Genomic DNA, 72,089 nt, shown 5'->3' with positions numbered 1-72,089 from the left:
TTTAAATCTCTCCACATTTGTTTAGCACCATGCTGCACGCAAGCTCAAAGCCTTTAACATAGTTTCTTAATTTAATTTATGCTTATAACTAACAAGCTGATATAGTAAGTTGGTTAGTTTAGTTTTAACATATACGACATCATTGTCAGATTTTCCAAATTACTAAGTTCTTATTTAGTAATTCCTCGGTTGGACATGCTGACCAAATACCATGACAGCCTCACAACCGCCTAATTTTTCTCACTACCACCCCACGCTCGTTCAAGTTTGAAAGATTACTAAGACCACTATAGTTTTCTCAGCTTAGACCGCCATCGATAATCTCTTATACTTATTTATCTTTTGTCAATTTTATTTGTTCTACTTACGTATTAATAAAATCAGCACCAAACATTTTTTAAGTTTTTCTATATTTAGCGCTTTTGTTGAGAAACACGACCAATATATCACCGCTATAAGAAAATTTTATTGTTTTCAAGGCAAAAGAAATCCATTCGAAGGATTGACCCCCCATTTTATAGATCATCCAATCACCTTATTAATCATTGGCTGAATAGATGATTGATCTTCGTAGATTCGGTCTTGATCGATCCATCTCAACACTTAAGGCCATGACATGTTCGGTTTGATTCGAATCAAATAAGACTTTGGCATGCCCAATACTTAACATACTTACACATGTTCAATCGAAATTATGCTACTCACTGCACACGTGGCTGCGTGTTCGAATTGAATAACAATAAGTAACGTGTACTTAGGTTCAAGTGATTTAGTGATCTTGGGTTGGATCAAGCATAGAGAAATTTTGGTCGAACCGAGTGATAAGTTGGTCTGCCTGAGTTTGAGCTGACCAGGTTGAACATGAACCCAACCCACTTAAGTTATACACCTTTAATGATTGACTGGAATTGAACTTAAATATGATGTGCCAGATTTATTCTTAAAATAATGTCTGATTGTGAAATGAACTGATTTTATCCCATACGCAACTTACACGAGCCCCTTGATTAGTGTTGGAGAAAATCGACTATATATCATACAACAACAATGTAAACTCGAGTCACGACAAACCCGAATCAAACCCCATGTATTAGAAAACTGGATCTAACACCATTGTTAATCTGTGCACTTTTCAAAAGTACGAAAATGAATATATAACAATATAATAAAGCGGGTGACTAAACCAAAAGCAATCAACTACAATACACGAGATATTTTAACGTGGAAAACCCCTACCGAAAGAAACCATGGCACGAAGGGACATAAATATATACTATAATCAAAACCTTATAGTACACCACTTACCCTATTCAATTATAGCTTCACCTTGCAATGTACACTTGTAGGAAACTCTATATCCCTTAAGAAAATCTATTATCAAGCCCTTACAGGTGTATAAAACCTTTCCCTTAGCAGAACCCTTACCCATTTAAAGAAAATACTTGTATTCTTAGAGCGTTAAATCTAATTCAGAGTTAAATACCCTTATTTGTGCAAATATGTGCAAAACCGACAGTCGATGGTTAATCGTCACAGTAAGTCATGGTTGACCCCATAATTCCACAATCGACCATGAATCGCACATTAAGTTACAATCAATTGTGAAGTACACATCGAGTTACGATCGACCCACCAATTCCACAATCGACCATACTTCTTACAAAATACAAGGCATTCTGCACAACAATCATTACCTTGACTTGCATTCTACCAAGTCACCTTAAGGGGGTGTTTGGTGCATTGGATTAGATGGGTTTAAGTGGGATGAAATTAGCAAAATATAATAATTACATGGTGTTAGGGATTATCGTGTAATCCCATGGCCTAGAAGCCATCCAACTTCATGTTTGGAGGAAGCACACCAAATGAATGTGTTTCAACCCTGCCACTGCTAGTCGGTGCTATGTGGGCCCCACCATGATGTATGTGTTTCATCCATGCCATCCACCCATTCTTTCATATCATTTTATGGGATGGGCCAAAAAATGAGATGGATCCAAAGTTTATATGGACCACACCACAAAGATTAATGGGTATAGAAACGCCCACACAAACTCAAAGTAGGAATACGACAATCCCTTGCCCGGGGCGCTAATTCCTATAAGGGGCTTCAAAACTTATACCTGATGTGAGTCCTAAACAGGGCATTGCAATGATCCATGGGATCTTAAAACCCACTCCCACCTAATCCCATTTAAACCCATGCACCAAACATCCTCTTAAGGATCTCCTATGCAAACCCCACCTTCAGCATTGACTGCTCACTGTATCCCTCCATTTGAAACGTAACTCCATCTGCACCCTATGTAAGGGTGCCCAATCTTATAAATGGCCAGTGAGATTAATTAAGTCCAAGCAATGCTTGAACTTATATGTAGTCACGGACTTTGTGAACATGTCTGCAACATTCTCGTCCATATGAATATTTTGAAATAGAATTTTCCCTAAAGCAATAAGCTCTTGTATCTTGTGGAACCTCATATCGATGTGCTTAGTTCACGCGTGATACACCTGATTCATCGCTAGATATATAGCACTCTGACTATTGCAGTGTAACTAAACCGTCTCCTACTTCCACCCGAGATCACCTATAAGACCTTTCAATTATAATGACTATTTTAATGCCTTTGTCGCACTCATACATTCCGGCTCAATTACAGATAACGTTGTCGTAGACTATTGCGTAGATCTCCAACATACCAGTCTACCTACTAATGTGAAAACATATCCCATAGTAGACCTGATGTTGTCCAAATCACCTGCATAATCTGAATCTACGCAGCCTATAATTCCACCAAAGCTATGTCTCCCCCCAAACATGATTGTAGTGTTACTTGTGCCTTGAGATACTTGAGAACATGCTTAAAGGCCCATTTGGACGGGCAAATTCGCCCGTATTAGGAGGGATTACACGGGATTGGATTGTCAAATCCAGCAACTACCGTATGATAGCCTATTTGGGCGGCGAAGGATGTCTGGTGGATAGGGTATAGCGCTGGATTTGAGTTGATGAGACAAGGGATTTGCAAATCCCTCCCTGGTTTTCTTGTTGCTGGTGATATCTTCTCGAGCCCATCCCTGGATCGTCCGCAGTCCATCTTACAGACTGTGGGATGGGATTGGAGGGAGTCACTTGCTGGCAGGAGTCATGGTGGGAGGAGGGTTTTAGCGCGAAATCCTCTTATAAGTAGGGTGCCTTCAGGTCGTGATAGCCATATTCATCCACCGGTCGGAGCCATCGCGAGTTGACGGATGGTCTGAGGGCTGAGGTAGGTCTTCTTCCTTGTCTCGGGCATGAAACGCCCTGGTGTTCCTATCGAGTGGTCCTGCATGTTATGTATTGTTATATTTCTGTGGTTTCTGCGAGGCTAAGTGGGGATTTTTCATGCCTGTGATGCACCCTTATTATCACTGGGCCATGGCCCTCCGAGATGCATCTGTGCTGTATGGGAAGATGCTATGGCTTCCAGTTTTGAATCAAATAAGTGTGCATGTTGGATTTCTGTATCACACATCATATATATTGTCTCTTTTCTTCACCATACACTTTAATCTTTCTGTAGGCCAATGGCCGGTTGTGTTTTCTGATATTTCGCATTAGTGTTTCACACATTTGAGGGTTTTTTGAATCTTTTTCTTACATTCTATGTCATATCAGAAAATTTGGGGTTTTGCGTAATCTTAATAAATTTGTGGATTTTGGCCATTTGAGTTTTCTGTGTTCTGTTGTTCATGAATTCTGTTAACTTCTTCGAGCCTTATTTCGGATACATGGCATATGTCAATTCATTGGACTGCAAGTTCTACTTTTTCTTGTTGTTGCATTTGTAGCCTGGATATAGTTACTATTCGCAACTTGTCAAGAGGTATCCACCATTAATAAAAAAAATGGTGGATATTAGAGAGGTTCTTTCCGTTTTTTCTTTTTTCTTTTTTATTTTTTGAAATCACGCTGGTATTGCTTTTTTAATTTATCCCAATGAGCTAACATTTGTGTGTGTTTTTGTTTTCACATTTCATGTTCTGGGGCAAAAATCATGCCACTAAGGTGATTTTAAGGATTTTGGATTCATAACAAATGGATAACCAAGATCAAAGGAGAAATGAAATATGTTTATTCCTTAAATATTTCTTATGATTTTGAAAAAACACCCTGGTCTACAATGTGAGACCCGTATCTTAGCCAATACCGTTCCGTATGCTTCCGCGGTCTTCCTGGTTGAATTCCGGCGATCTGCAATCTGTTATTACATTTGCGCGTGATCCTGAGTTGTGTCTTATATATCAAAATCGACTTAACTCAAGAATTATACCCTTGCGACTGCGTCGTCGCCGCGGTTCCGACGCCGCGTATTACTCGCCGAGGCAATACCTGGGCCGGGAGATGTGGGCCCGTGTTCGGTTCGAAAAAAATACCCCGTGTTGCAATTCTGAAAGAATCTCTACGAAATGTCCCATCAATCACCTTACATGTCAAGTATAACATCCCATCCCCAAGTACCAATACTCATCCCTAAAGTTAACTCTCTCACTTACATGTCAAGTACACATCACTCCATCAGTCACATCTCCCATCTGCCTCTCTCTCTTACAACCTCTCTCTCTCATCTCTCTCCCCCTCATTCTCCAAGCAACACATGTACATGACTTTTATGAGAGAAGCTAGGTGTGGCCCACTCCCTACCACCCAATCTCACCCTCTAAAATCTATCTTAACAGTTGAATCTTGTTTTCTTGGAGCTCTAGAACCCGTTAGTAGAATAAAGAAGGAAGGAATTCGAGGTGGATAATTTATTTTTATATGATTTTGATGATTAAAAGGCCCACTTGTCACCCCTCAAACTCGGAAACCGGGCTCACAAAATTTTCGATCAACGAATCTGGCGCCGACAGCCTCCGTAGAACCCCATTCTCGACTCTCAGTGCCCATTCACCAGGTTCCGATCCTGGGATGCTACGAGGAGGATTTTCAACATCAGTTTGTTTCGTAATAAGCATAACCAAGGGCATAACCCACAAACAACAACCAAAAACTCCATCACATTTCCACTATGATCAAAAACTTTACAAGTACAATGAGCATGAAGAAAATATAATGATAAAGGACAAAAAGCTCCAAGACGATCTGATATGCGCTCCTGCCTCAGCGCTGCTACGATCCAACGTCACCTGCAAGCAACGGTCGTGCATAAACTTATAGAAAGCTTAGAGGGTGGTGTAAGTATGTGCACAAGGTAATAATATAATTATGCAGTATCAGAGTAATGCGGAATATGTTGGTAAATCTATGAATACCGTTAATCGTACCAAGGCTATGCGATGCGAAGCATGAATGATGTCGACCATACTAAGGCCATGCAATGCGAGATGCAATTCAAGCATACGAATCCTCATCTAAGTCCACATATCGATACGGCTCAAATCTGGAATATCACCGAGGTCTAGTACACTCCAACCAGATTGCCGCCCCATCGCGCGCAATAAGGTGAGTGGAATAGACCTCACTATCTGCCTGCCAATATCAGAATTGGCTCGTCAATAGCGAACCCATTCCTCAAGCTGGTCAGAGTCAGCCTAGCTTTGCCCCCTCCTCTAGGGCGGGTAAGGCCGCACCCCCTTCCAACCAACCACGACATAGTGGGAAGTGCAACCGTCTCGTACTCGGCACTCGGCGCTCATGCACCCACTCGGTCTAGACGTTGGAGCAACCTCTTGGTACCATAAGGGTTTAGGGACTTTCACCCAGGGATATCTATAGCACCCCATGTAGATCAAGATTTCCAGTATCCTTTCCTGCCAACCAAGATACGCCTGTGGAGGCTACGGCCCTGATGTAGCTAGGGCGTACAGTACCATTTCACACAATGCGAATGCATGAATCACACTATCCAGTCATGCAGCAGTCCTGCGCGTATCGTGCGCTCATGTAGGGCAACACCGCCTATTTGAGAGCTCATAAACAATCTGCCCGAAGGCATATGCTATGATCAGTCACTTCTCATATCAAGCATACATATGATGTGTATGATCGTGAATCATGGAACTATACTAAGCATGTTATATGATAATAGATGCAGTTTATAACGAAGATGGGCTTAGACGGCCTACACATTATATGTACAGGCCTATCAATGAGCCCTAGGGAGAGTCATAATGTGGACATTTAACCAACACTATACTTGCAGTGTCGACGTCAAACCAACATTACTCCCAAGGCATAGCCCGTCGTAAACATCATTACATAAACCATGTTGGGATCACACATTGTAATGGACCTTAGGTACATCCCATTGGGCCTTCATTATATCAAATGGGCCGTATCACATGGGCCTTACATTTGTCAAATGGGCCGCATTAATGGGCCTCACCAACGGGCCTTATGTACATTGCAATGGGCCATAGCCTATGGGCCTTAAAATACATCACAATGGGCCTAATCACATGGGCCTTATGTATCTCAAATGGGCCGCACCAATTAGGCCCCATGCACATCCAATGGGCCACACCCAACAAAAGTGGTGGTGATGATTTCCACTTCAACCATTAAAATTCCTGAGGCCCACCATGAAATATGTTTCCCATCAACCCCTTCCATAATTTACATAGTGATAGATGGAGTGAGGTCAATATCAACTTGATGGGAAACTGCTATGGCCTCTTGAAAATTTTGAATAGTAGGCATCATTGACCACTACTTTGAATGGTGGGGTCCACTTGAATTTTTGATCTGGCCCATTCCATAACTCCTGACGTAAAATGAGCTCTCAAAATGGATGGACGGTTTATGATGCAACACTTGTATCATGGTGGGGGGGGGGGGGGGGGGGCCACCACCCAGTATATAATATATAATATAATATATATTTTATATATAGTATATACAATATTATATATATAATATAATATTTTATACACACACACACACACGCACGCACACGCGCGCACACACACCCACTGGACGATGGGGATAGAACACATAATCACAGTGGGCTCCACCGTCCACCTGGACAGTGGGAGTAAAACACATATATCACTGTGGGCTCCACGTGGAGGCCCACCATAATGTTTATACACCATCCAACCCGTTGATAAGGCCACGTAGACCTAGATGAAAAGTAGAAACAAATTTCATCCCGATCCAAAACTTTTGTGGACCCAAAAAGGGTTTCAACGGCAGACGTCCATCATCACTGATTCCTGTGATGCGGGCCACTTGAACTCCAGATCAGGCTGATCTTTGGTGTGGGTCCACTTTAGGGAGTGGCCCACCCAATGAACGTGTTAGATGACAGATATACATCATGGTGGGGCCCACGGCTAGGCCCGTGGGCTGCTGCCCGTCCGCCCGCCCGCTGTGCGCAGGCAACGTCTGCTGCCTTCTGACACAGCAGCAGTATTGAGACTCAAATATTACATAATTTTTCCATTTATATCTTGGTTTTATGAACATAAATCATCTTAATATTTTATTTTACTCATGTATGTGTTGCAAGGTGAATTTAAGAGCTTGGAATGAAAAAATGTGTTAAAAAGTAAGAATTTGATGCTCAAAAATCACCAAGGCAATGGATGAATCTTAGGAGATCAAGATTGAAGAATTCACATGCCAAAGATCCAAGAAAACCAAGCGAGGAATGAAGAGAATCAAAGATTTGAAGTGAAGAATCCTGAAATCGTCCTGAAAAAGTATATTATGAAGCTGTGAAGTTTATTTTGAAAAACTGCGCAGCAGGAAGTCTGTTTTAAACGAACTATGCAGCGAGAAGTCTATTTTGGAAAAATACGTATATTTGAGGCATTTTCTAGGATTTTCAACTTTGTACGAAAATTGGAGTTCCCTACTTATAAATAGGGCCTCCTAGGGCATTCTTAAACATCATTAAAAGCATTCAAGAGCGATATTTAGGGTTTTTAAAGAGTTTTTAGTTTTATTAAAGCTTTATAAGTTTTTTTTTTTATTTTAGATCTTTTTTATTTGTATTTTTTTCTTCTTTCTTTCTTGTTGCTTTTTATTTCTACAATTTAATTATGTTTTTCTAAGTTCCCTCTAGCCCAAGTTAGAAGGGAAGCACATGGGTTTATTATTTCTTTAAGATTATGATGAATGATTGTTTTAATGATGAGAAGAATAGTGTATGCATGTTATCTATTATTTAGGTTTTATTTTTTTATCCTCTTGTGAGATCCATATGTTTTCATCATATGAGATCCACATTGATGGATAGGCTTACCTAAATTAATCAGACTTCCTAGATAGGAGATGTTCTCAACCTGTTATATTTCTTTGATATTCATTATCCTATAGATATTGAATACTTAAAATCACTGGCGCTTGAGAATATATGTCAATGGTGCAGATCCATTATTTTCTAATCTTTTATATCATTTATTAAATATTTAAACTGTTTTATTTTCCGATTAGGCTGACCATAGTGCTCAGATCCTAGTTGTGTTATCCAAGTCATCATGATTTTGGAACATTAACCTATGTGTGGAACTTTGAAGCTTGGGTGTTATTTTATTCAATTAAATTACATTCATTCAAAAATCCCAAAATCAAATCATCAGTTTTGTTTTTATTACTTAGTTTGTTTTACATTTGATTTTTTCCTTCTCGCAATTCATCTCCCTGTGGGATCGACCTTGTATTCACAGGATATTACTTATGAACCTCTGCACTTGGAGGCAAGCAACCTGCTGCTACTGATGTTATTTATTTATTTTTTTTTGTTTTCCCACGGTTTTTCACGTGTGGGGCCCACGTCTGAGAATTTACTCCGTCCAATGGCCCTCTATGGCTCAAGACAAGCAAAACAAGCCCAATATTGAGCATATTTCGGTGTATAGAAACATGAGAGGGTGTTTCAATGATAAATACACTGTTTACTATGCTATGGCCCGACTGAAAGTCAGATTGGCCCCATTTTTCAGCTCAACGCCTAAAATAATCTAGAGAATGGAATGGACGGCTTGGATTAGAGCTATTCATCAAGGTGGGGCTACACTCATGGTCCACACAAAAGCTTGTTGAATCAAGCTTATCTTTGGTTCACTTCACGTCCAGCGTCTCTGGACGCTGGACGACTTGGCCATGCCACAAGCATTCAAGGTGGGCCTTGCTCAGGTGGGCCACCAATGCACAGATGGTGTGGATACAACACATATAAGTGAGCCCCCAACTATGGATCACTTAGATCAAAGACATGCCTTATGGCGGGGTCCATCCGGGTGGACCACACGGCCACATCATCATATGAATAGAAATAAAAAAGAAAGGGAGAGAGATAGAGAAAGAGAGAGCGGGACAAGCGTGATGGAGGGCTCCGCCACTATGAGCCCTCCCTTGCACTAAATCATACATCAAGTAGGTCCCATTACACATGGGCCCATTAAATCAAAATCCAACGGTGGAGATCCCTTCTCCACTAAAATAGACGGTCTAGATGACCCTATGTATACAAGAAAATAAACATCATAATGGGGTCCATGGAGAATGGCCCCATCATGGAATGATCATGATGATCAAAGTGGACCATCGGCCACATCTTAGGGTCCCAAGTGAGATCCAAACCATTGCTCGGTTGGCCTCACTTGGCCCATCTTAAAAATATTAAAACTACTCTATCAAAGCACACACCGCTTGATCTTCTTGCTCCCTTGGCTTCCTTAGCTCCTTAGCTTCGATTCCAACGGAGGAGATGAGGTTTGGATGGTTGAGATGGGAGATGAAGGGGTAGGAAAGTGGGCCACCTTTGTTGCCTAGGAAAGCTTGAAGAGGCTCATTCGTATGGTGCTCTCTTGCTTGGGAAAGTGAATTGAAAAAATGAAGGGGAGAGAGAATTGTAAAGGGAGAGAGAGAGTGATGGGTGATGGAGTGATGGATGTGGTGAGTGTTGGGTGTAAGGGACTTTTTGGCTTTTGTGGAAATGGTGTAAGAAAAGTATGGGCCTTGTAAGAACTTTTTAACTTTTGTGGTTGCTTGGGAATGGGTGAAAGGTGATGTGTACTTGACATGTTGAGATTGATGGATTGATGTGACAAATCATAGAGATTCTCTCGAAATTCTCATGCGCGGCATTTTCCTCGCACCGAACGCTGGCCCACATCTCCTAACCAAGGTATCGCCTTGGCGAGCGAGTCGTGGCATCGGAACCGTGGCGACGGCGCGGTCGCTATGGTACAAGTCTTGGGTTGAATCGACTCGGGTTGACGGCGTGTGAATCAAGGTCGCGCGTAAATACCGGTTAAGGGTCGAAGGTTGCCGAAATTCAACCGGGAAGACCGCGGAAGTCTATGGAACGGTACGGTCTAGTATACGAGGCTTACACCATTATGGTAGGACCCATCTTGATGTATGATTTGTATCAAGAGGGGCCCATAGTGGCAGGGCCCCTCCACTACTCCGGTCTCTCTCTCTCTCTCATCTTGTGATCAACCATGATGCATGTATGTTATCCAAGCCGTCCACCCAATGGGGGCCCACATCGCTGCCACGTCCAACGGGGCCCACCTGGCTGTCCATTGAGGACATGCTTAGACGAAGGGTATAGCAAATATCAACTTTACCCAAAGCTGGTGGGTCCCACACGTGCGAACTCACCTTGATGTACGTGTGACATCCACACCATCCATCCATTTGCTGTGCAGATGGTGGAACCCACCATGATATATGTTTTAATGCACACTCTGCATTCAGGGAGCCCAACGTGATGTATATAATTTATACATTCACACTGTCCACACACATGGATCCGAATTTGATGTATGTATCCGATCCACATTGCCCAACCTCTTTCCCCACTCATTTAAGGCGTTGAGCCGAAAAATAAAGCCAATCTGAATCTCTGGTGGACCATAATGTAGAAAACAGTGGTTTTGGGTGATTTAAGCTGTTAAGGCCTGCTGTGATGTTTCTATACGTCGAAAAATATCGTATATTGGACTCATTAGATCTATTACAAGTCGAGGAGACTAATAGTCGGTGTGGATTTTCCTAATGTGGGCCCCACCTATAAAAATCCACAATAACAAAATTTTTAAAAAATAGCATATGGATAGTGGACCACCTTGTTATATGTATTTTATCCACACCATCTAGTTGTCTGGACGGCGGGCCCTACTATGATGTATGTTTTGATCCCACATCGTCCATTTGGACGTGGGGCGGTGGGACACCACTGTGATGTACGTGTTTCTCCCGCACCGTCCAGTGGTGCCATGTGAGCCACGCCTTGATGTATTTCATGTATCGACATCGTTCATCCCTGGACGTGGGGCCCACCTTGGTGATGTATCTGTCGCACCGTCCAACATGAGACGGTGGGCTTGCCATGATGTATGTGTTTCATTCCATGTTGTCCATTTGTATGATAGGTGGGAACCACCTTGATGGATGTGTTTCATTCCATGCCATCCGTGGGATGTGGGCCCTACGTGATATATATGTTTGATTCCAACGGCTCAATTTGGCCCATTTGGGCAAGGCCCATTGTGACGTGTATTAGGCCCATGACGCGTGGCCCATTTGATGTATTTGAGGCCCAGATACGTGGCCCATTTGATGCATATGAGACCCATGTGTAGGGCCCACCTATTGAGTATTTGAAGCCCATGGGTTGTGGCCCATTGTGATGTATTCGAGGCCCATGGGCAAGGCCTGATGTAATGTGATTATGGCACAAATTATGAGGCCCATTGAGATGTATTTCCGGCCCATGTGATGCGGCCCATAGCGATGTGTATAGGCCCAGGTGATGCAACCCACTTAATATATGAGGTCCTTGTGCGCAGCCATGGGCCCACGATACGTTTGGCTCTATGTGGGCCACTCCTTAGGAGCAATGTTGGTTAAATGTCCATATTGATGGGCAATGATGGTTAGATGTTCACATTGTGACCTTCCCTTAGGCCTTGTTCAACCGATTCCGAATGTCGAGGCCGATTTCGATTACCAAGGCCGATTTTGATTATCGAGGCCTAATGTGATGTATACACGGCCCATATTTGAGACCCATCGTGATGTGTATTGAGCTCTTGAGTTAGGCCCATGGTATTGTATATTGGGCCCTTGTGCAACGCCATGGGTCCACTATATGTTAAGCTCTATGTGGGTCATTCCTTGGGGGCAATGTTGGTTAAATGTCCACATTGTCGAGGTTGATTGTTGATGCTGGTTATTGATACCAATTACAAGTATGTGACAGCATATCATCATGATACATGCCCATATGCATCATCTGCATGTTTGTCATGAGATGTGATTGACCATTACATATGTCATAATATAAATGGTTTATGAGACTCCCTGATAGGTGGAGTTATCCCACATGAGTGTACGGTATGTGCAGGATTGATGCATGATTGCACTGCGTGACTCATGCATCTTGCATTGTGTGATTGTGATTACTGTACGCCCTAGCGACATCAGGGCCATAGCCTCCACAGGCATGTCTCGGATGACCAGATGAGACACCAAAAATATTTGGTTCTAGCATACGGGTACCATAAATGTCCCTGGGTGAAAATTTCTTAACCTCAGTAGCCAGGAGACGCCCCAACGTCGAAACCGAGTGGATATATATGAGCACATGGGGGCCGAATACCAGGAGGTCACATCTCCCACTATGTCGTGGTCGGTTGGGAGGGGGTGTGACCTTACCCGCCTAAGTGAGGGAGCAATGTCTAAGTTGAGTTTGACCAGCTTGATGAATGGGTCCACTATTGACAAGCTGGGCCGATATTGGTAGGCAGATAGGGGCGACAAGCTGGCGTAGAGTGTAATAGACTCCGGTGATGATCCCAGAGATGAACTGTACTGATATGTGGACTTATTGAGCAGGGGTTGCATACTAATTCATTCATTCATTCACTATCCACTTGAGCTGGTGGTGCGCAACTATTTGTTACGTATACCTTCACAATGCCCATGATTTCGGTTAGGGCGCGTGACTAACCTAAGATCAGGAGTTTACCACATTGACTATGACTATCCAAATTTATGTATGAGACTAATTTGGATAGAAGTCCCTTGTGATGGACCCCATAACCTGCGATACTACATACTATCATCCCGACTTCACACTCTAGCTTGGTCATTTCATTCACATCGCATATTGCATTGCATCCTTAGCACATAGTATTTGACTTACTATCTCTGCATTGCATAGCTAATCTACATTGCTTCCTCGGTATATGATATTGGTTTATTATATTTTTGCACCGCATAGTTTGAATAAGGCTAATGGTATTTATGAGCCTACTAGCATGTTTTCGCATTATTCTGATATTGTATGACTCATGGACTTGTCAGTATTTTCGCTTACTCTGATATCGTATGATTCATGATCTTGCTGATATTTTCGATATTGTATGATTATGGCATTGTAAGTGTGTGCTTGACACTTATCTTGTGCACACATTTTCACCACCCTTTAAGCTTTTTATAAGCTTATGCACGATAGATGCATGCAGGTGGCGTTAGGTTGCAGTATAGTGGAGCTTGGAGTACGCAGCATCTTCTGGAGCTTTGATTTTTGGCATATGTATTTCCCTTTCAGCATTGTATTCAAATGTTTATATTAGTGGATATGTGATGATGGTATTGCATTTGTGATTTGGGTATACTTGTGGTTATGCTTCTTATGAGACAAATGTATGTTGGAAAATCCCCCTTTTAGGATCCCAGGATCGGAACCTGGCGTATGGACGCTGGGAGCAGAGAATGGGGTACTACGGAGGCTGTCGGCACCAGATTCAGCAATCGAGAATTTTGTGACCCCGATTTCTGGGTTTAGGGCGTGACATACAATGATTTTAAAAAATTGTTTGCTCATGTAAAATAGATGGTTCTAACAAATGGACTCTATTTAAAAGGCTATGATGATCTGATTGCACTGTAACATGACTCATTTTTGACACATTGCTCATAGTTTTGATGGCCAGTTGCCTGGATTTGAACCCAAACCAATTACTTGCTGGGTCCAAAATGACTTCAACCTATACCAGTTTAGTATTTGGGAGGGTCCATTATTTTTTCGTTAATGAATCATGCTATCGAAATTCTGGTGGAGCATACCTGTTAAAATCCAGGTTTGTAGAGGAATTTGTTGCTTATTTGTTCTCTATGGATCTCTGGTATGGTTACTCTTATCTAATTTGTTGGTTTGGTGTATCCTTTGGAGTCAAAATAGATATGTGCAGTTGGATTCCTTCTTTATACTTCAAATATACTGACTTTATATACCTAATGCTATAACCTTTTTGTGGAAATCTGTTGGTTACTCACGGCATGGTTTCATTGACTAAAAGGTCACTGATCTCATGTCTTGGATTAGAGACAGATCTCTGGTATAGTTACTACAATCTATTTTGCTTTACTGTTACTCAGAATGTCATATAATCTAGTAATTTCTCAGAATTTGCATGGATTGTTCCTCATGTATTTCTCTTTACTTCCTTAGAGAGTTATTTGGTAGATCTCATGTGCCTATCCATTGGACTTGAAATTCTGCCTTCTCTTTTTGTTACTAGTGATTTCAAATGAATATACTAGTACTGGTTTCACTTGGATGCTAGTTATGAAATTTTAGGTAAACTAGGTATATTAATCTTTGTTGAAAATGAGCTATCTTCATTTGCTGAAAGATGCCCATGTCAGCTACTTTTGTTTCCTAGTATAGATAATTGGTGTCCATTTGTGGTTTGGTGTATCCTTTTGATTTAATCCATAGGTTTGTAGTTGGATTCCTTCTTCATACTCCAAATTTACTAACTTTAAAAACCTAATGCTGTAAGGTTTCTGTGGAAATCTGTTGGTTAATCGCAGCATGGTTTCATTGACTTGAAGTTCACTGATCTCATCTATTGGAGTTGAGACCGATCTCTGGTACGGTTACTCCCACCCATTTTGTTGTATTGCTTTAACAAATGTGGGTAGATGGTTTCTGTTTGTTAGATTCTGTGCAATTTCAGCTTCACATTTCAAATTTGGGTTCTCATGCCATCTTTGAATATGTTGTCATACCGTTTTCCTTCATAATGCATCAAGGTCACAGCTCTTATACTCTTGTGTTTTCTCTGAAATTGATGGTACACACATTCCTCATGATTTTTTGTTTTTTTTTTATTCTATACAATCTCATCTTACCCGATGTTTGGGTTCTCTGACTATCTTTGAATTTGGCATGGATTGAACTTCATGATTATCTGGTATTTATATTCTGTGCAATTTCATCTTACCCAAAGTTTGGGCTATTGAATATGAATGAACTTTTTGTTATATGGGTTTTGATTCAATATGCATGGAGATGGCAGTTGTTATACTCTAGTAATTTCTCTGAAAATCTGTTTTGATTCAACATCTGCTCTCATGCCATCTTTCATATATTTTGTGAACTTATTTTAATATAACATCTGTTCTTCTGCATGTTTTGTATTGATGTGCAAAGATTGCTCATGATTTTTTGCTTTTTATATTCCCTAACAATCTCATCTTACCCAATGTTTGGGTTCTCTGACTGTCTTTGAATTTGGCTTGGACTATTCTTCATGAATATTTGGTTTTCTATATTCTCTAGTATTTAATCTTACCAAAAGTTTGGTTATTGAATGTGAGTGAACTTTTTGTTATATGGGTTCTGATTCAATATGCATGAAGGTGGCAAAATTATATACTCTAATATTTTCTTTGAAGATCTGTTTTGATTCAATATCTGTTATCATGCCATTTTGAATATGTCATAATGGTTTCCTTCATTATGCATAAAGTAATTAGCTCTTATACTTTAGTGTTTAATGTTGAAATTGATGTTCAAAGATTGCTCATGATTTCCTATTTTTTAGATTCCCTGACAATCTCATTCTACCCAATGTTTGTGTTCTCTGACTGTCTTTGAAATTGGCCTGGACTGTTCTTCATGGATATCTGGTTTTCTATATTCTCTAGTATTTCATCTTACCAAAAGTTTAGTTATTGAATATGAGTGAACTTTTTGTTATATGGGTTCCGATTCAATATGCGTGAAGGTGACAGCTGTTATACTATAGTATTTTCTCTGAATTTGGCATGGGCTGTTCTTGATGAATATCTGGTTTTTTATATTATGTGCAATCTCTTCTTAACCAAAGTTTGGGATCTTCGACTATCTTTGAATAATAGTTTTTTTTTTTCTTCATATGATCTTTCTTCAATATGCATACAATTGGCAAATATTATAATGCAGTTAGATGTTTGAAATTGGCGTGTCCTATTCTTCATGAATTTCTGTTTTGTTTTTATTATTATTATTATTATTTATTAATCCTGTGCAATTTCATCGAACCTAAAGTTTGGGTTATCTGACTATCTATGAATATTTTGTCATATGAGTTTTCTTCGATATGAATAAAGGTGAAAGTTCTTATACTCAAGTATTTTTTATGAGTTCGGTGTCTCGTATATGGTCAGTGGAGTTATCGGACTACCTTTTTTTTTTTTTTTTTTGGTTACCTAAAGCAATTCAAGAATCGAATGGATTAGATCTAAGAAGATAATTATTAGGAAAGCCATTTTTTTTTTGAAGTGAGTTCAATGTTGTGCGGTTTGTTTATGATAAACTAAATGGCAATTGGGTGACAACTTTTATGAGAGGGTTTTCAGATTGGGCGAGCAAATATGAGTTGCTGGACCTTCCAATGGGGGATGTAAATTATGCATGGTCTAGCGATCATTCCTCCCCTGCTATGTGCTATGTGCTCTGTCTTTATTAGATAGATTTTTTATTTGAAAATTGATTTTATATTTCAGCCTTCCTACATTTTTTTTTTTTGAATTGGATCTGATTTTATTTTCTAAATCGGGTGGCCACCTTTTTTTACGATCCACTAATTGGGACATAATGACAGGTCTGTTGTGGAATTTGTAGCAGAAAAGATTACAGTTTGTGAACATCACGTATGACCATTTTAAGTTTGTTTCGTACAATATTCGAGTTTTATAAGATGATTTATGTATTTTATCCAGGCTGCCCATACATTTTATAAGATAAATTTAGGGTCTTGACTCAAAACCTGTAGATTATAAGGTTAGAGCCAACCACACCAAAGGAAACAATGTAAATTGATTTCGTACCGTTGAAAGTTTGTTCTCAACCACAAAAGTTTTGCGCAAGATTATATATTTTTTCCTGCCTTCCTTTCTCGTTTTTTAATGCTTTTAATAGTTTGGATGAAAAATAAACATCACTGTGGGGACTGGAAAAGATTCAACGGTGGAACTCATTATTTCCACCGTTACCTGTGGTATGGTCCAATTGAGATATTTTTAAGCTTCGATTTTGGGCTCATCGCTTACACTAGGATGGAAAATTAGTTGGAAGGTGTGGATAAATCACATATACTCACAGTGGGTCAACCTGATGTTGATCATTTGACAATCCGATTTCTTGGCCGAGTGGGTATCCGGATGATGTAAGATGCAATTGTGTATAAAAGAACAGTTGGTACTTCCTATTTAATGTAAGAAGCCATTGTCCACTAGTAAGAACAACAATAACACTTGAAATACCAAGTGTGAAGTTTGAAGCAGCCTTAACACAAATTTTTAAATATAAAAAAAGTTATGTTTTGGTCTCTTCTCTCTTCTACAGAGTAGCTTTTATCATAAGTTGTGCTAAGGCTTTGCCAAGCTAGTATTTCTGAAATCTGTTCGGCTGTTCTTTTAACCTAATAACAGATGTATGGATGTGTGTGTGTGTGTGTGTGTGTGTGTGTGTATATACATATATATATAGACATATATAGTATATATACATATACTATATATCAATCCAGCCACTCATACCTCAAATCCTCATGTGTATATGGATTGTCTATACTTCGAATACACACACACACATGTACTCAGTCTTAGTTACAGAACATTAATGTATGTGAAATTCGGAATCAGAGAGTGTAGGTTATCAGTTGACGATGGATTCTTCAGATGAAGATGAGATGGAGAGGGTAATTATGTTTCAAGCGGTATCAGCTTGTGTACAGGCTGTTGGGGAATATTGTCGCTCATACATGTTCAAACAGCCGGCGCATCATGGGGATGATAAGCAAGTGAGGTTCATCAGTTCTATTATTTGGGCTAGCGACGAAGATTGTCTAGATCAACTTAGGATGAATCAAGATTTATTTTTTAAACTATGTACGCTAATATGCGAGAAAACACGGCTTTGTGATACTCGTAATGTTAGTTTTGAAGAACAAGTAGTTATTTTCTTACACACGTTGGGGCACAATGTTTGCAACCGAGCTTTAGGTCACAGATTTATTCGATCAAGAGAGACTATCAGTTGACACTTTTACCATGTTCTAAAGGCAATTGTATCACTGTACCCCGACTTAGTTAAACCAGCCGGAACAGAGACACCGTCAGAGATCTAAACAAATCTAAATTAGTCTGTTTACTTTCAGGTAATTTTTCAATAGGTCTATTTTCTAAGTCTGTAATTTTCAATTCAATCAGACATGCAGTCCTTTCACGATAAGTGATTCTTATAGTTTAGGATTGCGTTGGTGCAATTGATGGAACACACATTCCCGCACATGTTCTAGCGGTTGACCAGATGAGTTTTCGCAATCGTAAATGGGTCATCTCCCAGAATGTCCTGCCGGCATGTTCATTCGATATGAAATTTACATATGTGTTGGCCGGTTGGGAGGGTTCTGCTTCGGATACGAGGGTGCTACACAACGCAATGACCCGATCAGATGATCCCTAGCTTGTCCCAGACGGTACTGCTTATATGTTAAAACAGTGTCAATCTAATTCATAACTATGACTGTAAGACCCGTGTCCTAATCCGTACTGTTCCGTTAGCTTCCGCGGTCCTTCCGGTCAAATTCCGGCAACCTTCGCACCGTATTCGGTATTTGCGCACGATCCTAAGCCAGGTCCCGCGCACCGACGTCGGCTTGGTCTGAAAGTTATATCATAGCGACCGCGTCGTCGCCGCGATTCCAACGCCGTGACTTGCGCACCGAACCGATACCCAGGCAAGAAGATGCCGATCAGCGTTTATTCCGAAGAAACACCGCGCGTTGCGGATTTCGAGGGAATCTCTACAATTAGTCCCATCAATCAACCATTAAAGCATCCCATACCTCAAGTACATCAACCCATCCCCACCTTTTTCAAAAGTCCACCATTCTTTCCACCTCACCACTCCTCTTTTCCAAATTTCAACAACAACCATACCTCTTTTTACCATTTTCAACCCAAACCATCCCCCATTACTCCATCACCCATCTCTTTCTCTCTCTCTCCCTCCCTTTACAACTATCTCTCTTATTCTTTTTAAAAAAAAAAAAATAAAATCCAAATCCAAGAGAGAGCACCATGAGTTCCCCATGGTGAGAAAACTTCATTTGTGAGGTCCACCTTTCCCACCCCTTCATCTCTCATCTCAACCATCCATTTTTCATCTTCCTCCATCAAAGAGGAGCTCAAGGAGCTAAGGAAGCCAAGGGAGCAAGAAGATCAAGTGGTGGGTGCCTTGATAGGGTAGATTTTCATATTTATAAGATGGGCCAAGTGAGGCCAACCGATCAATGGTTTGGATCTCACATTGGACCCTAAGATGTGGCCGATGGCCCACTTGGATCATCATGATCATTCCATGATGGGGCCATTCTCCATGGACCCCATCATGATGTTTATTTTCTTGTATGTTTAGGGTCATCTAGACCGTTTAATTTGGTGGAGAAGGGATCTCCACCGTTGGATTTAATTTTTAATGGGCCACATAAAATGGGACCCACTTGATGTATGATTTAGTGCAAGGGAGGGCCCATAGTGCCGGGGTCCCTCCATCACACGGTCTCACTCTCTATCTCTCTTCCCTTTATTTTATCTATTTATTTATTTTCTTTTTGTGATAATGAGGATGTGTGGCCCACTTGAATGGACCCCACTATGAAGTAGGTGTTTCTATCCAAAATATCTAGAAGTGGGACCCACCTTTTAGGTGTTGTACACACACCACTCACCATGAGGTGGCCCACTTGAGCAAGGCTTCCATGCGTGTGCAACGTCCAGGGATGTTGGACCCCTGGATGAAATATATATATATATGTGTTACCTTGTTTCCAAGTGGGGTGGTCCATTCATGTAGGCCCCACCTTGATGTATTTATTAAATCAACACCATCCATTACTTCCCAAAGATCTTATAAGGCGATCACCAAAAAGATGGGATCCAACAGAACTACAGGCGGGCCATACCGTGGCAAATGGAGGTTTGCACCATTAAACCTTTCCTAACCCTTTCATACGCTGAACAAGCCCAATATTGGGCTTGTTTGATGAGGCATGGGGAGCCCATCCATGTGTGTGCATGTGCGTCCCCACCTGCAAAATCCATGGAAAGATGAAAATAAAAAAATAATAATCTTTGTTCCGCGGGGCGGCGCTGGCGTCGGCGCGGCGGGCCGACACCACCCGGTGCGTGGGGCCCCACCTTGATGATTATATGCTATCTAAACCGTTCATATGGTGGGCCCCTACCACGTGGGCCCACCCCAAAATCGGCTTGATCCAAGACGCAGGTGGCCCACACCGTATGAAACCGTGGGATTGAACATTTACCTTTGAAACCCTTTTTGAGCCCACAGAAATCTTGGATCAAGGTGAAACTTCACCCGTCATCTAGGTCTGCTGGACCTTATTAACGGTCCGGATGGGATATAAACACTATGGTGGGCCCCACATGGAGCCCACATTGATGTATGTGTTTCATTCCCACCGTCCGCCTGGACGGTGGACGTGGAGCCACTTTGATGTGTGTGGGCCCACTGTGATGAGTGTGTGGGCCCACTGTGATGTGTGTGTGTGTGTATATATATAGATATATATATATATATATATATATAATATTATATTTCATATAATATTATATACATGTATTATGTATATATATTATATACTATATACATATTATATACTATATTATATGTATATATTTTTACTAATGTTGAGGCCCGTGATTGAGGCCCACCTCAGTACTTGTGACCCATGGTTGAGGCCCACTTTGATGTATATAAAAGGCCCATGGGTCGAGGCCCATTCAATGTATTAGGGGCCCATGGGTCGAGGCCCATTTGATGTAATGGGGCCAATGAGTTGAGGCCCATTTGATGTGCACATGGGGCCCAATTGGTGAGGCCCATTTGATACATATAAGGCCCAGGTGAGTAGACCCATTTGATGTACATATAGAGCCCAACTGTCGAGGCCCATTTGACACGTGTAAGGCCCATAAGCTTAGGCCTATTTGATATGTTCTGAAGCCCCAGGGTTATAACCCATTGCAATGTACATAAGGCCCATTGGTGTGGCCCACTTAATGAATATAAAGCCCATATGACTTGGCTAATTTGATGTATTTAAGGGCCCAATGGATGTACCTAAGGTCCATTGCAATGTGTGATCCCAAAATAACTTATGAAATGATATTTGTGGCAATCGTGCCTTGGGAGCAATGTTGGTTTGACGTCCACATTGTAAGTGTAGTGTGGTTAAATGTCGTACGTCTAATGTGTAGGCCGTCTAGGCCCATCTTTGTTATAATTATCATCCATCCCATATAACATATTTAATTCCATGATTCATAATCATATGCATCATACGTATGCTTGATATGAGCAATGCCTGATCATAGTATATGCCTTCGGGCAGATGGTTTATGGGCTCCCGTACAAGGTGTTGCCCTACATGAGCGCACGATACGCGTAGGATTGCTGCATGACTGAATAGTGTGATTCATGCATTCGCATTGTGTGATATGGTTACTCTACGCCCTAGCGACATCAGGGCCATAGCCTCCACAGACGTATCGTGGTTGGCAGGATTGGATACCGGAAATACTGTTCTACATGGGGTGCGATAGATATCCCCGGGTGAAAGTCCCTAAACCCTTATGGTACCGGAGGTTGCTCCAACGCCTAGCCGAGTGGGTGCATGAGCGGGAGTGCTAGACGGTTGCGCTTTCCACCGTGTCGTGGTCGGTTGGAAGGGGGTGCGGCCTTACCCCCAGAGTAGGGGGCAATGCTAGGTGAGTTTGACCGGCTCGAGGAATGAGTCCGCTATTGACGAGCCGAGCCCGATATTGGCGGGCGGATAGTGAGGTCTTTTCCACTCACCTTATTGCGCGCGATGGGGCGGCAATCGGCTTGGAGTGTACTAGACCCCGATATTCCCGATTTGAGCCGTATTGACATGTGGACTTAGATGAGGATTTGTATGCTTGACTTGCATTTCGCATTGCATGGCCTTGGTATGGCCGACATCATTCTTTGCACCGCATGGCCTTGGTACGGCTAATGAGATTCTTAGCATACATTAACATTGTCCGCATTACTCTGATACTGCATGACTACATTATCACCTTGAGCATACACTTTCACCACCCTCTAAGCTTTCTATAAGCTTATGCACGACCGTTGCGTGCAGGTGACGTTGGATCGCAGCAGCGCTGAGGCTTGGACGCGTGGCTGATCTTCTTTTGGAGTTTTGGTCTATCTTCATTGTATTTCCCTTATGCTCATTGTACCTGTAAAGTTTTGATTATAGTGGAAATGTGATGGAGTTTTTGGTTGTTGTTTGTGGGTTATGCCTTTGGTTATGCTTATTACAAATCAAACTGATGTTGAAAATCCTCCTTGTAGCATCCCAGGATCGGAACCTGGCGAATGAGCGCTGGGAGCCGAGAATGGGGTTCTACGGAGGCTGTCGGCGCCAGATTCGGCGATCGGGAATTTTGTGAGCCCGGTTTCCGAGTTTGGGGCGTGACAATGACTGCATCCGGTTATTCACTTAATAGAACTATGATTTGAATGTGTAGGAAAATATTACGTTGTCGACGCTGGATACGCTCATTCACTGAATTTTATGGCTCCATATCGAGGCATTCGATATCACCTATAGGAGTATCGAACTGGGATTGCGCCTGCGAACATGAAGGAGCTATTTAATCATCAACATGCACAATTGCGCAATGCAATTGAGCGTCGTTTTGGTGTTTTGAAAGACAAATTTCCCATATTAAAGAGCACTATGCAGTGCGAATTTCAAACACAAGTCCAAATTGTGATAGCCTATTGTGTCCTATACAATTACATACGTATCGAAAATGAGTCTCGACTAGACAGTGATTTTGTTGGTATATCTGCTGCTGATGGGGTGGCTATCCCAACGCCTGTAGAGGTATCAACTAATGACAAGTATCAATGGTTCATTCAAGTAACTTAGCGTGAAAAAGATGCTTTGAATCGAGTGCGTGATGACATTGCAGCCAGAATGTGGGCAGATGTTCAACACAATAGTATGAGTCGATAATCGATACTTCCTATTTCATTTCCATTGCATTAGTTGGTTATAGTGTATTTCAGGTTTAGCTAACTTCAAATTTTTGGACTTATAATCACCCAGTTACATACTGGGTGATTTGTTGGTTACTGATAATGATCAATGAATTTATACTGTGTTCGTATATGTTAATAGTTGTTGTTTTCACGATTATGATTGACATTGGTAAAATATCATACATACTCCGTATTCAAGTGAAATGACAGACTCCTTTAATGTTACATCAACACCGACCCAATCACCCGTAAAAACACCGCCAGTGCCCACTCGAAGTTCTCCGCGTGGGAAGACGGTGAAATCTCTAGCGGAGCCTCTATCCCGAGCCACGAAGATCAAATGGACTACTGCCATGGATCAGATTCTGTTTAACACATTTATCGAACAAGTCACATTAGGGCGTAGAGCTGATAACGGTTTCAAGCGGGAAGCGTACCAAATTACGGCCGAAGAAGTAACAAAACATACTAGCGTATCCGTTCAACGAAAAAACGTGTCGAATCAGTTGAGATATTATAAAAGAGAGTATAATGAAGTGAAAGACATGCCGGCGGCGAGTGGGTTTGGTGGGGACAATGAGAGGATAGTGGTCACGGCTCCGGATGAAGTCTAAGAGGAATATCTTAAGGTAAGTGTTTCTAGTTTTTAACATCCCATCATACATCTCTATATAGTTTTAGTCCTTAATTACAACTGTCTTATTCATCTGGCAGTCTCACCCACGTACTGAACGACTCCATGGGAAACACATCGAAAGGATGGATGACCTTGCAGTGATTTGTGGATCCAACTAGGCCACAAGACGCTATGTGCAAGGCAGTAGGAGTATGGCGGCATTAACATTATCTTCTCGTCTTCAGCGAGATCTTAATGAAGTATAGAGAGAGATTGATGATACGGATGATACGACTGACGTATCAGAGGATTATGTGACATATTCCACAAGGACCATTCCATTACCATCGGACAGTCCTGCGATGGGACATCATGACTCCTGCAGCACTCTCACTCGCACTCCTGATTCCGATGATACCTGAGGAGGGACAGGAACACAGAAATGATCGCGCCCTCCTCGTCCCTGTGATGTATTGGGGACCTCTTTGCAGACCGTTGCCAACTCAATGATGAAATTTGGGCTTGGCAAAGAGGTCAATCGTACAAGCAAGGTACTTGCTGTGCTAGAAGAGGTGAAAGGCCTGTCCAGCTCTGAATTTCTTGAAGTTGGTCGGATCCTAAGTAATGACAAGTCACTAGCGTCGTTCTTTGTCAGTCTCCGACCCGAGTATCGAATGGAGTGATTAAAGAAAACATTTCGTGATCACTTTGGTGATGGAGGTGTTAGATCTATCTGATAGGGTCTGGTCACTGCTTTTCTTATGGTTTTTTCTTTATTTGGGCATGTAATCACTTATATTGTTGTGATGTTGTTTATTTTTGTTTGGATAATTTTTTGATGTTGATGTACATCTATATATGCGTATTGTATACCGTATGTGACTGATGTGGTCTTTAACTAAACATGTTTGTTAACATCTTCGGTATATATACTCACATGCTTACATAATGTTATGAAAGAAGGAACGGACCACACACTTGATTTACCAAAGGAAGGGTACGTATATATAAGTTTTATAACCTTGTAAAGGATTAGTAAGGGATAGTTGGATTCCTTCTGAACGCTATGCATCATTTCGCAATCCTAATCTGATTTTCATATATGTAGTTCTTAATCCCCGCATATCATTGCAGATGGGTAAAGATAAGTACTATGTTTTGCTCGTTGGACATTATCCGGGAATATATGTCACATGGGATGATGCTCGAGTATAGGTGGAGGGCTTCAGTGGGGGCAGACACTGAGCCTTTCGGAATTGGAATGAGGTTGTGGCTTGCTGAAAAAATTATTTCGATAAGGCAAGTCAATCGTCTAAACCTCTCACGGAGTCTCCATATGTTGAGGTTGCCGCTACATCTACGACGATGGACATCCATGACGCTACAACCTCATTTATCTGGCAGGTATCCTAGACCAACAAGGAAGTGGTGGAGAAGTCCACGTCAACTGATGATCTTGCCCTATCGGATGGTGAGAGAGTCGTTGCCATTTTGGTTGGCGTGTTGGTTATTTTCTTTGCGTTGTTTATAATTTTAAAATTTTAGATAGTATTGGTGTTGGAACTTCGAAGATATTTTTGTTGGATATTTGTGTTTTTTGTGGTCATTGACCTTGGGTTCAATCTGTAGCAAAATGTTTCTAATGATGGATGCTCAAACAACACTATATACTAGAATCTGGTATGAATGTGTCTGGGATATACTTCATTTTTTGGTATCATACCAGCAAATGATCTGTAAATATAGATGGCCACAATGGATGAAAAAAATATACATCATGATGGGCCCCATAGAGCACCCGCCATCGTTCATTGGACGGTGTCAAATGGAGTAACCAATCCATTGAAAACCTATATCACGGATGGTGTGGGTGCGGAATGAAGACTGACAAGGTCAGTAACCAAATCGCTACTGACATGGCGTCACCAATCTATGTGGACCCGACCATGATGCATGTGTTGTATCCATACCGTTCAACCATTTATATAGATCGTTTTATGGCTTTTCAAAGAGATTAAGATAGATCTAAATTTCAAGTGGACCCCACAGGGGAAAATGGGCTGAGGACAGTGACATCCATTTGAAAACTTCTTATAGGGGCCACAATAGTTTCCTTTAAAAGCTAGTATTTTTGTTTTCACTTCATCTATCTCTATGTTCACAATTGAATAGGATGGATCTCAAAAATACATGATTGTGGGCCCTGTAAATGTTTCAACGGTTGGTGTTACGGCTCAAGCGGTTTTATGTAGTAGGTCTACTTGAAATTTGGATCTATCTTAATCTCTTTGAGAAGCCATAAAACGATCTCTAAAATTGGTTGGACAGTATGGATACAACACATGCATCATGGTGGGGTCCACAGAGATTGGTGACGCCACGTCAGTAGCGCTTTGGCTACTTACACAGTCTTCATTCCGCGCCCATATGCAATTAAGCGTGCTTTAATCCTGCCCCACCTAACGCAGGCTTCCCAAACATGTCATTCGTACGCAGTAATTGGAATTGCATTTAATTCCATGATTCCATGCCTGTCCAAATAGGACAACTGAAATGAATCCCTGGATGGATGACCCTTCCCAAACAGGCCACCTAAACAGACGCTGGATTTATCTTTACAATGGGACTGCAGACAATCCACTGATAACACATTAATTGCACAGTTATCTGTGCAATCCAATCGGATCCCATCCACTACACTTCAATCCGCTCGTCCAAACGGGCCCTAATAGCATTCCAATGTTCATTCATTAGATTTGTCATATAACTGCTAACCACACTAACTGCTTGTAAAATATTCGGCCTCGTGCAATCCATTGCATACATCAAACTCCCCATTACACTCGTGTATAATACCCGTGACATTTTTAAACTTGAACATGACTTGACTAACAACTTGAAGTGATTGAGTAAACGTGTGTTAATTTGCTTAGTACTTTACATATAAAACCTCTCCAACACCTTCTGTATATAACCCTTTCGAGGAAGCAATGGCTTCCCATATTATCTGTCTTTACTTATCTCTATGCCTTAGATTTTCTTTGCAGCACTTAGATTATTTATGTCAAACATCTTGCTTAATAGAGACTTAAGTAAGTGTATATCCGCCCCGTCCTTCATAGCAATCAGCATATCATATACATAAAGTATCAATAGAATGTAAGACTAATCCTCAAGTATCTTGTAATATACGCAGCAATCATACTCACACCTATTACACCTAATATTCACTAAGCAGGAATCGAACCGCTTTGTACCGCTGCCTCAGTGATTGCTTAAGCCTATATAGTGACTTCTTCAGCCTACATGTGTGACCTTCATTAACAAGCTCCTAAAAACCTTTAGGCTTCCTCATGTAGATGACTTCTTTTAAGTTCTCATAAAGGAATGTTGTTTTCACATCGAGTTGTTCCAATTTCAATTTGGATTTCGTTATCATGGGCCAATTACACTCTTATTGAGGTATGTTTCATGACCGGAAAGAAAAACTTCATTGTAATTCACACATTCCCTATATGAGTACCCCTTCACTAAAAGCCTTGCCTTGTACTTTTCACCCACCTTTTTTATGTTAATGCTTCTTTCTTCCTGTAGACCCATTTACACCCTATAGCCCATTGACACTTAAAAAGTTTAACCAACTCCCATGTATGATTCCTATATAAATATTATATTTCATCTGTCATGGTTGGCATGCACATGTCTCCATCATTTTCAAAATTTACCTCTTGAAATGTGGATGAATTTCCATTCGTCATGAACAATACAAAATATACAATGTCCTCAAACCCATACCGAACCCGATTTCTAATGTTTCTTTTCTCCATATTCCTAAATATACTTTCCTGAATATCCTACTGATTATTTTGCTTAGTTTCTTGCTCCTATTAATTCTCACATTCAATCATATGCTCAACTGGCTCAACCTGCATCGACAATCTCTCGATATTACCATGTGTATCTGACTAACCTGTTGCAGCATCCTTGTTGGCCTTTACCATTGACGTCCCATCGAAGATGACATCTTTGCTAATAATCACCTCACGTGAAAATAGATCTCAAAGCTTTTAACCATCAACACAATTTTTTTTGCTTGGCAAAGATGAACTTTTTAACCTTTGGCTCCAACTTCAACCTCTGTCCACACTACACGTGAACATGTGCTAGCAACTCGAAATTTCTCAATCATGAGTAATCAATGTCATTGCATGTCTAGACTTCCTCTGCAACCTTGGAGTCTAGCGTTATAGATGATGACCAATTTACTGTGTCTCATGTCATATTTATTGCTTCAGCCCATAAGTTTTTAGGCATATTCGCATGCAGCCGCGTACTTCTTGCCGTCTCTGACATAATTTTATTCATCCTCTCTACTACCCTATTCCGTTGTGGGGTTCTTGGAATTGAGAAGTATCCTGTGATGCATTCATGTTTCTAGAATTTTATGAATTTCGTTATTCTGTACTTCATGTAATTGTCTGACCTGATATACTTTTACATGTCTCCTGGTTTACTCATCTACTTCCACGTTCCATTGCATGAACCCGACGAACACCTCAGACTTGTGCTTCATGAAGTAGACCCAAAACTTTCTCGAGTAATCGTTTATGACGGTTGTGTAGTATCATGCCCCTCCCGTAGACAATACTGTCAGTGGCCCCCGAACATCAAAATGAATATAGTCGAGCACCCCGCTGCTAATGTGTGTAGCAGTCTTGAACATTACCCTGTACTACTCATAAAAATTCACCTTCATGTCTTAATTTCCTTTAACATTTAAAAAAATTTGGAGTTCCATCATGCCCTTATCACTCATATGCCCTAATTACATATGCCACAAATTTATATCATTTGTGCGGAATTATGCGTGTGGGGTGATAGCAACCTAACCATAACTGTGCTCCAACCAACTTATACAATTTTTCAATTTTATGTCCCTTTATTAACACCATTACACCTATGGTGACCTTTAATACATCGGTAGATGCGATGAACTTGGAATGGTTCATATTTAAAACCCCCAAATATATCAAATTTTTTTTTAGCTTTTAAAATTCATTTATTCACAAATAACTTATTTGTTAGGGACTTCAACATATATAGGTCTTCTACCTTATTCCATGTCTCAAAGGAAGATTCCTCATTAAGAACATTATACATAGCCTTACACGAGAGACAGAAACGGATGGTGCTCATAGATTTCTCCTCGAGATCGTTCCAATCATCATCTGGCATATTCTTAGGCTTTATTTATAACAATGTCTTGCTCAACCCTTGTGAAAGTAGAATATCATTGACCTTCAGCTGCCATGAACTATAATTGTTATTCCTATCATAATTACATATGTCAATTTTTGATCCTGACGACTTTATTGAATCCCAAATGTCAAACTCGACGCTCTGATACCATTGTTGGATTAAACCGTCTCTATAACACACCATGACAATGTAAACCTGACCCATAATAAACCTGGATCAAATCATAGTTATTAGAAATTAATATCTAACACCACTGCTATTTTGTGCGATTTTAATAAATATGATAAATGAATATAGAAAAATATAATAAAATAGATAACCAAATAAAACACAACCAGCCACAACACACTATATTTTAACATGGAAAACTCTTGTGGGAAAAAGTCATGGCATAAAGCGACAAAAATTTCTACTATAATCAAAGCCTTATAGTGCATCACTCACCTTATTAGATTGCAGATTGTTTTGATCTTCCCTTGTGATGCAAACCTTTAGGAGACCATAAATATCTTGAGAAAAATCATTTATCAGGCCCTTATAAGTGTAAATAAACTTTTCTCTTAACAAAACCATTGCCCCTTTAAAGAAAATGCTCATATGATCGAAGCCCTTATCTAAACCGAACTTAAATACCCATATTTGCGCAAATCCCACAAAACCAATGGTCGCACCACGGTCGACTATGAATTATCGCAGTGAGTCACAGTCGACCATGAAATTTCATGGTTGACAGTGACTTACACGACAAGTTTCAGTTGGCCCATGGATTCTCCACAGTCAACCGCACTCATGGGATGTAAGGCGTCATGCACGACAATTAGATTGACCACACATCGGGGGAAAATAACTTATTCAAATTCAAAAAGTGCAAGTACTTGCCTTTTTTACAATTAAAGATGACTTTTTCCATATAAAAATATTGATTTGGTTATCTATGTTATGATACACACCAGACTTTGAATAACATTATATATATAGTAATGTGTCATAAATGATACATTCCATCTTTAAGTGCTAATACCTTCATAGTCTACTATACAAAAATTTGAATCATTTGTATAACATTTTTCATCATGGGTCATAAATGGAAGAGCATCCAATAGTTAAAAATATAGCAAAATGGTCTAAATGCAGCCAATATAATAAGTTACTTGATGGTTGTGATTATTTAGCGTAAGAGATATTCAATCCACTCCTCGTCCACGATAGAGATAATCAATCAAATAGACTATATTTATTTTACACCCGATCCAACATAGTCAAATCATATGACTTAGGATATGTCATGTAGCAACAATACATCGTTTATTCTTTATGACATAAGTGCGATCATAGTATAAATGACCGAAACAATGATAGAATCGTCTGAAATAACGATAAAAAATGGCCAATAGTCAACTAACAACCAACAACCTATAGCTATAATGATTGGAGGAATGAGAATAGTTGGGAATAGGATAAAAATCGAGTTAAGATGGCTATGGTAATGAGACACATGTCACACGATTGAAACGATACGAGGCAACAACTACTATTTACATGCAGTGAGATATGAGAGGCCAATGGCTAACCCACGGTAACCGTCATTTACATGTGGTAGAGTATAAAAGGGCACGACCGTTTAATGGCTTAACTGCTTAAATAATTATCTAGTAATCAAGCATTTAAAAAACTGTGGCGGAATTATTCCATAACCACATTACTTCACAAAAGTGGTTGTAATTGTTTTTATACATATGACAATGAATAATAGGCCACGGTTACTTAGTGGCTTAAATGATTACGTGCACTTCGTACATATGGCAAAGTAGATATGGAGGTAATTTTTCTCTAATTACTCTAAGAATTATATAAATATGATAAAAAAAGAAGGCATTAGGCTCTTGTCAATATAACCAATTCGAATGGAATGCTGCCTATCTTCATCCTTTATAGACTGCGTTAGGTCGGGTCATCAGGGTGTTTTTGAGTTGGATTAGAGTTAGAAAACATTGGGTCACTTGGATGTGAGTAAATGTAGGTAAATGGCCTATGGGGTGTGTTTGGATGGGAGCAAATGCATATAAATGAAATGAGATGTGGAGTCGTTTGGATGGAGACTTGAGAGTAAATGGAGGTAAATGGGTGGAGTTGAGAGTAAATGGAGGCAAGAGGCACTTGAGACATGTTTGGATGTGTGTAAGTGTGTGGAAATGGGAAAAAAAAATGAAGGTAAATATGCATATAATTGAAATCCTCTCCATGTGAGCGGATTTAAAATTAAATGGGGGTGAAATGACTTTTTAAGCTCTATAAGAGAGTCGCATGAGTAAACAAAAGTGTTACTATACACTTGTCAACTATACATGTGGCATATTGACAATACTCATAAACAAACTAATTATCAACTACATTAATAAAATTACACTAATAGAGTGATCCAAACGGTTAAAAGGTTAGCCATCCATATGAACAGTAAAAAATGCCAGTAATTGATTGTTTGTGATTATCATATTTATGGTTAAAAATATCCATATTTTTTGTTGAAGTGTATACTTTAATGAGCTTATTTCAATCACCACATTAAACATCACAAATGTACGCTAATTCAGGATATTAAAGTTGATTTGGGGTTATTATGTTTTTTTTTTTTCTTTTCTTAAAGGTTAATACACACACTCTTACACCCCCCACACTCTTACACCACGTGGGTTCTCGAACTCATGACCTCATAGTTGAAACACATAGCTTATACCACTAAGTCATGAATAGAGACCTACTTCATGCTAATATATTAATAAATTAAAATGCATTTTAATTCCTCCCACTCACTCCCATTCAAACAGAAGATTTGAATTTTGAATGCATTTCATTTATTCGCACCACCAAACACAACCATGCAAGTCATTTACTCCCAATTCACTTCAACTCCATTTCCCATTTACTTCCAGTTACAAACTTCCAAATGAGCCCTGTAAATAAAATTCTCTTTCGGATGAGGGATTTGGAAGTAAATGGGGTGAAATGCCTTTTGGGCATCCTCTAAGAGTCACACGACTAAATAAAGGTGTCGTTGTGCACATATCCGCCATTCATGTGCTATGTCAAAACAATCCAATCATTAGCTGCATTACTAAAATCACACTAATAGAATGATACAAACCGTGAAAAGGTTGACCATCTAATGGATGGATGATTGAAAAACATTGACAAGTTGCTCGTTTGGGATCCTTGCATTATGGCCCCACCAAAGGCTCAAAACTTCATTATTTTTTGTCAAAATATATATTTTGGGGATGTACATTTAGCCGAGTTGAATTGAGGTTAGCCGAGTTGAACTGAGGTGGGCCAAGCTTGGCTTGACTCGTCTGTGCTATCTCGAGCTTACAATTGGAGCTTGTCTTGACTCGTTTGCACTCCCCTCTACATCGAGCTCAAGTTTGCCTTTAAGCTTATCATTCGAGTTCCCAATCCTGACTTGACCCCTAAATCTTTCAATTTGTAAAATAAACATATCTATGTAAAAAAAAAAGAGAGCAAATATTATATTTAGAGACACATTGCTGTTGAGAAAAAGAGCCTGGTTGGTGCGGGTCGTGCAACTGAGTCGCTTAGTCGAGCTCAGGCAAGTGGGGAGGAGAAGGAGAGAGAGAGGAGATCAGATGGGCGCAAATGGTTGATTTTGTAAAGATAAAGATATTGACAATACTCATAAACAAACTAATTATCAACAACATCAATAAAATTACACTAATAGAGTGATCCAAATGGTCAAAAGGTTAGCCATCCGTATGGACAGTAAAAAATGCCAGTAATTTATTGTTTGTGATCATCATATTTATGGTTAAAAATATCCATACTTTTTGTTGAAGCATATACTTTAATGGGCCTATTTCAATCACCACATTAAACATCACAAGTGTATGCTAATTTAGGATATTAAAGTTGATTTGGGGTTATCACGTTGTTGTTTTTTTTTTTTTTTTCTTAAAGGTTAATACACACACTCTTACACCCCCCACACTCTTACACCACGTGGGTTCTCGAACTCATGACCTTAGAGTTGAAACACATGGCTTATACCACTAAGTCATGAGTAAAGACCTACTTCATGTTAATATATTAACAAATTAAAATGCATTCTAATTCCTCCCACTCACTCCCATTCAAACAGAAGATTTGAATTTTGAATGCATTTCATTTACTCGCACCAAACACGACCATGCAAGTCATTTACTCCCAATTCACTTCAACTCCATTTTCCATTTACTTCCACTTAAAAACTCCTGAATGAGCCCTGTAAATAAAATTCTCTTTCGGATGAGGGATTTGGAAGTAAATGGGGTGAAATGCCTTTTGGGCTTCCTCTAAGAGTCACACGAGTAAATAAAGGTGTTGTTGTGCACATATCCGCCATTCATGTGTTATGTCAAAACAATCCAATCATTAGTTGTATTACTAAAATCACACTAATAGAATGATACAAACCGTGAAAAGGTTGGGCATCTAAATGGATGGATGATTGAAAAACATTGACAAGTTGCTCGTTTGGGATCCTTACGTTATGGCCCCACCAAAGGCTCAAAACTTCATTATTTTTTGTCAAAATATATATTTTGGGGATGTACATTTAGCCGAGTTGAATCGAGGTGGGCCAAGCTTGGCTTGACTCGTCTGTGCTATCTCGAGCTTACAATTGGAGCTTGTCTTGACTCGTTTGCACTCCCCTCTACATCGAGCTCAAGTTTGCCTTTAAGCTTATCATTCGAGTTCCCAATCCTGACTTGACCCCTAAATCTTTTAATTTGTAAAATAAACATATCTATGTAAAACAAAAAAAGAGAGCAAATATTAGATTTAGAGACACATTGCTGTTGAGAAAAAGAGCCTGGTTGGTGCAGGTCGTGCAACTGAGTCGCTCAGTCGAGCTCGGGCAAGTGGGGAGGAGAAGGAGAGAGAGAGGAGATCAGATGGGTGCAAATGGTTAATTTTGTAAAGATAAAGATATTGACAATACTCATAAACAAACTAATTATCAACTACATTAATAAAATTACACTAATATAGTGATCCAAACGGTTAAAAGGTTAGCCATCCATATGAACAGTAAAAAATGCCAGTAATTGATTGTTTGTGATCATCATATTTATGGTTAAAAATATCCATATTTTTTGTTGAAGTGTATACTTTAATGAGCTTATTTCAATCACCACATTAAACATCACAAATGTACGCTAATTCAGGATATTAAAGTTGATTTGGGGTTATCATGTTTTTTTTTTCTTTTCTTAAAGGTTAATACACACACTCTTACACCCCCCACACTCTTACATCACGTGGGTTTTCGAACTCATGACCTCAGAGTTGAAACACATAGCTTATACCACTAAGTCATGAATAGAGACCTACTTCATGCTAATATATTAACAAATTAAAATGCATTTTAATTCCTCCCACTCACTCCCATTCAAACAGAAGATTTGAATTTTGAATGCATTTCATTTATTCACACCACCAAACACAACCATGCAAGTCATTTACTCCCAATTCACTTCAACTCCATTTCCCATTTACTTCCAGTTACAAACTTCCGAATGAGCCCTATAAATAAAATTCTCTTTCGGATGAGGGATTTGGAAGTAAATGGGGTGAAATGCCTTTTGGCCATCCTCTAAGAGTCACACGACTAAATAAAGGTGTCGTTGTGCACATATCCGCCATTCATGTGCTATGTCAAAACAATCCAATCATTAGCTGCATTACTAAAATCACACTAATAGAATGATACAAATCGTGAAAAGGTTGACCATCTAAATGGATGGATGATTGAAAAACATTGACAAGTTGCTCGTTTGGGATCCTTGCGTTATGGCCCTACCAAAGGCTCAAAACTTCATTATTTTTTGTCAAAATATATATTTTGGGGATGTACATTTAGCCGAGTTGAATTGAGGTTAGCCGAGTTGAACTGAGGTGGGCCAAGCTTGGCTTGACTCGTCTGTGCTATCTCGAGCTTACAAGTGGAGCTTGTCTTGACTCGTTTGCACTCCCCTCTACATCGAGCTCAAGTTTGCTTTTAAGCTTATCATTCGAGTTCCCAATCCTGACTTGACCCCTAAATCTTTTAATTTGTAAAATAAATATATCTATGTAAAAAAAAAAGAGAGCAAATATTAGATTTAGAGACACATTGCTGTTGAGAAAAAGAGCCTAGTTGGTGCGGGTCGTGCAGCTGAGTCGCTCAGTCAAGCTCGGGCAAGTGGGGAGGAGAAGGAGAGAGAGAGGAGATCAGATGGGCACAAATGGTTGATTTTGTAAAGATAAAGATAAAGAAATGGATGGATCGGGTAGAGCCTTTGGTTTTTTTTTTTTTTTTTTAAATTATTATTATTAATAATTTTTTATTTTACAGAGATATTATATTCAAGTTATATTCAAGCCTATTCAAGCTTGAGCTAATTAAGCTTGAAATCGAACTTCGAGTCGAGCGGAGAGCGGAGTAAAGCTCCACTCTACCCAACCTCAGCTCGTTTCCAAAATATCTGCGTTATATGAAGCTTGCTCCCTTCGAATCATGGGTCAAGCACACCATGCTTGATGAGCTTTTCGAAGTAGCTTGGCACATGTGTAATTCTAATATATTTCAATTGGATTATTATAATTATTTGGTATCACATGTACATTAATTTAAAAGAGTTGGCGAAACGGATGGTGGGCCAGGTTGCACGCTGGGCCATCCGAGGTCAGGTCCGGCTCTGGTTGACCCTTAATCTAACCCAGCTCGATCCAACCATAGGCGTTCAATCCCCCGCTGTTTCTCGTGGTGGGGTTAACCAGAACTCTGGATATGCTTCAGTTTTGTGCTGATGCCCTAAAATGAGCTTCCAAAACGGATGGACGATGTGGATAATACACATACATCATAGTGGGACCCAAGGAGGGATATAGGTGGTGTTGGAGGCACCACCCAATCCGCTTCCGAGAGGAGGGATCTCCCACCCCTTGGTTTGCACGGAAGCCACCTAAAATGCAACACTTCCCAATTTTTCTTCTCAACTTTCATCCAGGCGAGATGAATGGTCTGAATGGCCTGGATTTTAGAAAAACTACACGGTGGGCCCCTAATCAAATCAACGGCAGGCGTCCGCTCTTAACTTTTTCCATCCGATGTGGCCCATCTGAGTTTTGAATCCAATCTATTAGTGAATAAAAAGGATGGATTGAGTTCACCCATCCGAGGAACGGCTTGGATGTCATAAATTCATCAAGTGGGTCCCACTTCAGTAAGGTACCGTTCATATAAACACTCCCAGGTTCCACTCTCTCAAGCCAAATTCCAAATTCCAGAAAGAAAATGCAGACATCTCTCTCCAATTCTCCTCGCTCCCATTTCCCTCCTTTTCTCCTCCCTCCATCTCCTTCCATCCAACGCGACGGACGGAATCTCTCCATCCGTCGCAGCAGCAGCAGCGGCAGCGTGTCGGCTCTGAAGAAGTCGGGATTCCTGACGGCCATCGATCGAGCCATTGAGGAAGAGGAGTCGTACAGGAAAGCAAGGGCGGAGATTAACCGAAGGGGCGTCGACGTCGAAGGCTACCTGATCGAAGGGCTCTCAATCGGCGGCCATGAGACGTGCGTCATCATCCCCAGCCTCAACGCCGCCTTCGATATCGGAAGGTGCCCCTCTAGGGCCGTCCATCAGGACTTCCTCTTCATCACCCACGCCCATCTCGATCACATTGTAAGTCTGTAAACACTCACATACATACATACATGCAATCCAGACCGTCCAAATAACTGTCCTGATTGTGGATAGAACGTTGCCTGGAAACCAAAATGAGCAGATGAGAGGAAGCATCTATTTTATTTTCTGTTGAAATTTGGACCGTTGATTGTTTTACTTTCTGTCCAGTTGGGAGCTACCAATTGTATGGTTAGGATTGTTCGATCATCTCGTAAGCCCACACACGCACACATACCTACACGCATACTCATGGCATTGTTGCACGACAATCCGGACCGTCCAAATAACTGTCCCAATTGTGGATGGAAGCGGATTGGGTGGTGACCCCAACACCACCCAGCTAGGTGGTGTTGGGTGCTGTGGGGCCCACCGTGATGATGCATGTGTTTTATATCCATGCGGTCCATCTGTTTTGCCAGCTCATTTTTGGGCATGGGCAAAAAAATGAAGCAGATCCAACCACAGGAAACAGTGGGGATAATGGCACCCGCTGTTTAAACCTTCATAGGGCCTTCTGTATTGTTTATTTGCCATCCAACCTGTTGATAAGGTCACACAGACCTGGATGAAGGGAAAAAACAATTTTTCTGTCCCCCAAGAAGTTTTCGGCATTCAATCGCCACCGTTTCCTGTGGTGTGGCCCACTTGAGCTTTCTATCTGCTTGATTTTATGGGCTTGTGCCCTAAAATGAGCTGGGAAAATGGATGGACAGTGGATAAAGCACATACATCAATGTGGGCCCCACAATGTCCAACACCACCTAGCCGGGCGGCGTTAGAGTGGCCACCCAATCTGCCTCCATTGTGGATGGGTGTTGCCCGAAAAACCACACTGAGCAGATGATAGTAAGCTAGTAATGATCTATTCTGTCTGTTGAGCTTGGACTGCTGTGTATTTCACTTTTAACTATCTATTGGTAGCTAGCCATTGCACGGTTGGGATTGTTCGATCGCATCATAAGCCTATATATACGTGCTTATGGTATTATTACACAGCAATCCATACAGTCCAAATAACTGACCAGATTGTGGATGGAACTCGTGTGGTCCGTTCTAGTGACAGCATTTCCACTGTCGATACAATCAACTAGGAATAACAAGCTGATCTCTCTATTCCCAATCATGACTTGCCCTCTTTTGGGTCCATCTTTTTCTCTACCGTCCGCATCTTCACCCTTGCTTTCCTCCTGCGCACAAGGTTTGGCTGAGCCTTTGTACGTGAAATAGCGTAATCTGCTCCAGACTGGTCATGCTTATGAGTGAGGATCCGAATCAGTCTGAAAACCACAGAGCAGATGATAGTAACCATCTAATCTGTCTGCTGAATCTGGACCACTGGCTGTCTTACTTTTAACTATCTATTTGTAGCTACTAATTGTACAGTTAGGATTTGATCATCTCGTAAGCCATACATGCCATGCACACACACACACATGCATAGTCATGGAATTGTTGCATGGCAATTCAGACTGTCCAAATAATTGATCTGTTTGTGGATGGCACGTAGCCTGAAAACAACACCAAGCAGATGAGATAGTATGAATCTAATTCTCTTGTTGAATTTGAACCATTAACTATTTTACTTTTAGCTATCTATTTGATATCTAGCAATTGGACGGGTATGATTATTCTATCATATCGTAAGCCCATGCATACATATGCATGCACAAGGCATTGTTGCACGGCAATCCAGCTTGTCCAAATAACTTGGAATTATATGATCTTTGAAATGAGGATATTCATAGTATTCTCTGGCTTTCAGTTTTCACGTGTCAATTAGGTCCATGCTTCAATGATCTTAACTATTCATTTAATGAGACCCATTGTTGAGAGACCATGCGCCAAAAATCTCCCAGTTGGAAGGCCCAATCTGACAACTTTGGCCTTCTTTTTTTTTTTTTTTTTTTTTCAGTTGAAATGTGGACCTTGGCTTATTTCTTTTCTCAACCATCTATTTATGGGCCATCAATCAAAGGGTTGTGATTGTTCCTAAGCTTTGCGGCCATCAGGTCAATGATCTCTAGGTCACCCTACTGTAGGCCCCATTGTACAAACTGAGGATACCCGATGCTATACATATTCTTAGGTCAAGCACCATGCAATTCTTCATGTCTCGGATTACATTCCATGGTGCCACATGTGTTTTTGTTGAGCTTCATCTTATTTGTTAGTGTTGTTCACTTATACCCGAAGTACAAACCACGATGAACTTGATATCAACTGATTGCAGGGAGGGCTTCCGATGTATTTAGCAACTCGTGGCCTGTACAGCTTAAAACCTCCTACAGTTTTTGTGCCACCATGCATCAAAGGGGATGTGGAGAAGCTATTAGATATACAGAGGGCTATGAGTCAGACAGAGCTGAAACTTGATTTAGTTGCGCTGGATGTAGGTATGTTTTCTCATTTCTCGAATTGCCCCTCTCGATGACTTCCTCCCATAAAAAAAGTTGTTTGCAACTTGACTTTGAGAGCCTGATCCCAGGGGAAACCTATGAAATACGGAATGATCTTGTTGTAAGACCCTTCAAAACGCACCATGTCATTCCAAGCCAGGTATGTTTTGCCTTACCAGATTTGCACCCATTTGCAATTTTTGTAATACTTGACACAGTTCGTGATTCTGTTCAGGGATATGTTATTTACTCAGTGAGAAACAAGCTGAAGAAACAGTATGCTCATTTGCCAGGAACCAAGATCAAGAAATTGAAGCTTTCTGGTGTTGAGGTTTGTAACCTTTTCTACTCCGTTACAATGAAGTGGACTGATTTTACTATAGGATATTATCTAGTGCAAGCCCTTGCACCATCATTATAGTGCAAATGAGTTGTATGGGGTCCACTGTGATGTGTTGATGACATCCACTCCTACCATCTTGCATGCCCTTGTTTGGCCGTAGTCTAAAAAATCAGGGCAAGCCATGACTCAAGTGGGCTACATGAGCAGGAACAGTTGGAGGGGGATGCCCACCATTGATTTTTGTTGGGGCCCTAGCCAAGTTTTGGAATGGCCTGAGTTTTGAGGTGTGCCATCATCTGGGTAGATGTTTCATATCAATGGATACACAACACAGTGGGTCCTCTATGAGAATCAAGGGTGAGCACCCTCATCAACTATTCCTGTTGTTTGGTCTACCTGAGTCATGGACTGGCCTGGTTTTTGGGCCCATGGCCAAATGAGGCATGGCGTGAAGGATGGTTGGAGTGGATGTTATCAACAAATCATGGTGGGCCACACAACTTGTTTGCACTATATAATAGTGCAAACATATCCACTTGATAATTTCCCTATTACTATTCATTGAAAGATTGCAAGGAAATACACTGAAAGATTGTAAGGAAATACTTTATAAGAGCTGTATCTGGTGTTTTTCTCTGAGAGTTTGACTGCGAAGTTTCTTTGTTAGATTACAGACACTATATTGTCTCCAGAGGTGGCCTTTACAGGCGACACAACATCTGATTTTATACTCGAGCCACGGAATGCAGATGCCCTGAGAGCAAAGATTCTTATAACTGAGGTAATATTGGGCTATCTGCTAACAGTTGCATTAAAAATATCATCTTTTCCCCCCCTTCTTTTTTACAACTTTCAGGAAGTTACTTTATAGGATTTTTACATTGGGATGATGATCAGCTGGCATATATGCATGCCATGACTTGATAAAACTTACTGTAAAACATTCATGATTGGAATGGATGTTCAGATGGTCTGGAGATCCGTTTCTTTCTCAGGATTTCATGTTTGGGTTCTGTTGAAGGTTCGAAGCAATTTCTAACCAATTCAATTAAAATCTGTGACTACAGGATGTAAAACTGTCATCATTAGAGCAAATTAATGGCTGCAAACGATTTACAGGGTAAACTTAATCAGATGAATGACAGAAGGTCAATGGCTAGATAATACCTTAAGATTAACAGATGTAGAACATGTGGGGTCCACATCCAGTAATGCAAGGGCCTGAGGCCCAAAGAGGCTCTGCATTTCAAAGGGAACATGGCATGAGGCAATAGGGCTGTGATTCTGCAAATGGTGGGGCCACAGGAATGACGGGTCGAGAGCAAGATGGGGTTCCAATTTGAAGGATTTTGAAATCTTAGGAAAGCTCTGGAAGATTCTAGAGGTTTGCAATTTTGTACAGAGTTGGCTTGAATTAGTTCCTTAATTTGTTATTTAGTGGGATCTTGGTCAAGTTACTTTTAGTTAGGAGTAAGTAGGTTCCGGAAATATCTACAGGATATTAGGGCCTGTTTGGATGGGGCCTGCCCCAATCCAATTCGGTGTTGGAGCCCTTCCATTTCATTTCGGTATATGAAATGAAGGGATCTGAAAAAAAGCCTCTATTCAAAGCATCTCTGACTCTTCCTCAGGACGTTTTTAAGATAGCAAACAATGTTTTATGTTTTGACTTTAATCTCTTTGTTTGTGTAAGAAAGTCTCAAATGCCGGGATTCACCTGTGTACAAACAGGCCCTTTTTTTGGGGGGTTATGATGTGACATCCAGCCATTTTGGGCTTTTGTATTTGAGAAGTATGATGTGTAAAATGACTATTCCTTCTAGGTTCTTTACGTGTTGAGTTTATACTCATTTTTGGTGTATGTGCCATATTGGTTTTGAGAATTGCTACCAATATCAGCTGTCGTTGTCATTTTCTTTTTCTTCCTTCTTCCTCCATTTACTAATTTTGATTGGTCTATGCTAGTAACAAGAATTTCTATGAGTCTTATTACACGTGTGCTGTCTAATCCTACATTTACTAATCATGATGTTGATCTCTGACAAATTGCTCTTCAATAATGTGTCTTGGGACTGTTTGGATGCTCTAGCCAGTTGAAATGTAAACAATTAGTTTAGTCAGGAGCAAATGAGAAGAAAATAATGATGTTTCCTGGTATTCATAATGATGTAGCCGCCCTCAAAATGCACCATTGCAGTCACGTTCCTATGAAGTCGAACTTGCAAGTCACATGATTGCAATTTGAGCCAAATATGAATGCTAAGTAATTACAATTTGGTCATTCCACTTCATTTGGTTGAGAATCTCAATTCAACAGTGCATCCAAACACACTGCTAATAGTTTGTATAAAGGAGAGGATCTAGTGGGGTGAATCATCCCGGTTACAATTGTCATGGGACCCGGGTTAAACACATGAAAGAGTATGACGTTTCACATTCAATGAAGTTCTCAACTTAGTCCGGCAGTTTGATTGTTTGGGGTCAATGGGTTGCTTTGAATCAGCTTGATTTCTTCACAATGTGTTCATTTTCTACTGAAATCCTTTTTTTTTTGCAGAGAAATGCTCCAGTGATCTCAGAGCACTATAAGTTATAGTGCTCCAGTTGCATTGGGACACTTAGGCAATCCATTCCATTGCTCTAGATTGCTCATTAGGTCCAGTGCACATTTCATGGGCTAGCATGCAATTATCATACTGTTCTGACTAATGTTTACCGTTTGACCAATGGCCTTTAACAAGAACGGTCAAGAACGTTATATAAAATAGTTCCAATCAACAATTTAATCCATCTATTTGTTAGGGCACATCATGGGTTGCTTATGATTCTAAAGAATCATGTTCGTTAGGCAGTCATAATCACCCCATCCATGAATTGCAAAAAGGATGGCTACGAGGAAAAAAAGGCCAAAACGAAGATGGATTGGATCATCTGATCAGCGCAATGCTCGCATGACAGCCCAAGAAATGTGTCTTGGACCTAACCGACAATTCAGATAGATCAGTTGGACCGTCCAAGTTAACTGATGCTATTAGGAGCACTATGGCTTATAGAGCACTGAAGCATTTCTCCTTTTTAGCATTATGCTGAAGCTTACCTTTTCACAGGCAACTTTCCTAGATGAAGAATTGGGAATCGAGCATGCACGGCAGCATGGTCATATGCATCTGTATGAGGTGTGCACATCACTGACCTTTCTGGCAAATGGATGGGACTCTCCCAAACATTCATGTGATTTTTTTAGAGCTTATGAATTTTATGCAACAGGCTGTGTTTGGATGCTCAACAAACTGAATTTGTATTAGCACAATTCAGTAAAGAGCAATAACTAAAGCGGACCTAGCCACATCCCATTCATACTAAGGGACTTGTCCCCGAATTGCAGTTACCATCGTTTCACGTCCAACTTGGACTGTATGCAATTCTAGTTGGGGGCTTTGTCATCTTACAAATTACAATGCTGCCACTGTCACTGTGGTCGTTTCCTCTATAATGAATTGCGCGAGTCGCGGTTTGGTTTGACGCAACATTGAAATGCACCCTTAGGATACATTTGGATGTTCTGTAGAATGGAGGGGCAAATGGGGTTCACTTCTGCCCAAAATAATATCAATTGCATTTCAGGCAAGACATGGAATGCATTTGGTATTGATTTGGAACGGAGAAGACAGAAAAACCCACATCTTGAATAATGTAGCTCCCATTTCTCCACCACACTAGAATGACAATGGAATGGGTAACTACCCATTCGGCGACAGAATCTATTTTTATTATGATTCGGGGTGCATCCAAACACATGCCATTAGTGCTTTCATAGCCTACTATCCCTCTGAGCATGTTGTGCTCTTTCTTCTAACAAGTGTAATTGTCAAACGGTTGTAGATCCTGGAACATGCTCAGTGGATCCGCAACAAAGCTGTTCTACTCACACATTTCTCGTCCCGGTACAAGATCGAGGTAATCAATCTGTGATTTGTTCTCAACCATCCGGGACTGAGAGGATTATCAACCCCCAATGCATCAGGACATATTCTGTCTTGATGTGCGTAGTCTGTACAGATATGGCACATGGTTTGGTGATCCAGGCCGTTGATCTAATGGAGATAGGGATGCCCAAGAAATCTGTTAATCTGTGGCTTGCAAGCAGATGATCAAGAAGGAAATGCAGCAATGGTGCACAAAAAAAAAATAAAATTGGATGGTTAGGATCTTCCTTTCTGGAATATTTTTGGGGCATCCCTCATTCATGTTGACATGCCATATTAACAGACCATGGGACCCACTTGTATGGACTGTGCCAATACATCACTACACAATACTTCATGATTTTGGTTTAGCATTAAACCAAATCAGTTTCATTTTTTTTCTTTATCACAGGATATCCGTCAAGCTGTGTCAAAGCTACAAGAGAAGCTGTCGTCGAAGGTGGTTGCTCTTACAGAAGGCTTCAAATTGACGTACTCATAACAATGTAATTTCTTCATTATTGCTGTCAGTGCTCAAAATCCAGTAAAAAAATAGAGAGTTTCTGGGACCTTAGCCTTTTCCCATGCTTTGTATATAATATTTGGAGAATCTCTCAAGCTTAAGGCCCTGTTTGGTTGCCACTTAAAAATGATTTCATCTAATTTTAGTTTAACAGTAATTATGTATTAGAGATCATAGTTTATATAAATGAGCTTTGCTGAGCCCACACACATTTTATGTAAAGCTCGTGCACTCACGTGCCAGCATGTCATAAGTCTGAGATCCAATCCATCCATCAGAAAGGCCCCAATATATTGATGCGCTACCCGAAGAATTAGACTGATTCACTGGTCAGGTGAGCCACTTTGCCAAACAAATGTACAGCTATTAGAAACTGGCTGAAGTTTTCTAACCCATCCTCGTGGTTTCAATATTGGGGTCCACATGCTGAGTAGACCAGATTTATTTTCGGGAAAACATTACAAGGTCAGAGCAACCTGATGGATGGATTGGATCTTGCACCTGTCACATGCTGGCACATGTGTGGTGTGTAAATGAGCTTCATTACACACGCGTGCCTTCGCAAAGCTCTATGTAAATTATGGGTCATGAAGATTAATTTTAATCCCTACCAAAATCTCTAAAACCTGATTACTGTTAACTGAAATGAGATAAACTCATTTTTAAGTGGCACCCAAATGGGCCCTAGGTTGAAAGTCGGCTTGACTCAGGTCCCGCCCTCTATGAGCCGAGCTTTGAGGCACATGCGCTTGGTGTGGGCATTAGTGTTCAGACCCGAACCGGGCCTGGCATATCTATCAGGTTGGACCCATGGCTCGTGAGCCGGCTAAATTCACACCCAACCGAATTATAGTTCTAAAACTCGGCGACTCAAACTTGACTTGGTGAGCTTTCGAACCGAGTCACTTAGAAGCTCGCTGCCCAGAAAGACCTTGTACTGACTTGGCAAGACTGAAATCAAGTCACTTGGGGCCGTTTGGATACCGCCAAATAAGTTACTTTTTCTACTTATAGCAGTAAATAAGTAACTTATTTGAGATAAGATTGGTTTATGATCAATTATAATTAGCTTTCTTTTTTTACAATATAAAGTTACTTAATCACTTCACTTTAATAAGTAGAAATCAAGATGAGCTACTTAAGGCATACGTAACCTACAATCCAAACGCTCCCTTATTGATTTGGTTGGTACTTTAATTAAAAAAAAAAAACCTGGGACGGTCGTTGAATGCGCAATCACAAGTCAAAGGCAGTTGTCATTACCATCTTGCCGGATGGTACTCCTACGAAAGATTATTCCATAACCTAAGCACCTCTTAATTTACTTAATTAAATACCAAGTCGACTTGAGTCTGGTTGAATATTGATTCTAAGTTGATTTTTTGGTTTTGACCTATGGACTGAACCAGGCTGCATCTTAAATATGCCTGAAAGCTTGATGGAACTGCTAGCTCAAAACTAGAAAGCTCTACTAGTCCCAGAAAGAACATTGATTTTTATTTATTTATTTATTTATTTTTGACACAGGCTTCACGGTTACATGAACACTTGAACCTATGATCTCAGTGTTGAAATGCACTCTGTTTGCTATTGAGAGCCGTTTGTTATCAAGTTTTCTTGATTTTTTATTTTTATTTTAAAATTTTTTTGATAATATTTAATTTTCAAATATAATGATATAAAAATATTATGTTAAAACTGGCTAATGACACTGACTCGGTTCTGACTCGACAAGACTAGTTGAGTCAGACTTGATTTGGGGAGTCCAGAACCTGTACCCCTACCAACGAGGGTGAACCTGACCTGGTTAGACATTGAATCAAATATTTTTATTTAATAAATGTCGAGTTGGGTAAAATAAAACTCGGTCGAGTTGAGTCAACCCGACTGGTTGGTCATTGAATCGAGTTGAGTTTTCGGGTTTCATACTATGGATCGCATAGCTAGTAGAACGGACAGGCCGAATATATCACGATGATAATCATCTGATGAGGATGATGGTCAGTCTCAGGTGAGGCCCACATGATGGGGATGTAGATAGACAATTTGACCGTCCGTTTTTCTTCCACATTGATTGGATGGTTGGGATGATGCAGTCTTTATGATTCTTAGGAGGCATGGATGGTCCAAATGACACTCACATAATCAACGGTCCAAATTGATGATGATTTGGCCCCTTTGTTGTTTAACGAATATCCCGTCTATCTATTTAATCGGGGTACTGATCAAACGTTTGAGATCGTTTCATTCGAGTTAGCGTTAGAGATTGGCTGTTGTGAGTGAATCCTCAAGCCTTCTTATTGAGAAGAACTTTGGTGCTCTGGCGGAAAGACATGCTTGATACTCGGGCACTGTGGAGCTGTACACGTGGGATGCATTTAACGCAAACTAGACCATCCAAATTGTGGGACACAATTCAGATCAGCAATAAACCAAAATTAATCTTTTCTTCAATTACCAAAATAACAGATTGGTGACATTTTAGTGGATGGCTGAAATAAAAAATATCCGGGCAGAGGTCGAGCGGATTGGGTGCGGGCCCCGGCCTGGCGTACCTTGATGTATGTATTCTATCCGTTTTCCAGGATTATTTTATGTCATGAGCCCAAAAATGAAGTATATCTAATTTTTAGGTGGACCGTGTCATGGTAAACCATGGTGATTGACCATTAATGAGCCACGGAAGTTTTTGGATGGCGAATAAACATTATGGTGGGCCCCAGGAAATTTTTAACGGTTGGGCATTCACTCATCATTGTTTCGGATGATCTCTAATTTTCGGCCCTAAAACGATATGACAGAACTGATGGACGGCGTGGATATAGGATACATACATCAGGGTAAGGGCTACACCGTCGTGTAAGGCATGGGGCCCACACCTAATCCGCTCCCACATTTTGGATGGTCCCATCGGTATCATGGGAGAATTATAAATAGACGTGGATTGCCGTCCATGATGTAATTGTTTTATCCACGCCGTTCATTGCTTTTCTCATGTTATTTTAATCATTTTAAGGTATGGACTAAAAAAATGAGGCAGGTCTAGGGCTTAAGTGGACCGTAAAGTGGGGGATTGAACGTCGACTATTAAAAACTTATTGGGAGCTGGGGAAGTTTCGGATCAAGCTGACATTTATGTTTTTACTTCATCCACGTCTACATGACCTTATGAATAGGTTGTATGGTAAAAAAACATCACGGTGGCCCTTAGAAATGTTTCAACGGTGGGTGTCATTATCACTTCAGCTTCCTTTTGTGTGGTCCAGTGGAGCCGTGGATCTGCCTCATTTTTAGGATTATATCTTAAAATGATTTGAGAAAAGCAATGAACGGCGTGGATAAAACACTTACATGACGGTGGGCCCCACAGAGCCCTGCCCGGACGGATTACCGTCCGGGCGGGGGTAGGACGCAATCGGCGTCCATGATTACAAACGCACGGGTCCACCGTACAAACGGTTGGAACTCGGGTGACCCACGCATTGGATGGTGAAACGCCTCCGTTGATGTTAAGTGGGCCATGTGTCAGTGATCCGAACCGTTGATATGACGGAGCTCCCTGCGACCACTATAAGTTCTCTAGATTGAAGTATCCTAGCCGTACAGTATCTGGTCTTTTCCCCTCAGTTGATTGCGTTGGCGATCTGCAATGGGTCCACAATCTCAACCGTCTGGATCTGAATGACGGGCCCTAACTGCCACACGTGTATAGGGATCACCTACGCCAGGGATCTGATCCATGCGAACGGTTGCACTTTTCAGCCACAAAAATCAGGCTGGTCCACTCATCAGGCGGACTACACGGTAAGATGAATAGAGAGCCGCTGATCTGATCCAACCTGCACAAGTGGCCCACCTAACGAACGGTCACCCAATTTTCTAGATCGGTGATCCTTTCAGCTATGACCATCTTTTGCATGAGCTTCATGTCTCGAACGTGTGGCAAGTTGTCACGCTGGTCGACTCGTTGGTCATTTACGTGGGTGATCTTTGTGGTGGGGCCCATCTTTCGGACGGGTCTTATGTTTCACACGTGCGGTGTATATGCGGGAAAGACGGAAGCCGCACGGTAGGTCAGCACGCGGCCTGCTTCAATCAGTTCTCACACGTGAGTTGGCCTGACCGTCCGAGTTTACTGTGGGCCCCACCGAAATCAGCGGCCATAAGAAGCCAAGGAAGCCGAGGACTATAGTTCTCGCGGAGTACGAAATCCATCCTAGAAAAAAGAAAGAAAAAAGAAAAAAACCCTAGTTTTGATTTACACAGGTTTTCAAGTTCTCAGTTTCACAACTCTCTCTCTTGAAAAATCTCTCATCTACTACGAACCGCTCTCTCTCCTCTCATATTACAAAAACGACCCTCTTCAAAATTTCAAATAAAACCCCGCCAAAAACTTCCTTTACCGAAACCCCCTCTCCCTCCCTTTTTTTTTTTTTTTTTCAAATTTCCTCTCTCTCTCTCTCTCTCTCTCTCTGATTCTTCCACAGCTCTAATCCAGAGGCACTTCTCTCCCGCATGGAAGACGACCACCCCACGGACTCGCATAAGAGGGCGAGGCTAGATTCAGGCGGCGGAGATCTGAAGAGAGTCGCGGAGATCGTGATGGTCCTGTCGGCAATGGGCAAGATGCGGGCTGGCCGCGGCCCGTCCGCCGTGGAGAAGGGGCTGATGGCGGAGGCGAGGGAGAAGCTGGCGGCGATGTGCGAGTCGTCCGCAGTGGCCCCGAAGGATCTCGTGACACGGGACGCGGTTAGGGTTCTGGTCGAAGACTTGGGGCTGAACCGCTCGAGGGATGTGATGAGGTTCGGGTTCCGCGCCCCGAAGATGTCGATTTCAGAGAAGTTTTCATTCGTGAAGAGGAAGGTCGGATTTGTTCCTCTATTTGTTTTCTGATTCCTTAATTCTAGGGTTATTGTTTCGTTTCATCTTTATTGGTCACTGAGACTGATGGCCTTTTTGGTTGTCGCCCCAAAATCATGCATTCTTCTGTTTGGGAATTGTCTAGTCTGTAATGCCCAGGCGTCTGTGTTTGGTTGGGAGCAGAATGTGGATGGGATGATGTGGTTTCTATCGTTCTGCTCACATTTCCAGGGCTGATTTGCTTCTAACTGTAGTATGCTAGGAACAATTAGAATGTCTGGATAATGACCTACTTGAATGATGTTGGTTCCACACACAATGTTGATTTGTTATCGTTGTTGATGTTGAAGAGGAGATTGCCATGGGAAAAGGTGGTTGTGTTTGGTTGGGAGCAGAATTTGGATGGGATGAGCCGGTTGCCATCGTTCGGCTCACATTTCCAGGGCCGATTTGCTTTTAACTGTTGTATGCTACGAACAATTAGAATGTTTGGAGAATGACCTACTTGAGTGATATTGGTTCTGGACACATTGTTGTTGTTATTGTTGTTGAAGAGGAGATTGCCATGGGGAATTGTGGAATTCATGGAATTATGCAGAATACGGGTCAACTGAAAATGTCTACAGATGTGAGGTTGGTGGAACCCTGATACAAGCACCTGTGGATTGACTTGATCACAAATGTGGCTCCCACATGAGCTCACGTATGGGATCCCTTGGCACAAGCGTAATAGCTTAAGTACTAGTGTTTATTTGCTTTTATTTACTTTCCTTTAAGCCTGGTAATGATCAAGATACCCCTACTTAATACCATAGTGAAATAAGGAAGGGTGTTTAGTCTTTTCATTAATATTAGGGTTTTCTTTATGCTTCGTTGGCCATGTAGTCTCATTAGGCTGTTAAACCTTTTGGGAAAATATTCATTTCTTGCATGTGTTGCCATTGATCTTAGCTTGTCGGATAGGTCTTTTGCACCCATATAATTGTCTCTTGGTGCTTTCGGTTGCATTAGACCCTTTATCGGGTCATGTGCTGCCATATGTGCTGTGTATGGCTGGCAAACCTCCACATTTGCCACCTCATGCATGTGAAATGGAAGTCGTTTGTGGGTGGGAGGAACCTCTCAGGACTTCAAAGCATAACCGGCTGATCAGAATGAGAGGGAACCTTCTTGTGTGTAAGTACTGTGTTAGAATCTAGATTTTTTAATTTTATTTTTAATTATAAAGAAAGTAAATTTATTAAAAGGGCCAAATGAAACAAAATTACAAAGGATTCATCAGGCAAGTGACCCTCTTGCCATTCTTCTTGGGAAAAGCCAGAGATGTAAGGCAAGTGACACTCTTGTCATTCTTCTTGGGAAAAGCTGAGAGAGCAACCGCAAGCTCAACGCATGCGGTTGAACCTAGAGATGGGAGTGCAGAAAAATGTTAGAGCCATAATTACTTGGTTTTGTGCATCCTCATATAAAAGAAGTGCGCTTATAGGCATGGGTTGTCCTTTGGATTCCTTGGAGAGGTTAGTTTAGGATATAATAGTGGTTTCCATTGTCATCCATATTTTGGGTGGATGATAGTTATCAATCAGTGGGAAAGAATATGATTACAACATAACATACAACCATACAAGTAAGAGTTGAATGTGAGTGGGGAGAAGCTAGAGCATGTGTCGGAACTTCGTCCTTTGCTCATTGATATGCCATTCATTGGGTCCTCATAGAGTCTTGGCTTTTGTGGATTGTAAAAGTGATAGACAAGAACACCCCTCACCAATAAGGAAGCGACTTTATCCCTAAAGTTAAGGAGTAGCAAACCTCTTTCAATGTGGAGGTGACGCAATTGCCCCACATCCCACACGTGCATGCTCTGCATGTGTGCACAAGAAAAAGCCCACATTCCCTTTTTGGCCCCTCTCTACTTTCCTTTTCTTTTAAATCTTTACATTAGGAAATATCTTTACTTTCCTTTTCTTTTTAATCTCTACATTAGGAAATATCTCTAATTTCTTTTTTATTTCAAATCTCTACATTACAAAATCTCATTTTTCTGTCATATCTTTATATTAGGTAAGAAGTAATCTTGGATTTAAAAAAAATAAAATAAATTTAAGTACTTTCTTATTTAAAGTGCTTTATTATCTAGTTAGTTTCCTATTTTTCATATCTTGGCTAGTTATGAATTCGATTTTTAGATTCCATAAATTTTATTGAAGATTGTAAGGACTCATTATAAATAAGGCTCAGGCTATTGAATAATATTCTCTTTTATGAAATTCTCCCGTTTCTTGGAGGTAGTTGTTGAAAGAAGTGATCTCTAGTATAAAGACTGGAGGACTGTTGAGCTTGCTCACAGTCTTGCACTCTTTTCTCTTTGTGACTGAATTTCAATCTGGTGCATTGTATTTTATTGCAATTAGTGATGCAGGGCAACTAACCACTTGCTCTAAAGGCTTGAAATGATAGAGCGAAGTGAATCAGTACCTTTATCTCAGGCCTAGTTAGGCCCTTGACAGAACCCCCCTTGTGGGCCTCACTTCACATGGGCCCTCTCAGTAGAGAATGGTTTGATGATTATAATGTGAAGAAAAGAGGAGAATATTGAGAGAGAAGAAGAAAGAGGAGGAGAATATTGAGAGAGAAGAAGAAAGAGGAGGAGAGTTTGGGAAAGATGTTGTGTTAGACTTGCTTGCCCTAACACCCAATATTTTATTATAATAGAGCATATAGTACATTGCAGGAGAAGAGGAAAGTGTGTAAATGCACTTACATTAAAAGGGCCAAGGGCCATTACTATACACTAACATTCTTTATACTCCCCCTGAAGTTGGACCATAGATGTTGATCATGCCCAACTTGTCATGAACACGATGAAGAGCATCTCGACTCAAGGACTTTGTAAGAACATCAGCAAGTTGATTTCCATATCGAACAAAAGGGGTGGCGATTTCCTTAGAAGCTACTTTCTCCCGAATAAAGTGACAGTCGACGTCAATATGCTTGGTTCGCTCGTGGAAAACCAGGTTACGAGCAATATAGATGGCCGCTTGGTTGTCATAGTGAAGAGGAACAGGATCCGAAGGAGGATAACCAAGTTCTTCAAGAAGGTTGCGAATCCACACAAGCTCACACGTCGCATGAGCCATAATACGGTATTTTGTTTCAGCCGGGGACCGAGCAACAACCGGTTGCTTTTTGCTCTTCCATGTTGTAGGATTGCCACCTAGGAAGGTACAAAAGACGGATGTGGAGCGGCGATCATAAGTACTACCTGCACAATCAGCATCGGAATAGCCAAAAAGATATAGATGATCATGCAACTGAAAACGGAGGTCAAAACCTGGGGCTGATTTTAGATACCGAAATGTGGTAGACAGCCGTGAGATGGAAAATACGGGGAGCTTGCATGAATTGGCTAACAATGCCCACCGCAAATGAGAGATCTGGGCGAGCTAATAACGCCTCACATGAGCCACTTGCCTCGCATGGGCCGCCCACCCCGATTGTTCCCCCACTTCACACAGGCCACCCCACTCCCGCCCAGTGTAAAAATGCCCTTGCATTAATCACCCCTAGTGAGGAGTCTCGAACATGACACCTCCCAATCTGATATTACTTTTGATGCATGACAACTAACCACTTGCTCTAAAAGCTCGAACTAATAGATCGTGGTGAATCAATACCTTTATCTCAGGCCCTGGTTAGGCCCTCGGCCAAACCCCTCGCGGGCACTACTTCACATGGGTCTCGCCTCACACGGGATGCCCACCCCGAGTGTGCCCCTGCTTCACACAGGCCACCCCACTAAATTAGTTACATCAGGAGGGGTGGGCTGGATGTTGGCTTTTGACAAAGCTTATAATCCTCAGTGGCGGAATCAAGGATTAGACAAATAAATTTAGTTCCATTAAGGAAGAAAAGGTCAGATTGTTGTTCAAGATATTGATGGAGGGGAAGGTTGTCCACTGATAGAAAATGATGTCTTGGAGCGTCATTATTGAAGAATTAGATGAGAAAAAAATAATGAAACGAAAAATTAAATGTGCTAGAGAAGGGTAGTGTGGCTTTTTTTTTTACACACGCACACACACCCCACACACTCACGTTGGTGGAATTTCACCACCTATGGATACTCGAACCCTCAACCAGGTGTTGAAACTCCTGAGAGTTTACCACTCGGGTAGTTTGGCTTAAAGATCGGACAATAAGTCAAAATTCTTCCATGATGTAGCTAATGCTAGAAGGTGTAACTGTATTCACAACCTTATGGTAAATGAGATAGAATCGAGGAGAAAGATTAAATATGTAAGATGATTGTAGGCCTATTATTTTAGATACGAGTATTAGTATTGTATTGGCCGATATCGCTGTATCGTATCCGCATCAACATGAGACAATATGCGATAAGTGGCAGTATCGGTCTGATACGAAAAAACTGACTCGTTTTGGCTTGTATCGGCCCCATATCGGCTGATACGTGGCATATTGACACTAATACGACCAATATTCCCATAAAAATCTAATTTTGATTTTAAAATTTTTTTTTAAAAAAATATAAAATTCACTCATATGTCTTTCCTAGCCTTTTCACACTCGTCATTTAGGAAGATGCTTTGATTTCCCAACATGCTTCTAAGGTGGGAGCAGTGTTTTCAGTAGCGTGCGTAGCGTACGCTACGTAGCAAAATCGCTACGTAGCGTAGCAGGTAGCGTATATCCCCTGTAGCGTGCGCTACAGGGGTCGTAGCGTACGTTATGGCTTCGTAGCGTATAGCGCAGGCAGTGTATCAAATAGCGTTCGTAGCGTACGCTACGTAGTGTAGCGTAGCGATTTCGTTACGTAGCGTTAGAAATAGCGTTTTTCCCCTGTAGCGTGCGCTACAGGGGTCGTAGCGTACGCTACGGGTATGTAGCGTGTAGCGCAGGTAGCGTACGCTACTTGTTTTGTATTATTTTTTTTTTGTTTTTCCAGTGCAGGAAACAGTGGTGAACTCACACCACAAGCAAACTTAAGTTAAAAAACCTAATTCTAAAGGGCTTCCACCCCCAAACCGCAGCAGCCGACGCAGCTGCTCTCCCCACCCTTGCATTTGGAGACCCAAAATCTTCTCACAGAGCAGATCCGACGCTGCCGACGCTGATTCTCTCCCCACCCTTCAATGTTGTGGTCGAAAGTCAGCTGCCAGGCGCAAACCGACGCTGCTGACGTTGCTCGTCTTGGAAAAACTACTTCCAGAGGCAAACCAATCGCTGTGGAGCTTCAATATTTACAGTTTTCAGCGATTCAATCTCATCTTGAGACAAAAATAGGTGCGCTCCTTCCTTTTTTTTCTTCTTCTCCTCTTCCTTCTTCTCCTTCTTCTTCTTCTTCTTCTTCTTCTCAAACTGCTGCGGTTGCGGTTGCAGCTGCGGATTCTTCTTCTCTTCTCTCTCTCTCTCTCTCTCTCTCTCTCTCTCTCCTTTCCCTCTTTTCTTTCGGTTTCCCCCTCTTCTTTTTCATTTCCGGCATCGAAAATGGAATAGACTGACAGCCACGCACTTATTATTATTATTATTATTATTTTTTTTTTGTGTTCTGCGGTGCACGTTGAACAGTGCAGTTGCACTATTTTGTTACACGGTTCCCTGTAATGTTTATTTTCCATCTAACCTGTTTATAGGTCACATTGACATGGATGAAGGGAAAACACACATGTCAGCTTGATCTAATACTTTTGTAGCCCCCAATAAATTTTTAATGGTGGATGTTTAATTATTGTTGTTTCTTATGGTGCGGTCCACCCAAGCTTTGGATTTGCCTCATTTTCGGGCTCATGCCCTAAAATTATTTGGCAAAATGGATGGACGGTGTGGATATAACACATTTATCACGGTGGGGCCCAAAAAACTTTGACACTTGTGTGCTACACTTCACAATCCGAGTCCCGCCTAATTCGGGCCCTTAAAAAATTGTACACGTGGCATGTATTAACTTAAAAATAATAAGACCTTATCCATCAACTTCTTACTATTTAATATTTATCATATATATATATTAAAATTAAAAAATAGAAGTATTGTGTAGCTTATGCTACACGCTACGCTATTTCGCTACACGCTACGGAGGGTTGAACGCTACACAACACGCTACCGCTATTTAAAACACTGAGCGCAGGTAGCGTGCGCTACTTGTAATTTTGGGGAGAGCATCGTAAATGCAATATATATATATATATATATAAAATATAAAATATAAAAAAATTGTAAGAAGGTGATTTCGGTACCTGTAGAAGAGATACGCCTGATCGGAAGCAGAATTCGGTGGGCCTTGATCGACAACAGTTGAGTTTTGGTCTTCTGCAGGTACGAAAAAACCTCCCCTTTTTCTTTTTTTCTTCGAATGGATGAAAATTTTCAAAATCAATGAGAATTCTGGTGAATAATCTGCGATCTCTCGGGAATTTTGGTTCGATTCGGAGATTTGGGTTCGAAATGGAAACCCTCAGATTGGGATTTGGGTTCCAGATAGAAATGGGAAACCCTGTTCCCCTTTCGAAAATGGCATTAGACCCTTTTTTTCAAGCGCGGATTAGCTACTGACAGGTTTAGTAGCTAGACTCGCTACTGAAGTGACGTCACCACATTCCGTGGGCCCCACCATGATGTATGTTTTGTATCAACACCTTCCATCCATTTGTAGATATCATTTTAGGACAATATCCAAAGAATGAGTTAAATCCAAAGCTTCAGTGGACCCCAACATAGAAAACAGTGGGGACAGTGACGCCCACCATTAAAAACTTCTGAAGGACACAAAAGTTTTAGATCAACTGATATTTGTATTTTCCCTTATTTTGTGTTTTTTGGAACATTTGAACTGGTTGGATTTCAAGTAAACATTATGGTGGGCCTTAGGATAGTTTCAATGGTGGGAATCACTTTCCCTACTGTTTTCAATGGTGGGGTCCACTACAGCTTTTTATCTACCTCGTTCTTTGGTTCATGCCCTAAAATGATATCTCAAAATGGATGGACGGTGTGGATACAACACATACATCATAATGGGGCCCACGGAACTTGGTGACGTCACTTCAGTAGCCCACTCGCTACTCAACCTCTCAGTATCTAATCTGCGTCCTTTATTTTGGGGACGCTGCTCGTGTTACAGTCATGAGTCGCAGCGTCATGGGCCCCATTATGATGTAACGTATTTTATCTGCTCCGTCCATCTATTTTGGACACTCATTTTATGGAATGAGCTAAAAAAATGAGTTAGATCCACATTTCAGGTGGACCACACCACGGGAAACAATGTGATTGAACGTTTGCCATTAAATTTTTTTTAAAGGCCCATTGTTCCTTTTTTTTTGAATTTTTTTCGATGTGGAGACAAAATAACTTGGTATTTTCAGTTTTTTCCTGATTTTTTCCCTTTTAAAATGCTGGTTACTGTCGGTTTTATGTTCTTTATACTTGTATTGTACTTAATGCTCTTAACTTTGGGATTTTTATTTTGAAGAATGTGACATTTATATATTTTGCGTTTTCTTACTATTTAATATTTATCATATATATAAAAAAAAATTAAAAAAATAGAAGTATTGTGTAGCTTATGCTACACGCTACGCTATTTCGCTACACGCTACGGAGGGTTGAACGCTACGCTACACGCTACCGCTATTTAAAACACTGGGTGGGAGACCACATGGTATATTTTTTTTAAGGGTAACAATTTTTTTATTTTTTATTTTTTATTTTTGTTGAGAAGTAGCTAAGCTTAGCGGAGGAATACAACCCAAAAAATACAATCCAAGCAAGGACTCCACTAATTTAGCATTTACATTTTTTTACCCTAGACACCCAATCAAATACATATTTTTTTTTGATCTCCACACTACCTCATCCCAAGATCCTTGTTACCTAGGAAATAATGCCTATTCTGATCGCACCATACATTCCAGAAGACTGCCATAATGACGTCTGCCTACTTGCCACCACATCCTTAGAAAGACTCATACCGTGCCAACCCCCTAATAAGTCTTCAACTATTTGCGGCATTACCCAATCCACACCAAAACATGCAAAGAAGGCGGACCACACTTGCCTTGCAAAGAAATAACGAGTAAAAATGTGGTTTATCAATTCCACATCCTTCATACACATAAGGCATATTGGGAAGAATCACAATCCTTTTATGGAGGCTGTTGATTGTTAAGATTCTCCATCTCCGAAACTGGGGCTCCCCACATGGTATGGGAGCCCTAGTTTTGGAGAAACTTGACTGAAGAGATTGCCGACCTTTTGGACCTATGGATTTGTCGTGTACTAAGGTATACGCCGTTAGATGGAGACAAAAGGGTGTGAAATGCTAGTAGTTTGGGACGCTTCTTTGTTAAATCACTTTATTATGTCATTTCCCTTCCTTCTTCCGTCAGGGCTCAGGTACTGATCGTCGCATCCAGAAATTTGTGGGCCGCTTGTGACCTTTTTTTTAAAAACATTGATAATTTTATTTATTGAAGGCCACAACCAAAGAATACAAGAAACCAAAAACAAGAAGAAAAGAGAAATTACAACTCTCGCCAACTCCTCGAAGATTGATCAATAACCTTTGATGCTATTGCCCATTCCATTACATGTGATTTAGCCCTTTTGAATACCTTCGATACTTGCCCCTTTTGATTCCTAAAGCATCAATAATCTCTTTTTAACTATAGGAACCAAATACTTGCTAATACCTTGTGACCTTGCCTTTGGCTTGAGGGTAAAAAAGGTTTTCATGATTGACCATATGAGCAAGAAGATGACACTCCTGAATGGTCACATTATATGCCTTAGAGATGCTGAGATTGTTGATCATTTGTATCACATTGCCACTTTGTGTCCGACACCTGGTGCTATTTCTTCAAGATCTTTAAAGTTGATTGGGTCATGGGACGCTTGATTGGGGACGTCTCCAAGCATTGCAAGGTGGCAGAAAGGATTGCAAAAAGTGGGTTGTTTTATGGTTGCTTGTCCGTCTTGCCTCCTTGTCAACAACAGGTCCTTCTAGGATAAGGCTTGCTCTCCAAGGGTGGTGTTTATGAAAGCTGAAAGGATGGTCATGGAGTGGGCTAGATTGCTTAAATTATTATTATTTTTTTTATTAAAAGAAAGGCCTATAGATTTGTTTTTGGGGTTCTTGGGGTGGCTCTACCCTTTGTATTCTTAGAGAGGATGCCTTATCCTCCCCTTTGTTTCTCCTTCTCTTGTTCTAATAACTTTTGGTTACCCCTCGGAAGAAAAGAACACCTCTCACCAGGATGCTTTGGGTGAAATTATTGTCTCCACACTGTCACTGTACTATATTATAAAAGGATTTGATGCCTCCTTATCCTCACCATCATATCCGCATCATGGTTTTAGTTATTTGTTAAAATATGGCCATATTAGCCCAACCCAATATGTGGTACAGGGGCAAATGTGGGCCAATATAGGGACTTATCGGCCCGTACCATATCAATACATGGTACAGGGCCAAATACAGTCCAACATGTGGGCCAATATATGGGCTGATGCCAACATTTGAAACCATGATCTGCATCAGTTCTATGTAAGGTGGAAATGTTGGTTTAGAAAAATCGAATAATCCTGGCCCGATTTGTCAAAATTCAGGCCAGAATCAACCTAAGTCCGGATAGTTTTCTACCCTAGTAGTAGGAGCAAGCCAAGCTTGATCTCACCACACCTATAAAGGACCACCTGTACTTTCTCAACCGTCCTTCCAAAACCATCTCATCCTTTTGCCCCTTGGAGATCTTCAACTCTAATTTGGGAGTGGTTCCGATAACCGTGTGACTTCCAGCTCACTGCTTCGTCATAGAGGCTGTGCTCGACTGGTTTCTCAGATGCTTTTGGCACACAAGTTGTCCTGAGTGAGTTTCAAAGTGCAAATGTTACACAATACTTTTATTTATTTATTTATTTTACTTTTTATGATGACAGGGTGTCCCCAGCCTTTTTTTAAAGGCAAGATTATTCCCTGCAGATGCATGCAATCACCCGCAAACCACAATACATGCATTGGGTAAATCATGGAGAGGGGAATCGAACTTGCGTTTGTGGGGAGCAAACCCACAACGCTAGCCATTCGCCCAAACCCTGGGCGGGTTGTTAGACAATACTTATTATGCACTTGTTTTTAACGTTTGTGCATCTGCTCAATTAATTTTCTGCCCTTGGCAATTCCCTTCCACAATACTTTTGCTTGTTCTGTTCATTTTAGTTCAAAAATCAACATTGCAACTCTTTCTGCCAAATGTACATAACAGCTTATCATTAATATGCATTTGATGCCCGTCTTTCTCTCTTTTGGTGCAGATGGAAGAATCCAATGAATTTGCTGCTCAATCTGCTGCATATTCATCTCAACCCCTGCAAGTGAGCTCCAGTGCAAACTTTGACAGCCATGCATCTTCATGTAATGCAGGTGCAACTCATATTCCTCCACCAGACAAACCGAGTTCTATGCCCCTGTCTGCTGGAGGCTTTCAGCCTACTTCACCTCTAGTATTTGTTCCTGCATTAGCTCCTGCATCATCAATGAACCAGTCACAAGTCATGGAAATGCCGCCAGCTTTTGTGCTCATGCCATTTTTTGGCAGCCCAGCACAAAGTGATTCTTCTTCTTTGCAACTGGCTCGAACGGAAGCAGCACATTTCAGATTGGACGCACGCCCAGCTTATTTATCACAAGCTCAAGGTGCAGCTTATTATCTTTTCTTTATTTTAAAGGGCAAACTCCTCTCTGTAGCTTTCTCCCTTATGGATATGCATTGTTTTTGTGCAGCAAATTATTCTGGCAATCACTTGCTTGAGAATGCTTCAACCTCTTCCGTGACAGTAGCTCAAGTTGGTCAAGCAACTAATGTGCCAGATCATACTCCAACGGCTGAGGTAGCTCAGGAAGTTACTGCCTTTCAATCAGTTCCTCAGGGTGTACAAGATCAACTATCTGCTGTTCAAACTGCATCTGGAAATCTACAGACGGTGCATCAACCTATGCAGGGAATGAATTTTGAGCAAGCTCATTCACTTTACACTAACCACAATGAAATTGCTAGAAATGTTCAGAAGATAGTGCAACCAAAGCGTCGTGACAATTCTAACTGGACTCCTCCAACTGATTACATGAGCAAAGCTTTAACTTGCCAAATGTGCAAGGTTTCTGTCCATGATGTCGAAAGTTTACTTGTTTGTGATGCTTGTGAAAAAGGAGTCCACTTGAAATGCCTTCAGTCATACTATCAAAAAGGCATTCCTGCAGGTGATTGGCATTGCCCCAAGTGCTTGTTGGCAAGCAACGGGAAACCCTTGCCCAAGAAATACGGTCCTGTTTGCAGGAGTATTAGTGCGTCAAAGGTATCTTCAAACAAAAATGGGGCTCATTCTTCTGTGGAGAAGAGAGCGGAAAATCCTGACCAAAAGGTTAATCACCAGAAAATAATGCCGAATGGTAACCCTGGTTTGGCGAATCCTGCCCATGTTGCCAGCACAGGAAATAGCCACATCGAGCCTTCTCCAGATACGAAGATGCCAATTGCAAGAGAAGTGCAAGGTGCAGATTGCTCAGTAAGTAGATCGAAAATGGGTGATCGGTCTTATACTGAAACATGCATGGATTTCCCAAAGGAAAGGGAAGGGGTAGCTTTTGGTCTCGCTGAAACACCACACAAAAGTGCTCCTCAGCACATTCAAAATGGTGAATCATTTCCACATGAGATGGAGAAATCAACATCTGCACCTATGTCTTTGCCAAAGGCGGAATCAGAAAGCTCCTTTCCTGATCAACAGTCTGATACTGGTGTTGGTAACTTGCATCAGTCTCAAGCCTTGCATCGCTCACGAGAGGGTGTCAAAACGCGTTCTCAAACCTCTTCTAAAGCTTCTGCAAATCAAATGCATGAAATTGGCAAGCATGCTTTCGAGGGGTTAAAAAGACCAGCTGATCCAAGAGAGGTTTTCCAATGTAATCTGGGGAGTGATATTAATTGGAAGGACCGACATGTTGATCAGGCAATTCCCAATGGGACCTTGGACAATGGGAATTCAGCCAGAGATTGCAGCATATCCTCGTCGGATGGCTTGCATAGTGTGGATTGGGTTGGTGACATACTTCGGGTGGAGGATGAGAGGGCATATTACTCGTCTTGTTGCATCAATGGAGCTGTGTACAAGCTCCAAGATTATGCTCTTATTCGTTCAAGCAATCAAAATCCTTCCCCTTCAAAGCTTCTGGTAAGTCATTATCAATTTTTCCAAAAGTTCATTTATCCTTATAGAAGAACAATGCTGTTAGATCAGCAATGGTCTAATTGTATCTATTTGATTTCAATATGTCGCTGTGTTGCTTTACAGAGTTGAAAATATGTTGAATTTCCAAATGCTTGTTCCCAGGCATCACATTTCCTGTTCCTAGCATCATAAAAATGCACTTCGGTCTTGTAGATTCTGTCAGTATTCATTGTATGAAGGACTTACAGTTTTTCCATTGTAGGCTTTGTGGGAGGACAAAGAAACTGGGTCAAAGTGGGCTACTGCGAACCGGTGCTATTTCCCCGCTGATCTACCAGAGATTGTTGGCAGACCATGTGTCCCTGAAAACAGTGAGGTGAGCAGAAATTTAAGTTCTACACACACAGAGAGATATGAAACCTTAGATGCTACTTCAATAGTTGTGGTGACGACTTCAATTGGGAGTGGGATGCTTGGACACTCTGATCAACCAATCTGGTTTTCAAATGCTCCTAAAAGTTGCTTGAAGCATGACTTTCCACAACAAGTAACCAATGGTAGATATAACGTCAATTTATATCCAACTTCTTTGGAAACTATCGGAATGCATATCTGTCATTGATATTCAAGTAGAGCTGGCAATGGATACCTGTTTACTGGACCTGAGAAATTGTATATGGATATGGGATTTTTACCTGATTATTTACACAGCTTCTAAGCCGGTTGGATATGGTATATGGATATTACCATGTACATATACCTGATACCCCAGTGCACATTCATAATTTACCCAACTAATAATATATGCTATTAAAAGGTAAATATTGATATAGGATATATTGAATTCTATCATGCTGGCTCCCATTGACATTGATGATGAAGTTGATATGGTGACCATGACATTGCTAATATATGATAAGTCAAAGTTAAGTACTTTTTATTTAAAAGCTATAGGATTTGTGATATTAGGTAATTATGTTATGGAAATTGCAAGTTTTTTACTAGTTTATTAAGTATGCATCGACTGTAAGAATGTTAATGTTATTTTTTATTTGAGGTATTTTTGGTATTAGGTATTTCTCTTACTTTTTTACTTTTTCCTGGTTTTTAATTAGATATTAGTTGGATCTTATATTGTCTAACTATCCGGCTTCTTTGGATAATTTCTGAATCCATATCCGTAGCTATATTCAAGTCAGATATTGGATATGGATTTTGCATTATTCAATCCATATTGACCCTTTTACGGCCCTAGCCATTCCACAAAGGCGTTTCTCCCAATTTGGTTCTTATCCATGTGAGATTTCCCAATATTTTCAATTCTCATCTACCTTGGTTTCATCAGCATTTTACCTACAAAAAGCAATGCTATTGAAATTCCTGTTGATGATCATCCCACATGCTTTGATGTTCATCTGCTCTGGTTTCAGGTATATGAATCAAATCATGGTAGAAATATATCGGTTGGCTTAATTCATGGACCATGTGAAGTTCATCCTCCGGACAGGTTTAAGGAAGAAATGGAGATGAGAACTCAAACAGGGGGCGGAACAAACTATGGATTACATCCAGTTTTCATGTGCAGGTACAACTCTTTAATGCTCCAGCTTTTACCCAACTCTTTTTTGTGGCTACTTGCATATAACCACTTTACCATGATGTTTGTTCTGGGACAAATAAAATTTCCCACGGAAGTACAGTTCATGCACTTCTATTGATTTTTATCTTGTAAATCTTAGGGCACGTTTGGATACGTGATAATATTAGTGCATGTTTGGATACATGAAATCCAAGGAAAAGAAGGGATAAAAATAATTATCTAATGATGATGTTCGAATACAATAATTTTTTGAAAGAGGACAAAATCAAGTGGAAACAACCATCGGAGATGACATGGCTAAAGAAGTGGGATAAAAGCACGAAGTTCTTTCATGGTGTCACTAGTGCGAGAGCTCGCGACAACAAAATTGAAAGTGTTGTGGTGGATGTGGTTTGTATAGAAGGGAGAGCAGAAGTTTGCTAGGCTATTGTGACCTATTATAAGGATCTTCTATCTAGTCCCAAAATTGTGAGACCAAGACTAGACAACTTGGGGTTTGAGGTGTTGTCCAATGTTGAGGTGGCATCATTGGAAAAAGGGCTATCTTAGAAGGGGAGGTTAAAAAAACTATCTAGGAGTTGGGTAGCGACAAAGCGTCCGGATGGGTTACCTGTTGCCTTTTTCCTGATCTTTTGGGAAATGCTTAGGAAGGGCGTGATGGGTTTCATTTGTGAGTTCTTTGAGAAGAGTGTTCTAACGTCAAAATTGGGAACTTCCTTTATTGTTTTAATTCTGAAGAAGGAAGGGGCGGATTGTCTTAATGCATGTTTGGATCCTTGAATACTACGGTTATGTGGTGGAAAACTCACATCATTACACCTTACCACTGGTTGGATATAACCAGCTGTCAAATCATGGTAAACCTTCGGAATTACCAGAGACTTGGATGGGCAAAGGTGTGTTGACATGGCATAGTTCTGTGGGCCCCACCATGATGTATGTATGATATTTACACCGTCCATCCATCTTGTGAGATCATTTTATGGAATGTGACAAAAATGAGGTAGATCGAAGGTTGTAAATGGACCACACTAGAGAAAGCAATGGTGCTTGAATGGCTACCATTGAAAACTTCTTGCGGTCCACAAAAGCGTTAAATGAAGCTGATATTTGTGTTTTCCCTTCATCTAGGTCTGTGTGACCTTATGAACAAGTTGGATGGCAAATAAACATTTTGGTGTGCCCTAAGAAGGTTTCAACTATGAGTGTCATTGTCCCATTGCTTTCTGTGGTGTGGTTTGCCCGAGCTTTGGATCTTCCTTATTTTTGTAGTCATGCCCTAAAATGATATTGCAAAATGGATGGACGGTGTGGATAGAACACATATTGAAAATTTTACATCCACGTGTATCTAACCATAGTGAGTACTTTACGTGCATATTCAAGGTTGGAATTGCAACTGCGAGAGTAGTATTACATACTCCCCGACCCAGTATCTTCCCAAAATCTGATTTTGTTCCCGTTCCCCAAGGTAAATGCCACTCCCCTTTTAAAAGTATCCTTCACCGACAAGACCCATTTTCATAGAGTGGAAGCTCTATAAATCGAAGAGTCCCTCATCCACCACTTACCCTTAGAGCAACCATACTTGTTTTTAATCAAGGTCTTTCAAAGTGCATCCCCTCCTTCACCAAATCTCGACTACCATTTGCCAAGGAGTGCTCAATTCATGGCTTTTAAGACCTTGATGCCTGCTTCCCCCTCTTCATAGGGCAAACACACCTCGTCCCACTTAACCAAGTGGAATTTCTTCTTGACCTCCGCCCCTTGCTGCAAGAAGTCCCGTCTGAGCTTCTTAAGGCAATGAAGAATCAAAGCCGGACATTTAAAAAGAGACAAAGTACATCGGGAGGTTGGACGAAGCTGCTTTAATAAGAGTGATACGCACACCAAGTGACAGGTGCATATTCTGCCAATTTGCAAGCGTCGTTTCAAACCTTTCTACCACCTTATGCCATAGGTATTTAGCTGGCTTGCCAGTGCGAAGGGGGAGCCCCACAAACGTAGTTGGAAGAGATCTTGCCGCACACATGAAAATCCCAGCCATCTAATCTACTTCCTCGGCATCCATTAGAACCCCGTACATCTAACTTTTAGTGATCTTCACTTTCAGGCCCGACACTGCTTCGAAGCACCGAACGATCGTTCTGACCTTGTCCACCATATCAATAGATGCATCACAAAATATGAACATATCATCTGTGAACTGCAAGTGCGAGATGGGGGAAGAAGAAGTTCCCTCCACTTTAAAACCATTGGAAAATGCCCTCTTCTTGCCCCTTCGCTACCATCCCACTCAGGGCTTCCACTACTAGTAGAAAAAGGAAGGGGGATGACGAGTCTCCCTGGCGGAGGCCTCTAGAGCTTTTGAAGTAGCCTTTTGGTGACCCATTGAGAAGGATCGAGAATCGGGCAGATCAAACACATTCTCTAATCCAAGCACACCACTTAGACCTGCATCCAACCAGCTTTTGAAGTAATTGTTGCATAAATTCTTCTGATAAACTCCATACAATAGCAGAAAATGAAAAGGACCCGTTGAATGAACTTCAAGCAGTCTTTCAGGGCATTAGACTACTAGAAAGGATAGAACTAGGGCCGTACCTCCTGAGCTTTGCTAACCGTACACGCATGTGCAATAAAGCTCATGCACAAGTCACACATGGCATGATAGGTCTGAGATCCAATCCACCCATCAGAAAGAAACCACTATATTGATGCCCTAGGCCAAGAATCTGGTTGTTCCACTGGTCCGGTGGGCCACAGTTTACAAACAAATGTATGGCTCTGAAATTACTTGGTTGAGGTTTTTAACCCATCCACTATTTCCAATATTGGGGCCGACATGCTGAGTGGACCGGATTTATTTTTGGGAAAATAAGTACAAGCTCAGACCAACCTGATGGATGGATCAGATCTCACACCTATGCGCCATGCTGGCACTCATATATGGCACGTACATGAACTTTATTGCACACACATGTGCACTTAGCATAGCTCTTACCCCCTAAACCATCACAGGCTTTGAAGAAAAGAATGTTATTTATTTATTTTTAAACAAAAAAAGCAAACAAAAAGAAGTCTTGAGCCCCATGTATGGCTATGTATTTATAGCCCCTTCTTCACAAGCATTCCTAATTTATCCCATATTTTCTTGTTAAGTAGGTCTGATAATAAGTAGAAAAGGAGGAGGAAATCTAACTGCTTAAAAAAAAACAAGTAAAATTATGCATATCCCATGCATGTGTATGGATGGACAGTGCACATGTGTGAACAAAGCAAGGATGAATGCTGCACGCTTGAACAGTACACGTGAACAATACAAACATGTTGGATCTGTAATCTGAGTGCACTGCCTGTGAGGGACACCGATCTGATTGTAGGTGGCAGATTGTTGGGCATGCACTTGTGTAGTTGTGTTTTTGTTGAGTTGGGTTGCCACTTGCCATCATCGATTGACAGATGCTGACCCAAGGTTCTAAGGTTATATGAACCATAAATATTTCAATGGAGTCATGTGAATGTGTGGTTAAAGAATAATCCTATTACAGTGGGCCTTATTTTTTCAAGAAAACAGATGCTTGGATTTCATTTCATGATGTTGGGCTGCATATGTTGGACTGTGTGATGCTAGAACACCAGCTGTACATTTGGTTCAGTTTGATGGGTCTGATTTATTAAAAAAAGGTTTTGTTATTTAGCCTTGTGAGTTATTCTGTCTATACATATTTGTTTTCACATTTATGGCCATAGTTTTCCTCCTTTTCCCCTGAGAGTAGTCTTTCTCTGCAGATGGTTTTTTGATGAATCCAAAGGCCTCTTCCAACCTATTACTGATTAATCCAGTGCATGTACATATTTGAGCACCATATTCGAGGATCGATTGGAAGGCAATTGTACAGTGGTTCCTGAGACCAGGTTCGTTGATCTTCTCCATTTTCATGCGGTGGGCTCCATGTGAACATTCCTTGGCTATCAAGTGGGCCCCATGTGGGCGATAAAACATTGGCTGTTAAAGCAAAAAAAATTTCCTTGACAAGGGGTCTTGTGTGGCCATTCGATGAGCACATTTTCCTGTGTTTTGACTTTCGAGGCAGGGCATGTGTGCAGTGGGGCCTGCCTTAAGAATGCCCGGGATCTCACACGTTTGCATGGGAGGATTCTTGCATGGTTTTCCTTTTTTATTTCTCCCAAAATATCAAGGTAAAACAAAATTAATAAATAAAAATTGAAAGATTTGTTATTGTGTTTGGCATGAATTTATTATTATTATTGCTATTATTAATATTATTGTTATTGTTTTTGTGATGACGTTGATTGCAACTGTAGAAACCTTGTTTTCTTTAATCAAGTTTTCTGGGATGTTCTGAAGGTCGACTTGCTGAGTTTTATTTCGGAGTTGTTTCAATCCGGTTGGATTCCTAAAAAGTTGGGGAGCTTGTTCATTGCCTTGTTCCTAAGATTGAGGGAGCTTCTTGTCTTAAAGACTTTCAGCCCATTAGTCTTATAAGTAGCCCTTATAAGATTGTTACTAAAATTCTAGACGGGAGGTTTAGGTCTGTTCTGATCAATTTCCTTTCTCCCTATCAAAATGCGTTTATTACCAGAAACAAATCATTGATAGTGCGATGATCACTCATGAATGCATTGATTTGTGTCATAGGGAGGGGAGGAAAGGGATTGTTTGTAAGCTAGTTCTTGAGAAGGCTTATGATATCATTGATTAGGGCTTTTTGGACTATATGTTGGGCAGGTTAGGGTTTAGGGAGAAATGGAGACTGGATCCAATGTGTCTCTTCAGCTCAATTTTCGGTCCTGATCAATTGGTCTTTGTTCAGGTTCTTCAAGGCTTCCAGAGGCGTGCGTCAAGGCGGCCCTCTATTGCCTTTCCCATTCTTTGTTGTTTTTGAGGCCCTGAGCAGAATGCTTAGCAAAGAGCAATTGGTCAGTCTGTTTGACGGCTTTAAGATTGCTAGTGTTGATTGTCCTATCTTGCATCTCCAATTTGCATATGATACGCTTATCTTTTGTGATGTGGAGGTATCCAAAGTGGATAACCTCCACGAAATTATTCACCGTTTTGAGTGTATTGCTTTCGGAGTGAAATTTTGTGGGTTCATTAGGAGGGGAAGCTGAAGAGTTGGCGGAGACCTTTGAATGCCGAGTTTGCTCTTTCCTGTCTACTTACTTGGGGCTCCCTCTTTGTATTGGTAAGCCTCCTAAGGCTCTTTGAGATTCGGTGATTGAATGGATGGAGAGGAAGTTGTCGCCTTGGAAGCAAGATCTCTCTCCCTAGGCAGTAGAATTACACTGATTGAGTCTCTGCTCTGTCGAATATCCCTCTGTACTGTGTCTTTATTTCGCTGCCTTCAATCAGTTCTCCTCAGAATTGAAAAAGCTGCGCAAGGACTTTCTATGGCAAGGTGGGGCTCATAATGGGAAATTCCACCTTCTGAATTAGGAGGAGGTTTGTAAGCCGTTCGAGGGAGGGGTGGGAATCAGGAAACTAGAAGATGTTAATTCTGCCTTACTAGGAAAATGGGTGTGGTGGTTTGGAGTTGAAGAGGGAGCTCTCTGGCGGTCTATTATCGCAGGGAAGTGGGGGCATTCCAACCTGGGCTGGTGGATTAAGGAATCCTTGCTTTATAGAGCTTCTCAGTGTTGGAAATCAATTGCTTCTTTGGCAGATAAGGTCTTCTTAGAGGTTGGTAGTGCCGAAAGGGTCAATTTCTGGGACAATATTTGGCTTGGGATTCCTCCCTTCCGCTCTACTTTCCCTCGGATAGGCGGGTTGTGCTTGATTCAGAATATCTTGGTTGGCCATTGTTTCTCTGTACAGGGCAACCCCCCCTATTCGGATTCTGGAATCGGTTAATTGGCGAGTCTTCTTGGCCATCTGGAAGGTTTCCATCCTAATCCATCTGAAAAGGATGAGCTTACCTAAGGAGAGATAACTTGGGAAGATTTTAGGTTTGCTCCTTTCTTGAAGTGATTGTCAATTCCACGTCTGACGTTGTGTCCAGACCAGTTTCCTTTTGTGTTATGGGGCACTGCTGAAGGTTGTTGGATTTGTGTGGCTTGCTGGCAAAAATAGAATATAGCCAATAATTTGAAGTAAAGGGTGATGGTGATTGCTAATGCATGCCTTTTCTACTTGAGTAATGATGAGTTCATGTATCATATTTTCATACACTGCCCTTTTGCAGAGGGGGTTTATCCTTCTTGCTTTTAGCATCCCGTGGGTCATGCCTAACTCTCTGGAAGAGCTCTTTTGTCAATGGCATCAGGCATGAAGGGGGCCCTAATTTCAAAGACGAGAGATTGAGGTTGCCACTGCTTGTGGTTTTGTGGTCAATATATCTGGAAAGGAACTGCAGATGTTTTAGGAACTGTAAATTGCCTCCTAATAGTATTATATTTCTCATCGGAGAGTGGGTCCTGATTTTTGAGTTTTGGGTGGCTGCGGCCCTTTGTATTTTTGTTCTTTCTTTGCTCTGCTGTTGTTTTTGCCTTTTGGATTTTTAATAATTTGTCAATCAAAAAAAAAAAAAAAAACTGTATGAACCTTTTTAAAACTATTTTCTGATTATTATTTTTTCTACTAAAGTGAAACAAATATATAGGCTTAATGGAAAATATTTTCATATTAGAAAAATAAAATAAAAATAAATTGAAACAGACCTTTTTAGAGAGAACGACTTGATTGTGCTCCGGGAGCAGAGAAAGTAGATGCTCGCATTACCTCCCACCATTTAAAGATGGTGGGGCTATATGAGCATTTCGGAGTTTGAACTTCGAATTTTCAGTAGTCCATTTTGAAATGCATCTAAAGGTCACTTTGGTAGATCCCGTGCTGTCCATGTCAGACTCTCCCCTGATTGCAATTGTCGGCCTGTTTACTTCTTCAAGTTTACTTCATTCTAAACTTAAAATTGCAATGTTGGGAGGGATAGTGTTGGATCATGTTACAGTGTCATACTCTCTCCATCCACACTGAGAGCACACAATCATTTTATGAAATTGGTTGTTCTGCGAGGAATTATGTGATCCTTCAATCCTTAAACCTAAAGTTTTTAGTTTTTGGGTCCACTGGTTCTGTGAAGTGTGATCCAGACCGTCATTCTGATTGATCCAACGTGATCGCATAACTCTTCTAGAGTGGAAGAGTTAGCTATCCAACGTTTGGACATCCTGCTGAATGTGGTCTGTTGATGTATGTTCTTAACCATCTTTTCTTCAGCCCACTGGTCAAAGGACCCCATCATGTGGTCTTATGTGGAACAGACTAATTGTTTAGATCACAGATCAGCGGTGGGACCCACTTGTATAAATTCAAGTATGAGATTTGTATAATATTTTATCAAAAAACAGAGGAAGTTGACTCTTGCTCTATTGCTGTTTCAGGAGGATGTCGTGGAGTATTGGGAATCTTCCCTTTTGTTTTATGAAAGCACGTACTGCTGCAGGTGGGCCCCTGGAAGATGCAAGGTCAATTCCTTCCCATGTACACTATGTAGCTCTACTCCAAAAGATCACATCCTTCAATTCCTCAATAGTAATTGTAATTTTCACCCCTTTTGTCCCACTGATGTTGTATAAATATTACCTTCAATCGATTATCTGAAAGGGTCCGTCTCTTGCTGTGATCTATCATGATTTCCGGTGGCATTCTGATGTGGGCAGTGGGAGCTGTCTTTAGTAGGCACAAGTTATGGAGCCCACCTAGCATCAACATGCTAAAACGGATTAGGGTTTTAGTAGAGGTTAATTCATGATCTCTGGCACCCTGATGTCGGCCATAGTTTGTTGTTGTTCCCACAAACTGCCCACTTGTCATCTACAGGCTAGAAAGGGTTGCATATTTTAATTGAAGAGAGTAATCCATGATCTCACAAACTGCCCACTGGTCGTCGACAGGCTAGAAAGGGTTGCATATTTTAATTGAAGCGAGTGATCCATGATATCTGGTATTTGAATGTGGGGCCGTTGGGTGCTCCATTTCGAGGGCCCACCTTGTCTGGACAGGCTAAAAAGAATTTGGGTGTTGATTAGCTCGTTGCATATCCAGAAGCTGATGCCAACAGCAGTAGAGAAAGACCCCCATTGATGGAAACAGAAGCATACATCCAGATGACGACAGGAGCAGAACCGATGGTACGAGTAGCGTTGCTTCCAGTTCTGTGCCGAGTGCTACCCACCACCAGGGCTGATGATCCAAGTCACTCCATATCGAGATGCCCTTTTTATTACAGACATCATCGGTAGCCCATGATCAGAAAAATAGAGAGCAAGGGTGCAGATAGGTTTCACGTCGACCCAAACCTAAGTTTGGATTGAGTTGTCAAGGTCCTTATGTTGGGTTTAAGTTGAGCACCTAGGGTTGGAATTTGGGTCAGTTCCTCTGGAGGTCGGCTCCGGTTCAGTTTGAGCTTCGACCAACCCAAGTCGCCCCACCAAATCAATAGTGATTCTTTGTATGGCTGTCAATTGGCTGGACCCAGGCTTGGCCAAGATCAGCATAGGAAATCTTAGGTGTGAGCCGGGACCAGGCCCATGAAATGCTAAACAAACAGGCCCAAGCAAGGCCTGTGATGATTATTCAAGGGCCAAGACTAAGGCCAGAAATCCACTTCTATGAAAGATCTAGGCTTTTTTGGTTGGGTGTGCCCCACTGCATGATATATGACCCTTGAAAATCTAAAGAGTGTGCTGACTAGCTCTAAGATGGCCCACGCCTGACCCAATTAATAAACGGGCTAAAAGTTCATGCACAGTCCTTGGGCCTAGTATTGCAGCCCAACTTGACTGACTGGCCATCTGGGCCACTTGATTGGATAGGGCTCTTGCCTGGCTAAAATCAGCATAGTAAATGTAGGCCCCGACCTGGGCCAAGTCCATGACAGGCCAAATCAAACAAGCTCAAGCACGGCCTGTGATTGTAATTCAAGGCTCAAGCCTGAGCCCACACACATGTTAGAGATCTGGGACGTTCTTTAGCTTGTGCCCCACCATGCATGATATATGACCCTTGACAATCTAAAACAGGCAGTGCTGAGAGGCTTTTGAGGCAGCCCAATTAAATAAATGGGCTTAAATTTTAGGCCCATGTCAGACAGTTGACCTAGTAATCCAAGCCCAACCCGGCTACACGGGCCAGCCAGGCCTGTTGACGGT

General features: G+C 41.1%; 2 protein-coding genes across 3 annotated transcripts; both read left to right on the top strand.

Moving 5' to 3' along the window:
• Window positions 1–36,518: 36,518 nt before the first annotated feature.
• On the top strand, window positions 36,519–44,376 carry LOC131219578 (tRNase Z TRZ2, chloroplastic-like). Its single transcript, XM_058214802.1, has 8 exons — window positions 36,519–36,979; window positions 39,213–39,375; window positions 39,468–39,538; window positions 39,614–39,709; window positions 40,389–40,502; window positions 42,829–42,897; window positions 43,604–43,678; window positions 44,099–44,376. Exons 1-8 carry the CDS (start codon window positions 36,593–36,595, stop codon window positions 44,186–44,188), a joined length of 1,065 nt encoding a protein of 354 aa, XP_058070785.1. The 5' UTR covers window positions 36,519–36,592; the 3' UTR covers window positions 44,189–44,376.
• Window positions 44,377–48,438: 4,062 nt separating this feature from the next.
• LOC131219577 (uncharacterized) lies at window positions 48,439–70,546 on the top strand. Of its 2 annotated transcripts, XM_058214801.1 has the most exons (8): window positions 48,439–49,072; window positions 59,402–59,783; window positions 59,871–61,318; window positions 61,578–61,691; window positions 62,746–62,900; window positions 66,708–66,833; window positions 67,013–67,118; window positions 70,320–70,546. In XM_058214801.1, exons 1-6 carry the CDS (start codon window positions 48,725–48,727, stop codon window positions 66,754–66,756), a joined length of 2,496 nt encoding a protein of 831 aa, XP_058070784.1. In that variant the 5' UTR covers window positions 48,439–48,724; the 3' UTR covers window positions 66,757–66,833; window positions 67,013–67,118; window positions 70,320–70,546. The 2 variants fall into 2 exon arrangements, with proteins under 2 accessions (XP_058070784.1, XP_058070783.1); XM_058214800.1 differs by lacking the exon at window positions 67,013–67,118 and having other exon boundaries at window positions 48,441–49,072.
• Window positions 70,547–72,089: the final 1,543 nt, after the last annotated feature.

Source organism: Magnolia sinica, chromosome 11, assembly GCF_029962835.1.
Source record: "Magnolia sinica isolate HGM2019 chromosome 11, MsV1, whole genome shotgun sequence".
Taxonomy (NCBI): Eukaryota; Viridiplantae; Streptophyta; class Magnoliopsida; order Magnoliales; family Magnoliaceae; genus Magnolia; species Magnolia sinica.
The sequence above is the reverse complement of the archived record's forward strand: the minus strand, read 5'-3'. Positions and strand labels throughout refer to the sequence as shown.

Bases quoted from the DNA above. Each gene is read 5' to 3' on its own strand.
- LOC131219578 (XM_058214802.1), top strand. From the start codon at position 36,593: ATGCAGACATCTCTCTCCAATTCTCCTCGCTCCCATTTCCCTCCTTTT. The intron at 39,376-39,467 runs GTATGTTTTCTC...GCCTGATCCCAG, and splicing joins TTTAGTTGCGCTGGATGTAG to GGGAAACCTATGAAATACGG. The intron at 39,710-40,388 runs GTTTGTAACCTT...TTTCTTTGTTAG, and splicing joins TGAAGCTTTCTGGTGTTGAG to ATTACAGACACTATATTGTC.
- LOC131219577 (XM_058214801.1), top strand. From the start codon at position 48,725: ATGGAAGACGACCACCCCACGGACTCGCATAAGAGGGCGAGGCTAGAT. The intron at 49,073-59,401 runs GTCGGATTTGTT...CTTTTGGTGCAG, and splicing joins TTTCATTCGTGAAGAGGAAG to ATGGAAGAATCCAATGAATT. The intron at 61,692-62,745 runs GTGAGCAGAAAT...CTCTGGTTTCAG, and splicing joins GTGTCCCTGAAAACAGTGAG to GTATATGAATCAAATCATGG.